Genomic DNA, 72,089 nt, shown 5'->3' with positions numbered 1-72,089 from the left:
TGAACTCAGCTAACGGGTAGAGCTGCAAGAAGATGCAATTAACCCCTCCCCCGTCAGCTGCTATTTGGCTGGACGATAGCAGCCAATAGCAGAGCTCCTGGGGGGGGACGAAATCGCCACCTCCCCATAAATACAGTGGGTGATAGGGGGTGTATTGTACACCCCCGATCACCTTGTATCATCGGGTCAGCGGGTCACACGTGACCCGTATGACCCGAATCGCGGCAGATCGTTAGTGTGAATTCACCAACGATCTGCTGCGATCGCCGACATGGGCATCCCGGTCCGGTCCCCGCCCGGCGCGCAGCGGGGACCGAAATTCCCACGGGCGTATGGATACGGCCTTAGTCCTTAAGTACCAGGACGTCAAGGCGTATCCATACGCCCTAGGTCCTTAAGTGGTTAATCGTTTGTATTTGTTCCCCTTTGGTATATATTTAGCTGTATAGTTACTGAGAGTTGATTTAAAGATATCCCATTTACCTTCTGTATCAGTGTTTGACAACACCTCCCCCCAGTCTATGTCCTGTAGTGCAGCTCTCAGCCCAGGGAAATTTGCCTTTAAAAAGTTATATGTTTTTGCCTTCCCCGCCTGTCTTTGTTTTCTACATTTTAAGTCAAAAGTAACTATATTGTGGTCGCTATTACCAAAGTTTTCCCGCACAGTTACATTACCAACCAGCTCTGCGTTGTTGGAAATGATCAGATCCAACAAGGCATCACTTCTTGTTGGGTCCTCCACAAACTGGCCCATAAAATGATCCTGCAATAAATTTAGGAATTGTCGCCCCTTTGTAGTTTTAGCCAAACCCGGACCCCAATCTATATCTGGATAGTTAAAATCTCCCATTATTACCACTGTACCTGCCCAGGTGGCCCTCTCTATTTGTTTATGCAGCCGACCTTCTCTCTCTTCAGTGATATTAGGGGGTCTGTAGATTACACCAAATATTATTTTTTCAGTATTTCCCTCTTGTAATTCTACCCACAGTGATTCCACCTCCTCAGAATCATCACACACTATGGCATCGTTCACACTGACTTTCATGCCACTTGTTACATACAGACAGACTCCAACACCTTTTCTGTTCATTCTATCTTTGCGAAACAATGTAAACCCCTGCAGATTAACAGCCTAGTCATGCGAGAAGTCCAGCCATGTCTCAATGACCTCAACTATATCAATATGTTCCTCCAGTATCAAGGCCTCAAGCTCCCCAATTTTATTTGCTAGGCTTCTGGCATTTGTGAACGTACACTTTACATTTTCATCCTTTATGTTATTGGGGTTAATGGGATTCAAGGGTGTAGGTTTTATTTTCCTATGAAGCCTATTCCTATTAACTATTCTAACCCCTCCCTCCGCTCCACCCCCAGGTACATTATTAAGTCCCCCCTCTCTATCTACTCTATCTTCCCCCTCTTTGCTGTAGGTTCCCTCCCCCCAAGTCCCTAGTTTAAACACTCCTCCACCCTTCTAGCCATCTTCACTCCAAGCACAGCTGCACCCTCCCCATTGAGGTGCAGCCCGTCCCTACGGTAGAGCCGGTAGACGACAGTGAAGTCGGCCCAGTTCTCCATGAACCCAAACCCCTCCTTCCTACACCAGCTTCTGAGCCACCTGTTACCTCCCTAATCTCCCACTGCGGCCTAAGTCCCTGAAATCATTTTTAAAGACACTCCACCTACCTCTTACTTTGTCATTGGTGCCAATATGTACCATGACTGCTGGGTCCTCTCCAGCCCCGCCCAGCAACCTGTCAACCCGATCCGCGATGTGCCGAACTCGAGCGCCAGGCAGACAACACACTGTTCGGCGATCCCGGTCTTTGTGACAGATCGCCCTGTCTGTCCCCCTAATAATTGAGTCCCCCACCACTAGTACCTGTCTGGCCTGCCCTGCACTCTTCCCTCCCTCCTTATTGGAACAGACACCCCCCTGGTGGTCGGAGGCAGTATTCTGCTGCAGTTCTGCTAGCTCTGTAATGGCATCCCCCTCATCTGCCAAGCGGGCAAACTTGTTGGGGTGTGCCAGTTCAGGACTAGCCTCCCTGACACTTTTTCCCCTACCCCGCTTTCTAACTGTTCACAAATACGTTTTTTCAGCGGAATGTGGTGCATTTGTCTACCCTCATACGTGCATACCATATGCCTACATCAAAGCAGTCTACTATTTTGTATCTGTAACAATTCTAGATACAGGTAAAGTCCTGGCAAAAGTAATCACCTGCTGGTGTTTTTCAAAAATACTGATTTTTTCTGCGTATTGTTGCACATTTTTCTGCCCTCATCAGTGCATACCGCATACGTACATCCAAGTAGTGTACCATTTTGTACCTGTTAATCTGTCAAGGGCCTACATACTGTGAAAGTCCAAACAATAGTACTCACCGGCTGGTGTTTTACAAAAATTACTGAGTTTTTAGGCTCATTGTAGTGCATTTTAATGCCCTCATCAGTGCCTACTGCATACGTACATCCAAGTAGTGTACCATTTTGTACTTGTTAATCTGTCAAGGGCCTACACACTGTGAAAGTCCAAACAATAGTACTCACCGGCTGGTGTTTTAAAAAAAATTACAGAGTTTTTAGGCTCACTGTAGCACATTTTTCTGCCCTCATCAGTGCATACCTGTCACGATTCGGCTGGCAGGAGGTGGATCCTCTGTGCCAGAGAGGGATTGGCGTGGACCGTGCTAGTGGACCGGTTCTAAGTTACTACTGGTATTCACCAGAGCCCGCCGCAAAGCGGGATGGTCTTGCAGCAGCGGTAGTAACCAGGTCGTATCCACTAGCAACGGCTCAACCTCTCTGACTGCTGAAGATAGGCGCGGTACAAGGGAGTAGACAAGAGCAAGGTCGGACGTAGCAGAAGGTCGGGGCAGGCAGCAAGGATCGTAGTCAGGGGCAACGGCAGGAGGTCTGGAACACAGGCTAGGAACACACTAGGAAACGCTTTCACTGGCACAATGGCAACAAGATCCGGCGAGGGAGTGCAGGGGAAGTGAGGTATACATAGGGAGTGCACAGGTGAACACACTAATTAGACCAACTGCGCCAATCAGTGGCGCAGTGGCCCTTTAAATCGCAGAGACCCGGCGCGCGCGCGCCCTAGGGAGCGGGGCCGCGCGCGCCGGGACAGGACCGACGGAGAGCGAGTCAGGTACGGGAGCCGGGGTGCGCATCGCGAGCGGGTGCCACCCGCATCGCGAATCGCATCCCGGCTGGGGGCGGTATCGCAGCGCACCCGGTCAGTAGATCTGACCGGGGCGCTGCAGTAGCGAGGATGTTGCGAGCGCTCCGGGGAGGAGCGGGGACCCGGAGCGCTCGGCGTAACAGTACCCCCCTCCCTTGGGTCTCCCCCTCTTCTTGGAGCCTGAGAACCTGAGGACCAGACTTTTGTCTAGGATGTTGTCCTCAGGTTCCCAGGATCTCTCTTCAGGACCACAGCCCTCCCAATCAACCCAAAAATTTTTTTTCCCTCTGACCGTCTTGGAGGCCAGTATCTCCTTCACGGAGAAGATGTCAGAAGAACCGGAAACAGGAGTGGGAGAAACAAGTTTGGGAGAGAAACGGTTGATGATGAGTGGTTTAAGGAGAGAGACATGAAAGGCATTGGGAATACGAAGAGAAGGAGGAAGAAGAAGTTTGTAAGAGACAGGATTAATTTGGCACAAGATTTTGAAAGGACCCAGATAGCGTGGTCCCAGTTTGTAACTGGGGACACGGAAGCGGACATAATTAGCGGAGAGCCATACCTTGTCTCCGGGAGCAAAAATGGGGGAAGCTCTTCTTTTCTTATCGGCAAACTTTTTCATGCGAGATGAAGCCTGTAAAAGAGAATTTTGGGTCTCTTTCCATATGGTGGAAAGATCACGAGTCACTTCATCCACAGCGGGCAAACCAGAGGGCAAGGGAGTAGGGAGGGGGGGAAGAGGGTGATGGCCGTACACCACGAAAAATGGGGATTTAGCAGAAGATTCAGAGACTCTGAAGTTGTACGAGAATTCGGCCCATGGTAGAAGATCTGCCCAGTCATCCTGGCGGGAGGAAACAAAATGCCGTAAATAGTCACCCAGGACCTGGTTAATTCTTTCTACTTGCCCATTGGATTGAGGATGATAAGCAGAAGAGAAGTTTAATTTAATCTTGAGTTGTTTACAGAGAGCCCTCCAGAATTTTGACACGAATTGGACGCCTCTATCCGAGACGATCTGCGTGGGCAAACCGTGAAGACGAAAAATGTGTACAAAAAATTGTTTTGCCAACTGAGGCGCTGAAGGAAGACCAGGAAGAGGAATAAAATGTGCCATCTTGGAAAATCGATCAACGACCACCCAAACAACAGTGTTGCCACGGGATGGGGGTAAGTCTGTAATAAAGTCCATACCAATCAGAGACCAAGGCTGTTCGGGGACAGGCAGAGGATGAAGGAGACCAGCAGGCTTCTGGCGTGGAGTCTTATCCCGGGCACAGACAGTACAGGCCCGCACAAAATCAACAACATCCGTCTCCAGAGTCGGCCACCAATAGAAACGAGAGATGAGTTGCAAGGACTTTTTGATGCCCGCATGGCCTGCGAGGTGGGAGGAGTGACCCCATTTGAGAATCCCGAGACGTTGGCGTGGAGAAACGAAGGTCTTCCCTGGAGGAGTTTGCCTGATGGAGACTGGAGAAGTGGAGATCAGACAGTCAGGAGGAATGATGTGTTGCGGAGAGACCTCTACTTCCGAGGCATCCGAGGAACGAGAGAGAGCATCGGCCCTAATGTTCTTGTCGGCAGGGCGAAAATGAATTTCAAAGTTAAAACGGGCAAAGAACAACGACCACCTGGCCTGGCGAGGATTCAGCCGTTGGGCAGACTGGAGATAGGAGAGATTCTTGTGATCGGTGTAAATGATAACTGGAAATTTTGATCCCTCCAGCAGATGCCTCCATTCCTCAATTGCCAATTTAATGGCCAGTAGTTCTCGATCCCCGATGGAGTAGTTCCTCTCCGCCGGAGAGAAGGTCCTAGAAAAAAAACCACAAGTAACAGCATGCCCGGAAGAATTTTTTTGTAGAAGGACCGCTCCAGCTCCCACTGAGGAGGCATCAACCTCCAATAGGAAGGGTTTAGATGGGTCAGGTCTGGAGAGCACGGGAGCAGAAGAAAAGGCAGACTTGAGCCGTTTAAATGCGTCTTCCGCTTGGGGAGACCAGGACTTAGGATTGGCATTCTTCTTGGTTAAAGCCACGATAGGAGCCACAATAGTGGAAAAATGTGGAATAAATTGTCTGTAATAATTGGCGAACCCCAAAAAACGTTGGATAGCACGGAGTCCGGAGGGGCGTGGCCAATCTAAGACGGCAGAGAGTTTATCTGGGTCCATTTGTAGTCCCTGGCCAGAGACCAAGTATCCTAGGAAAGGAAGAGATTGACATTCAAACAGACATTTCTCCATTTTGGCATAAAGTTGATTGTCTCGAAGTCTCTGAAGAACCATGCGGACATGCTGGCGATGTTCTTCTAAGTTGGCAGAAAAAATCAGAATATCGTCCAGATACACAACAACACAGGAATATAAGAGATCACGAAAAATTTCATTAACAAAGTCTTGGAAGACGGCAGGGGCGTTGCACAGGCCAAAGGGCATGACTAGATACTCAAAGTGTCCATCTCTGGTGTTAAATGCAGTTTTCCATTCGTCCCCCTCCCTGATGCGGATGAGATTATAAGCACCTCTTAAGTCCAGTTTGGTAAAGATGTGGGCACCTTGAAGGCGATCAAAGAGTTCTGAGATAAGAGGTAGGGGGTAGCGGTTCTTTACCGTGATTTTATTAAGTCCGCGGTAATCAATGCAAGGACGTAGGGAGCCATCTTTTTTGGACACAAAGAAAAATCCAGCTCCGGCAGGAGAGGAGGATTTGCGGATAAACCCCTTTTTTAAATTTTCCTGGATGTATTCAGACATAGCAAGAGTCTCTGGGGCGGACAGAGGATAAATTCTGCCCCGGGGTGGAGTAGTGCCCGGGAGGAGGTCAATAGGACAGTCATGAGGCCTGTGAGGAGGTAAAGTCTCAGCTTGTTTTTTGCAAAATACGTCAGCATAGTCCATATAAGCCTTAGGGAGACCGGTTACAGGGGGACCCACAGGGTCACGGCAGGGAGTACTGGGAACCGGTTTAAGACAGTCCTTGAAACAAGAAGTACCCCAGCTCTTGATCTCTCCTGTGGACCAATCAAGGGTTGGGGAATGGCGTTGAAGCCACGGTAGTCCAAGGAGAATTTCGGAAGTGCAATTGGAGAGGACCAAAAACTCAATTTTTTCGTGATGAGGTCCGATGCACATTAGGAGGGGCTCCGTGCGGTAACGCACGGTACAGTCCAATCTTTCATTGTTAACACAATTGATGTAGAGGGGTCTGGCGAGACTGGTCACCGGGATGTTGAACCTGTTGATGAGAGAGGCCAAAATAAAATTTCCTGCAGATCCGGAATCCAAGAAGGCCATAGTAGAGAAGGAGAAGGTAGAGGCAGATATCCGCACAGGCACAGTAAGGCGTGGAGAAGCAGTGTTGACATCAAGAACTTTCTCACCTTTGTGCGGAGTCAGCGTACGTCTTTCCAGGCGGGGAGGACGGATAGGACAATCCTTCAGGAAGTGTTCGGTACCGGCACAGTACAGGCAAAGATTCTCCATGCGGCGTCGTGTCCTCTCTTGAGGTGTCAAGCGAGACCGGTCAACTTGCATAGCCTCCACGGCGGGAGGCACAGGAACGGATTGCAGAGGACCAGAGGAGAGAAGAGCCGGGGAGAAAAAACGCCTCGTGCGAACAAAGTCCATATCCTGGCGGAGCTCCTGACGCCTTTCGGAAAAACGCATGTCAATGCGAGTGGCTAGATGAATGAGTTCATGCAGGTTAGCAGGAATTTCTCGTGCGGCCAGAACATCTTTAATGTTGCTGGATAGGCCTTTTTTAAAGGTCGCGCAGAGGGCCTCATTATTCCAGGATAATTCGGAAGCAAGAGTACGGAATTGGATGGCGTACTCGCCAACGGAAGAATTACCCTGGACCAGGTTCAGCAGGGCAGTCTCAGCAGAAGAGGCTCGGGCAGGTTCCTCAAAGACACTTCGAATTTCCGAGAAGAAGGAGTGTACAGAGGCAGTGATGCGGTCATTGCGGTCCCAGAGCGGTGTGGCCCATGACAGAGCTTTCCCAGACAGAAGGCTGACTACGAAAGCCACCTTAGACCTTTCAGTAGGAAACTGGTCCGACATCATCTCCAAGTGCAGGGAACATTGCGAAAGAAAGCCACGGCAAAACTTAGAGTCCCCATCAAATTTATCCGGCAAGGATAGTCGTAGGCCGGAAGCGGCCACTCGCTGCGGAGGAGGTGCAGGAGCTGGCGGAGGAGATGATTGCTGAAGCTGTGGTAGTAGCTGCTGTAGCATCACGGTCAGTTGAGACAGCTGGTGGCCTTGTTGCGCTATCTGTTGCGACTGCTGGGCGACCACCGTGGTGAGGTCGGCGACAACTGGCAGTGGAACTTCAGCGGGATCCATGGCCGGATCTACTGTCACGATTCGGCTGGCAGGAGGTGGATCCTCTGTGCCAGAGAGGGATTGGCGTGGACCGTGCTAGTGGACCGGTTCTAAGTTACTACTGGTATTCACCAGAGCCCGCCGCAAAGCGGGATGGTCTTGCAGCGGCGGTAGTAACCAGGTCGTATCCACTAGCAACGGCTCAACCTCTCTGACTGCTGAAGATAGGCGCGGTACAAGGGAGTAGACAAGAGCAAGGTCGGACGTAGCAGAAGGTCGGGGCAGGCAGCAAGGATCGTAGTCAGGGGCAACGGCAGGAGGTCTGGAACACAGGCTAGGAACACACTAGGAAACGCTTTCACTGGCACAATGGCAATAAGATCCGGCGAGGGAGTGCAGGGGAAGTGAGGTATACATAGGGAGTGCACAGGTGAACACACTAATTAGACCAACTGCGCCAATCAGTGGCGCAGTGGCCCTTTAAATCGCAGAGACCCGGCGCGCGCGCGCCCTAGGGAGCGGGGCCGCGCGCGCCGGGACAGGACCGACGGAGAGCGAGTCAGGTACGGGAGCCGGGGTGCGCATCGCGAGCGGGCGCCACCTGCATCGCGAATCGCATCCCGGCTGGGGGCGGTATCGCAGCGCACCCGGTCAGTAGATCTGACCGGGGTGCTGCAGTAGCGAGGATGTTGCGGGGAGGAGCGGGGACCCGGAGCGCTCGGCGTAACAATACCGCATACGTACATCCAAGTAGTGTACCATTTTGTACCTGTTAATCTGTGAAGGGCTTACATACTGTGAAAGTCCAAACAATAGTACTCACCAGCTGATGTTGTAGAAAAATTACAGAGTTTTTAGGCTCATTGTAGCGCATTCTTCTGCCCTTATCAGTGCATACCTCATATGTACATCCAAGTAGTGTACCATTTTGTACCTGTTAATCTGTCAAGGGCCTACATACTGTGAAAGTCCAAACAATAGTACTCACCGGCTGGTGTTGTACAAAAATTACAGAGTTTTTAGGCTCATTGTAGCACATTTTTCTGCCCTCATCAGTGCATACCGCATACGTACATCCAAGTAGTGTACCATTTTGTACCTGTTAATTTGTCAAGGGCCTACATACTGTGAAAGTCCAAACAATAGTACTCACCAGCTGGTGTTTTAAAAAAATTACTGAGTTTTTAGGCTCATTGTAGCGCATTCTTCTGCCCTTATCAGTGCCTACCGCATACGTACTTCCAAGTAGTGTACCATTTTGTACCTGTTAATCTGTGAAGGGTTTACATACTGTGAAAGTCCAAACAATAGTACTCACCGGCTGATGTTGTACAAAAATGATAGAGTTTTTAGGCTCATTGTAGCGCATTTTTCTGCCCTCATCAGTGCATACCGCATATGTACTTCCAAGTAGTGTACCATTTTGTACCTGTTAATCTGTAAAGGGCCTACATACTGTGAAAGGACAGCCATAAGTAATCACCTGCTGCTGTTCTAGACAAATATTGTTTAAAGCATAGTGTAGCATATTGTAATACCCTCATATACGCAATAATTATGTCAGTCAGAGAAGTGCCAGGACGTGCACAGAGGAGTGGAAGAGGCCGAAATTCTTCAGGCAGAGTTGGCAGCAGACTAGGGGCGAGTCGCAGCGAGAGGCCTGAGCTCCCGTTATCAGCCAGCGGTCGTGTCTCGACCAGCAACCCATCTGCAGTCGTCGATTGGTTAACATGCTCATCCACTTCATCACAAGTGATATCTGACACCCCCAGTCAACAGTCGGGGGGTTCCTCAGACACAACCCTCAGTTGGCATGGCCCGGGAGCAGTCCCTGTCCTCCCATTGCCTTTGTCCTATGCTGTTCCCTCTCCTAGAGAAGTATCTTATGCTGTGGATTCAGCTCCACTATTCACTGAGGACGATCTAATAGAGGACAGTCAACAGTTACTGCCCAGCAAAGAAGGGGAGGAGACATGCACCGCTTGCTCTGCTAGGCGGCCAAGTAGTGATGCGGAGAGTGACGTGGGAGACAGTGTTGCAAGAATTCAGGGTCTTGAAGCAGACACTGTTGGTTAACCTGAGGAGGACATCAGTGACGTGCACACCTTTTGATGATGATGATGATGATGATGATGAAGCTGATCGCAATTGGGAGCCGGGTGCAGAAGGGGCTTCATCATCATCAGGAGAAGAGAGTTGCAGGTTGCCCTTGAGGCAGCAAGGAGGCAGCACGGTTGGCAGTCAGCATGTTGGCAGGAATGGAAATTCTGGAGCCAAACACGCCCAGGGGAGACCACCTGCTTCACAGCAGCCTACCTTTCAGGGAGGTAGTGGAACAAGGGTTCCTGGAGACTGCGCCAGTAGCAGTCAATTAGTGCGGACTGTAGGTGGGAAAATCAGCTACTGGGCGGTGTGGCAGTTTTTCATCAGGCATCCGGAGGAGGTTCACGTAGCCACATCCAAGATATGTCGGCAGAAGGTGAAGCGTGGCCAGGGTCCCAATGTCGGCACCACGGCCCTGCGTCAACACGTGCTTCGCAACCATAATGGTCCATAGTGGTCCAGCCTGCTGCATCACCCAGTGGCCATCCGCTCCCTCCTTCATCCAGCCAAGGCTCCACCACCTCAGTCGAAGGGAGCTGTATGTCAAACCCTCCTTCTGTCGCTCCAGATGGTACTGCTTTTCCCGCTTTTAGTCAACCATTCCGCCAACAATCCATCAGCAAAGCCATGTCCAAGAGAAAACAGTATGCGCCCACTCATCCAACGGTGCAGAAGTTGAATGTGCTCCTGTCTAAGTTGCTGGTGCTGCAGTCCCTCCCTTTTCAAGTGGTGGACTCTGCACCCTTCAGAGAATTGATGGCTTGTGCCAAGCCAAGGTGGAGAGTCCCAAGCCGCCATTTCTTTGCGAATAAGGCAGTACCAGCCCTGCATAAGTTTGAACAAGAGAAGGTGGGCCGGTCCTTGAGCCTGTCGGTGTGTTCAAAAGTGAACGACAGCGCCCAAGTGTGGAGCTGTAACTACTGGCAGGGACCATACTTGTCTTTTACAGCCCACTGGGTAAATGTGGTTCCTGCACAGCCATAACAGCAACTTGGACAGGTCACACTGGTTCCTCCTCCACGCTCTCGCTCTCAGGCAGTTGGTCCTGTGACAGTGTGCGACTCCGCCTCCTCATCCTCCACCGTGTCCTTGGCCTCCATTGCACGTACAAATCTCGGTGGCCCTTCATTGTACCATGTGTGTAGGGCACAGCGGTGTCAAGCTGTTCTTCACATGGTTTTCCTTGGTAAACGGAGTCACACAGGGGAGGAACTGCTAAAATGAATTCGTAAATAAATCCGAGTATGGCTTACTCCGCAAAATCTGGAAATGGGAACCATGGTGACCGACAACAGGAAGAACATCGTGTCCGCGCTGCGACAAGGAAGTGTGAAACATGCGCCCTGCATGGCAAACGTGTTGAATCTGGTTGTCAAGCACTTCCTGATTTCTTCACCTCATTTGCAAAACATCCTGACAATGGCAAGGAAACTGTGCAAGGATTTCAGCCACTCGTCCACCGCAAAGCACACCCTCCTTGAGCTGCAGCGACAGAACGGTATCCCACAACATAGTCTTATTTGTGACGTTGCCACACGTTGGGATTCCACCCTCCATATGTTGGACAGACTATACGAACAAAGAAAAGCCATCACCGATTTCCTGATGATCCAAGCAGATAGGAGTGCTCCCCTGTGTAACTTCAATGTGAACCAGTGACAGTTCATACGTGACACCTACCGTTTGCTGAGGCCCTTTGAGGAAGCCTGGATTACGGCATGAATTACATAATTCCGCTCCTACATTTCCTACAACAAATGATTGAAACCATGGCTGGTCAGGGCAATGGAGACGTTGCGCCTACATCTCAAGGCTACATGAGCCCTGTGGGGGCTGAACTGGAGGAGGAGGATGAGGGGCAGAGTGGAGCACAGGTTAGGTTGGATGAGATGGCCGGTGTTTCTAGTCATCGGACAGGAGAGGAGGAGCAAGAGCAGCCAGAGGAGCTAGAGGGTTATGAGGAAGGCGAGACAGAGGACCCAGACACACCGTGGCAGTATGCAGTAGAGATGGAGGCAGGTAGTGCCTCCGAGTCACTGGCGCAAATGGCACGATGCATGCTCAGTTGCTTGCGTAGTGAATTGTCAAAATTCGTCAGCGGGATGACTTCTGGCTCTCCACCTTATTGGACCCTCGCTACCGTCCCAGAATGGGGGCCTTTTTTACACCCACTGAGAAGGAGGACCAACCGACCTACATAGTCAGTTGGCCAATGCCTATCGGTGACATGGTCCATCCACTAGCAGATCTGACTCGGGGGGCCCTCTGCGCTCACCTTCCACAGCCATGGCTGCTGGGGAGGGGAGGGGTGGCAGGAGCAGTACCAGCTCAATCAGCAGCAGCATGAGTCTACAGTCGCTGATGAGTAGCTTTTTTCACCTGCATAGTTCATTCATCAGCAGCAGGTAGACATGGAGCAGGACCTGAACTATCAGGTGGTGGCATACCTTGACATGGCCATACCAACAACCATTGAAGATCCGCTGGACTTCTGGGCAGCCAAACTTGATTTATGGCCACAACTAGCGGAGTTTGCCCTGGAAAAGATGTCCTGCCCAGCCAGTAGTGTGCCATCAGAGCGGGTGTTTAGTGCGGCCGGGGCCATAGTCATCCCAAGGCGAACTCGTCTGTTCACTAAAAATATGGAGAGACTGACGTTTGTCAAGATGAATCAGGGATGGATCAGACAGGATTTTCAGCCACCAATGCCAGATGCCTCAGAGTAGATTGACCATGCTGCTACACCAACAATTCCCAATTATGGTTGGTTATGAAACCCTCTTGCTGCTGGGAGGGGAGGGGTGGCAGGAGCAGTACCAGCTCAATCAGCAGCAGCCTTAGTCTACAGTCGCTGATGAGTAGCTTTCTTCACCCGCATAGTGAAGCAACTCATCAGCAGCAGGTCGACATGGAGCAGGACCTGAACCATCAGGTGGTGGCATACCTTGACACGGCCATGCCAACAAATACTGAAGATCCGCTGGACTTCTGGGCAGTCAAACTTGATTTGTGGCCAGCCAGCAATGTGCCATCAGAGCGGGTGTTTACTGCGGCCGGAGCCATAGTCACCCCGAGGCAAACACGTCTGTCCACGAAAAATGTGGAGAGACTGACCTTTGTCAAGATGAATCAGGGATGGATCAGCCATGATTTCCAGTCACTAATTCTAGATGCCTTAGAGTAGATTGACCATGGTGCTACACCAACACTTCCCAATTATGGTTATGAAACCCTCTTGGGTTATCAATTAGAGTTATGAAACCCTCTTGGGTACTGCGAATGCCTGCTCCTGACTCATCCTGTGTCTTTCAGGAACTACTTGCCTCACGGATGCTTCGGGCCTTGAGCTTTTAATTTTTGGATGTTTAGCGGTAGCTAAATACATGCTTAATGCAAATTCCAACATTGATCTTTAAATGTAAGGGGTTATGAAACCCTCTTGCGTACTGCAAATGCCTGCTCCTGACTCATCCTGTGTCTTTCAGGTACTACTTACCTCACGGGTGCTTGTGGCCTTGGGCCTTTAACTTATGGATGTTTAGCAGTAGCTAAATACATGCTTAATGCAAATTTCAACATTGATCTTTAAATGTAAAGGGGTTATGAAACCCTCAGGTGTACTGCTGATGTCTGCTCCTGTGTCTTTCAGGAATTACTTGGTTTACTCATGCTTCTGGGGTTGGGCCTTACATTTTTGGATGTTTAGCATGAAATCAATACATGCTTAATAGAAATTTCAACTTTGATCTTTCAATGTAAGGGGTTATGAAACCCTCTTGTGTACTGCTGATGCCTGCTCCTGACTGAGTATTTCAGGAACTACTTGGCATATTGATGCTTCTGGGCTTGGGCCTTAAATTTGGATGTTTTGCACTAGCTTGCATACATGCTTAATTGAGATTTCAACATTGATCTTTCAATCTTAGGTGTTATGAAATCTTGTGTACTGCTGATGCTTTTTCCTGACTGTGTCTTTCAGGAACTACTTGGATTACTGATGCTTCTGGGCTTGGGCCTTACATTTTTGCATTTTTTGGAATAGATTCATTCATGCTTAATTTATATTTCAAAATGTATGGTGCAATTTATGGGGTTATTATAGGGGTACTCCAGGGAAAAACTTTTTTTGGCTCCAGAAAGTTAAACAGATTTGTAAATTACTTCTATTAAAAAATCTTAATCCTTTCAGTACTTATGAGCTTCTGAATTTAAGGTTGTTCTTTTCTGTCTAAATCCTCTCTGATGACACCTGTGTCGGGAAACACCCAGTTTAGAAGAGGTTTGCTATGGGGATTTGCTTCTAAACTGGGCGTTTCCCAAGACAGGTGTCATCAGAGAGGATTTATTCAGAAAAGAACAACCTTAACTTCAGAAGCTCATAAGTACTGAAAGGATTAAGATTTTTTTAATAGAAGTAATTTACAAATCTGTTTAACTTTCTGGAGCCAGTTGAAATATAAAAAAAAGTTTTTTCCTGGGAAAATTTTCTGATAATTTTCTCAGAAGTAAACTTGAATTTTCCAGAATACTAACCATTACACCATGGAACGCTTGTTGTGTGTGATTTTTTCAATTAAAATTTTCCCAAAATATAACAGTGACGGATGAACTCTGCTTCTTTATGTCAGAACACATTACTTTAGAGAAGAATGTCTTTTTGTGGTCCACCTTCATGCATTATAGAGTCTTCTGAACTCTTGGATATGCGCTTGTTCTAACACAAAGGTATTTCGTCAGACAACATATCTAAAACAACTTTAATATTTTCTTCTGACTGAGAGAACTATTGAATTCTTCTAGTACACCTTTTAATAAACACTGAAGTTAGGCTTTTTTTTATTCAGTGTATTCTTTATTGTGGGAATCTCAATTTTGTGCAAGCCTTTATTTGATGAAACTGGGCTACAGGTGACTGCTGTGTCATGTGACTCAACACTGTTATCCACTTTTAATGAGAGTGTCTAAAGGTTGTCATTTTTACTTTCTATTAAAATTTGAGTGTCTGTCTGAATTTCTGAAATAGAATCTGCTATCTGGTGATCTAGAGTTAAAAAATTAAAATCCTCGAATGAACTACTTGTTGCTTCTTTGGATGGTCCTATTTCCTGTGTGTGAGCCATTGTTATGCCGAGTGCTCCGGGTCCATGCTCCTCCCCGGAGCGCTTGCGGCATTCTCCTCTCTGCAGCGCCCCGGTCAGACCGGCTGCCGGGAGCACTGCACTGACACTGCCGGCGGGGATGCGATTCGCATAGCGGGACGCGCCCGCTCGCGGATCGCATCCCAATCTGCTTACCTGTCCCGGGCCCCGGGTGTCACGTCCTGGCGCGCGTGGCTCCGTTCTCTAGGGCGCGCGTGCGCGCACCAGCTCTCTAAGATTTAAAGGGCCAGTGTACCACTAATTGGTGCCTGGCCCAATCAGTGTAATTAACTCCCACCTGCTCCACGCCTTTATATACTCACAGTACCCGGATCCTGACAGCCATAGTGGCTTCCCATTGCTTCAGTCTAGAATCTGCTATCAGTTGATCTTGAGTTACATAATTAAAATCCTCAAATTAATTACTTGTTGCTTCTTTGGATGGACCTCTTTCCTATGTGTGTGAGCCATAATGGCTTCCCATTGCTTCAGCCACCTCAAGGATGTGGCATTCAGACACCGTATAGTCTAGAATCTGCTATCAGGTGATCTTGAGTTAAATAATTAAAATCCTCGAATTAATGGATATTTCAATCTCATTGCTTATTAAATCCCCTGGTGTACTGCAGATGCCTTTTCTTGACAGTTTTTTTCAGGAACCAATTTGCTCAATGCTGCTTCTGGCCTTGGCCCTCAAATTTTGTGATATTTAGCACTAGCTTAATAGAAATTTCAACATTGATCTTGCAATGTAAAGGGGTTATGAAACCCTTGTGTGTACTGCTGATGCCTGTGCCTGTGTCTTTCAGGAATTACTTGGCTTACTGATGCTTCTGGGCTTGGGCCTTAAATTTTTGGATGATAGCACTACCTAACATGCATCTTCAATAGAGATTTCAAAGTTCACCTTTTAATTTTAGGGGTTGTGAACCCCTCTTGTGTACTCATGCTGCTTCCTGCTCCACTCTGTCAGCCTGTTGGTCCTGTGACAGTGTGCGACTCCGCCTCCACATCCTCCACTGTGTCCTAACCCTCCACTTCCCGGAAAAGCGTCAGTGGCCCTTCAGGATACCATGTGTGCAGGGCAAGGCACTGTCACGCTGTTTTTCACATGGTTTGCCTTGGCAAAAAGTCTTGGAAACAATGGCCGGTCAGGGCAATGGAGACGTTGCGCCTACATTTCACATGGGGTATTGTTAGATTTGGTCCTTTGTACCCACACACCGGGCCCGGACATTCAAACTTTGATTTAAATTTCAAATATAAAAATCTGACATTTGAATGGTCTCCTCATGCTTCAGCCAACTCAAGGCTGTGTCATTCAGGCAATATATGGTTTACTGATGGTGCTGCTGGGCCTGGGTCAAAAATCTTGTGTTTTTTCTTAGGGATTGGGAAGCCCTGGTGTGTACTCATGCATCAGCCAACTCCCGGCTGTGTCATTCAGGCAATATAGGGTTTACTGATGCCGCTGCTGGGCCTGGGAACTCAAATTTTATCATAGGTAGCACCCGCTATCCAAAATCTTCTTCCAAAATTTCTAAAATTGTTGTGTTTTTTCTTAGACATTTTGAAGCCCTGGTGTGTACTCATGCTTCAGCCAACTCCGGGCTGTGTCATTCAGGCAATACATGGTTTACTGATGCCACTGCTGTGCCTGGGTCTGGGAATAAAAAGTTTGTTATGGTAGGTAGCACTAGCTATCCAAAATCTTTGGCTTACATTTCTGAATTCATCTTATTGATCTTAGGGATTGTGAAGGCCTAGTGTCTACTCATGCTGTTGCCAACTCCTGGCTGTGCCATTCATCCACTATATGGTCTCCTCATGCTGCCAACACCTCCACGCTGTGTCATTCAGCCAATATATGGTCTCCTCATGCTTCAGCCACCATCAGGCTGTACCTTTCAGACACTACATGGGCTCCTTATGCTTTCCTCACCTCTAGGCTGTGTCATTCAGCCAATATATAATTTTCTGATGCTGCTGGGACTGGGATATTAACTCAATATGTGTCATGGTAGCACTAGCTAACATAAATGCTTAATTGAGATTTCAACATTGATCTTTGAACATAAGGGGTTATGAAACCCTCAGGTGTACTACTGATTCCTGCGCCTGACTGATCCCTTTTCTTTCAGGAACTACTTGGCTTACTGATGCTTCTGGGCTAGTGCCTTACATTTTTGGATGTTAGCACTAGCTAACATACATCTTCAATTGAGATTTAAACATTCACCTTTTAATGTTAGGGGTGTTGAACCCCTCTTGTGTACTCATGCTGCTTCCTGCTCCACTCTGTGTGTTTCAGGAACTGCTTGGCTTACTATTGCTGCTGGGCCAGGGCCAAAAAAATGTTTTGATGGTAGCACTAGCAAACATACATCTTCAATAGAGATTTCAACATTCATCTTTTAATCTTAGGGGTTGTAATTTTTTTATTACATTTTGACACCTTATGGTCTCCCTGCTGCCATATAGACGCTCTGCAGCGGTTATTCTAATGGCAATGCCTGTAATCTGCATGCCAAAGTGAATAACAGTATGATTTCACTAACCTAGCACACTCCCTATGTGTGTTACAGCTAGGCAAAGTGTTCTACACCCCTATTGGGGCTCTCTGTAGGCCAGAAATAGCCATTTTTAACCTCTTCAGGACGCCGGGCGTATGCATACGCCCTGCATCCCGAGTCCTTAAGGACGTGGGGCATATGCATACGCCTGTGGGAATTCCGGTCCCTGCCGCTAGCCAGTTGGGGACCGGACCGGGATGCCTGCTGAAATCATTCAGCAGGCATCCCGGCACATCGTCCAGGGGGGGTCCTGAGACCCACTCATGTCGGCGATCGCAGAAATTCGCATGTCAATTCAGACATGCAATTTTCTGCTATTCCGGGCTGATCGGGTCTCTGGTGACCCAATCACCCGCAAAATAGGGATTATCGGAGCTGTCAATGACAGCCCCGATCATCCTGAGGACTAGGAGCGAGGTCGCAGTGCTGCGATCTCCTCCTATCCCCTGCCATGTGCGAAATGTCTGACTGTATTTTTTGGGCAAGCATTCCTCCCATATTTGGTCATGTGAACTTGCCCTTAGATGGCTATTCCATCTTCACAACACCTTTAATATGCTAAATACAGGTTAGCAAATGCTTTGCTAAGTTTTCTAATGTGATATCTTTCTTGGGCTTGTTCACTGCTGGTTAGGATTTGTAGTGCACCAATTGTACCTCCACAGTTGAGGTGACAAGAGGTCACTGTCTGAGTTCAGCCCACTGAACAATGCTTTGCTCTGCTTGCAATGGGATAGCTTTTATAGGCTGGCTAGGATTTGCTGGTCACCAACTTTACCCAGCAGTGACAGGAGGTCATAAACTGAGGTCTACCCACTGACAATAAATGTTTTGCTCATCTTGCTTTAAAATTCAGTATGATGTGTAAGGGCTTTCTGGGATCAGTAGTCAAGTTTCTCTTCACCACAATGGCTGCATATAACATATTTAATTTACGTAGAGGTTCTTTGTGACCACCTATAAGTCTATATAGGACCGTTTGGATTTTATGCACTATATATATATATATATATATATATATACAGGGACGTGCACATATAGGAGTGAAAGGGGGCTGGAGCCCCTGCTCTTTTCCTCACCTGCCCCTCTAGTGCCCTCACAAAAGGAGCTGCAGACTCAGGGTGACCGGTGAAGTAAAAAGGATCCGTTGCTGGGGAGATTTGCAGCAAGGGGGCGCCACTTGCCCTGTCATTATCTGCCATTTCTATGCTTCTCTCCACACGGAGGAGACAGGAGCAGCGGAGGCAGAGAGAAGCCCCGCCCACAGCATGTCCGGTGTGAGGTGGATTTTTGCGCCCCCGTAGATCCATGCGTCTGCTCCTCCCCCAGCTCTCCGAACATTTCCGAAGCTAGAACTGGGGGAGGGCAGAGCAAGGGGAGGGAGGAGGTTCACGCCCCCTCCCTCATCTCGGCTGGACACAGATCTCTACGGCACGCCCCCTCCCTGAGGACATAGATCGCCACGGCAGGTCCCCTCCCTCATTTCCCCGAGCTGAGGACGTAAATCTCCACGGCAGGTCCCCTCCCTCATCTCCCCTCCCTGAGGACGTAGAGCAGTGCTCCCAATGAGCTCTGTGTAAAGGGGGACATACTGTACGGGCTAAAGGGGGACATTTAGCCTGAACAGTATGCCCCCCTTTAGCCCGAGCAGTATGTCCCCCTTTAGCCTGTACAGTATGTCCCGCTTTAGCCCGTACAGTATGTCCCCCTTTACACATAGAGCTCATTGGGAGCACTGCTCTACGTCCTCAGGTAGGGGAGATGAGGGAGGGGACCTGCCGTGGAGATTTACGTCCTCAGCTCGGGGAGATGAGGGAGGGGACCTGCCGTGGTGATCTATGTCCTCAGGGAGGGGGCGTGCCGTAGAGATCTGCGTCCAGCCGAGATGAGGGAGGGGGTGTGAGGTGTTTTTTTGCGCCCCCGTAGATCCATGCTTCCGCTCCTCCCCCAGCTCTCCCAACATTTCCGAAGCTAGAACTGGGGGAGGGCAGAGCAAGGGGAGGGAGGAGGTTCACGCCCCCTCCATCATCTCGGCTGGACGCAGATCTCTAAGGCACGCCCCCTCCCTGAAGGCATAGATCGCCACGGCAGGTCCCCTCCCTCATCTCCCCGAGCTGAGGACGTAAATCTCCACGGCAGGTCCCCTCCCTCATCTCCCCTCCCTGAGGACGTAGAGCAGTGCTCCCAATGAGCTCTATGTGTAAACGGGGACATACTGTAAGGGCTAAAGGGGGACATACTGCTCGGGCTAAAGGGGGACATACTGTTCAGGCTAAATGTCCCCCTTTAGCCCATACAGTATGTCCCCCTTTATACATAGAGCTCATTGGGAGCACTGCTCTACGTCCTCAGGAAGGGGAGATGAGGGAGGGGACCTGCCGTGGAGATTTACGTCCTCAGCTCGGGGAGATGAGGGAGGGGACCTGCCATGGCGATCTATGTCCTCAGGGAGGGGGCGTAGATGAGGGAGGGGACCTGCCGTGGCGATCTATGTCCTCAGGGAGGGGGCGTGCCGTAGAGATCTGCGTCCAGCCGAGATGAGGGAGGGGGCGTGAACCTCCTCCCTCCCCTTGCTCTGCCCTCCCCCAGTTCTAGCTTCAGAAATGTTTGGAGAGCTGGGGGAGGAGCGGACGCATGGATCTACGGGGGCGCAAAAATCCACCTCACACCGGCCACAAACTTTAGTCTATGCAGCCCTTACTGTAAGTAACTGCAAATATATGTGAGTGATTGTATGTCAGTGTGTGTGTATGTATATATGTGAGTGATTGTATGTCAGTGTGTGTGTATGTATATATGTGAGTGATTGTATGTCAGTGTGTGTGTATGTATATATGTGAGTGATTGTATGTCAGTGTGTGTGTGAATGTATATATGTGAGTGATTGTATGTCAGTGTGTGTGTATGTATATATGTGAGTGATTGCATGTCAGTGTGTGTGTATGTATATATGTGAGTGATTGTACGTCAGTGTGTGTGTGTATGTATATATGTGAGTGATTGTATGTCAGTGTGTGTGTATGTATGTATATATGTGAGTGATTGTATGTCAGTGTGTGTTATGTATATATTTGAGTGATTGTATGTCAGTGTGTGTATGTATATATGTGAGTGATTGTATGTCAGTGTGTGTATGTATATATGTGAGTGATTGTATGTCATTGTGTGTGTATGTATATATGTGAGTGATTGTATGTCAGTGTGTGTGTATGTATATATGTGAGTGATTGTATGTCAGTGTGTGTTATGTATATATTTGAGTGATTGTATGTCAGTGTGTGTATGTATATATGTGAGTGATTGTATGTCATTGTGTGTGTATGTATATATGTGAGTGATTGTATGTCAGTGTGTGTGTATGTATATATGTGAGTGATTGTATGTCAGTGTGTGTGTATGTATATATGTGAGTGATTGTATGTCAGTGTGTGTGTATATGTATATATGTGAGTGATTGTATGTGAGTGTGTGTGTGTATGTATATATGTGAGTGATTGTATGTCAGTGTGTGTGTATGTATATATGTGAGTGATTGTATGTCAGTGTGTGTGTATATGTATACATGTGAGTGATTGTATGTCAGTGTGTGTGTATATGTATATATGTGAGTGATTGTATGTCAGTGTGTGTGTGTATGTATATATGAGTGATTGTATGTCAGTGTGTGTGTATGTATATATGTGAGTGATTGTATGCCAGTGTGTGTGTATGTATATATGTGAGTAATTGTTTGTCAGTGTGTGTGTATGTATACATATATGTGTGTGTGTGTCTATATGTATGTGCAGAGAGGGATGCCTGGGGCCTTAGTTTAAGTGACTGTGTTTATATGTGAGTGATTGTATGTCAGTGTGTGTATGTATATATGTGTGTTTGTGTGTGTGTGTGTCTATCTCTATGTTTATGCCTATATGTGAGCAAGTGAATCCATGTATGTATGTGTATGTGTATGTATTCATGTATGTGTGTGTGTATATATATATATATATATATATATATATATATGAGCAAGTGAATCTATGTATATATGTGCAAGTGAATCTTTGTATGTATGTATATATGTATGTATGTGTGTGTGTATATATATATATATATATATATATGAGCAAGTGAATCTATGTATATGTGTATATATATGAGCAAGTTAATCTATGTATGTATGTGTTTGTGTATATATATATATATATATATATATATATATATATATATATGAGCAAGTGAATCTATGTATGTGTGTATATATCTGTGAGTGATTGTATGTGTGTACCTGTATGTATGATGTGCTTATTGGCTACGGTATATCTTTTAGTATATATTCCATGTTATATGTGTGTCTGTGTATTTATGTTTCTTAATGTATATTTGTACCTGTAGGTATGTGTCAAAGTGTCTCTATGTATGTGTGTATATTACCTATGTACTGTATGTGCCTTTCTGTTATGTGCTTGTATTTATTGTATGAAGCACATTATTAGGGAATTATTGGAGGAAGGTAAGCACAGTATATAGGGAATTTATGGAAGCACAGTATATATTTCATTATATTGGAACATTATATTTTTTATGTTTGCTGGCAAAGTGTATAGATCCTTAGGGTGCGTTCACACGTGCCTATTTTTGGTGCAGATTTTGCTGCTGCAGATTTTGCTTCCCATTGATAATGGGAAGAGAAATCTGCTAAAGCAAAACTGCAGCAGAAAATATGCACGTGTGAACGCACCATTAGTGGTGGCACAGTATAGTTAAATAATAGTGGCACAGTATATAGTTAATGGTGGCACAGTATATAGGGAATTAATAGATGAATGGTGGCACAGTATATAGGGAATTAATAGATGAATGGTGGCACAGTATGGTGGCACAGTATATAGATAATTAATAGATGAATGGTGGCACAGTATATAGGGAATTAATAGATGAATGGTGGCACAGTATATAGGGAATTAATAGATGAATGGTGGCACAGTATATAGGGAATTAATAGATGAATGGTGGCACAGTATATAGGGAATTAATAGATGAATGGTGGCATGGTATAGTTAAATAATAGTGGCACAGTATATAGGGAATTAATAGATGAATGGTGGAACAGTATATAGGGAATTAATAGATGAATGGTGGCACAGTGTATAGGGAATTAATAGATGAATGGTGGCATGGTATAGTTAAATAATAGTGGCAAAGTATATAGGGAATTAATAGATGAATGGTGGCACAGTATATAGGGGATTAATAGATTAATGGTGGCACAGTATATAGGGAATTAATAGATGAATGGTGGCACAGTATATAGGGAATTAATAAATGAATGGTGGCACAGTATATAGGTAATTAACAGATGAATGGTGGCATGGTATAGTTAAATAATAGTGGCACAGTATATAGGGAATGAATAGATTAATGGTGGCACAATATATGGGGAATTAATAGATGAATGGTGGCACAGTATATAGGGAATTAATAGATGAATGGTGGCACAGTATATAGGAAATTAATAGATGAATGGTGGCACAGTATATAGGGAATTAATAGATTAATGGTGGCACAGTATATAAGGAATTAATAGATTAATGGTGGCACAGTATATAGGGAATTAATAGATTAATGGTGGCACAGTATATAGGGAATTAAGGGGGGGTATGGTATATAATTAAAGGGAAACTGACAGGCTGTTTACTCGCACTAAACCCAATACACTAGGTTACAGTGCATGTATACAAAAATTGGTCTTTCAATTTTCTAGGTATTGCCCCACATTGCTAGTATGCGAAGTCAGTCTTGTGCGCAATGGAGGCGGAGCTTCCCTGCCTCCATCCTGTATGCTGTGCTATGCCTGGCCGTCTTTGTATATTTATCATTCTTTTTTTGCCAACTCTAGTATATTGTAGACTGTAAGCATATATTTGTGTGGTGTCCATCTCTTCAGTGTAAGAACCAGGGCTGTGTGGAGATTCCAGCATAAGGTGGGTGATTGGTGCTGGGTGATTGGTGCTGGGTTATTGGGGATGGGTGATGGGTGCTCAGTGATGGGTTATTGGGGATGGGTGCTGGGTGATGGGTGATTGGTGCTGGGTGATTGGTGCTGGGTGATGGGTGCTGGGTGATGGGTGCTGGGTGATGGGTGCTGGGTGATTGGTGCTGGGTGATTGGTGATGGGTGCTGGGTGATTGGTGATGGGTTCTGTCATATAGAGGTCAGACCGGGGCATATAGGGGGAGATTTATTAGATCTTCAGTGTAAGAATCAGGGCTGTGTGGAGATTCCTGCATAAGGTTGGTGATGGGTGCTGGGTGATGGGTGCTGGGTGATTGGTGCTGGGTGATTGGTGATGGGTGCTGGGTGATTGGTGATGGGTGATTGGTGATGGGTGCTGGGTGATTGGTGATGGGTTCTGTCATATAGAGGTCAGACCGGGGCATATAGGGGGAGATTTATTAAAACCTTTGCAGAGGAAAAGCCCTCTGCAAAACGATCTGATTGGTTGCTATGGACAACTGCACCGCTCTTTCTCTGCACAGGTTTTGTATACATCTCCTCTATAATACAGTATATTATAGTGCAGCTATAGTCACATGTTTTCTGTAAATAAGACTGACAGCACAGCCAAAGTGTATATACACATGGCAGACCTCAGAGAAACTGTTCTTGACTCGATTTTACAAAAACACCAACTTTTATGGGCATAGGAATGTCGAGGAGGCCTGGCGGGAGTCCGCTGCTGTGTCCCTGGGCCACAGTATATCTGCCCATTAAGTCTGGCAGACGTTTTTTTAAATTATGAAAAGTGCCCTCTTTCTTTACTTGAGCCCCTGCCCTTCAAAATGTCTGTGCACATCCCTGTATATATATATATATATATATATATATATATATTTAAATGTTCCCTATATGATAATCTGAGCTCTAGGTATATACAGAAGGTTTGTGCCTATACTGTTGCAAGTTTAGTGTCTGGAGGAGCCCTAAGAAGGAGCTTCTTTGCAGATGTACTGCTAAATAATAAGTTAGATTTCATTGCATTCTGCAATTTACCCTATGATACAGATGGATATTGAGAGAAATACAGATTCATGATGTGGATTATTTGTTGTCGCATTCTAAAAGGGCAATTTGTAATTACAAGGAGCCATAATTAAGATCTAGAGTAATGCTGGGGACTAAGAAAGATATGGAAAGCTCTGCCAGGGCTATGAATTGTATGTGAAATGATGCTGGGAGAGAGGAATGATATGGGGGGGGGGGGGGGTGGACTATGAATCAGAGTGAGAGTGATACTATGGACAATAAATGAGAGGTTGTACCATGTTTGGAAAAAGTAAGTTGACATGTTTTTTTTTGTTTTTTTGTTCACCATTTCTAAGTTTGTACACTGTACATGCTTGTTGAAGCCATGAATCACTTTAACCCCTTAAGGACTCAGCCCATTTTGGCCTTAAGGACTCAGACAATTACATTTTTACGTTTTCATTTTTTCCTCCTCGCCTTCTAAAAATCATAACTCTTTTATATTTTCATCCACAGACTAGTATGAGGGCTTGTTTTTTGCGCGACCAGTTGTCCTTTGTAATGACATAACTCATTATATCATAAAAGGTATGGTGCAACCAAAAAACACTATTTTTGTGGGGAAATTAAAAAGAAAAACGCAATTTTGCTAATTTTGGAAGGTTTCCTTTTCACGCCGTACAATTTACGGTAAAAATGATGTGTGTTCTTTATTCTGAGGGTCAATACAATTAAAATGATACCCATTATTACGTACTTTTATATTATTGTTGTGCTTAAAAAAAAATCACAAACTTTTTAACCAAATTAGTACGTTTATAATCCCTTTATTTTGATGACCTATAACTTTTTTATTTTTCCGTATAAGCGGCGGTATGAGGGCTTATTTTTTGCGCCAGGATCTGTACTTTATTTTGATAACACATTTGCATATAAAAAACTTTTAATACATTTTTTATAATTTTTTAAAAATAAAATGTATTAAAAAAGTAGCAATTTTGGACTTTTTTTTCTTTTTTACGTTCACACCGTTCACCGTACGGGATCATTAACATTTTATTTTAATAGTTCGGACATTTATGCTTGCAGCGATACCAAATATGTCTATAAAATTAATTTTTTACGCTTTTTGGGGGTAAAATAGGAAAAAACGGACGTTTTACTTTTTTATTGGGGGAGGGGATTTTTCACTTTTTTTAACTTTTACTTTTACATTTTTTTTAATTTTTTTTACACTTGAATAGTCCCCATAGGGGACTATTCATAGCAATACCATGATTGCTAATACTGATCTGTTCATTTAAATCACGCACTGCCGCAGATGCCGGGATCTGTATTGATCCCGGCACCTGAGGGGTTAATGGCAGACGTCCTGCGTCCTTAAGGGGTTAAAGGAGTACTCCAGTGGACAAAAAAAAATGTTTTTAAATCAACTGGTGCCAAAAAATTTTACAGAGTTGTATATTACTTCTATGTAAAAATCTTAAGCCTTCTAGTACTTATTCATTGCTGTATATTATAGAGAAAGTTGTGTAGTTCTTTCCAGTCTGATTCCAGTGCTCTCAGCTGCCACCTCTGTCTGTGTGAGAAACTGTCCAGAGCAGGAGAGGTTTGCTTTGGGGATTTTATTCTACTCTGGACAGTTCCTGACATGGACAGAGGTGGTAGGAGAGAGCACTGTTGTCAGACTGCATAGAACTTCACAAATTCCTTTGGAGCACACAGCAGCTAGTAATACTGGAAGGCTTAAGATTTTTATATTTGATTTGAAAACATTTGTTTTCCACCAAAGTACCTCTTTAACCAGTATCCTGTATACTTTTTTCTTTGAGAGCACAATCTTCAACATTTTTTTTGCGCAAAGTTGGATGGTTGTCTCAAAGAGGTTTCACTGTAATTAATTAAAAGTAATTAATAAAATACTAAGTTAAAGTAGATAATAAAAATATATTAACACATTAACAAATTATGTGTCATGAAAATGTGGCAATAAAAAACAACTCTTTCTGTAAAAAAAAAAAAAAACAACAAGCCCTCACGTGGCTAAAATGATGGGAAATTACAAATGAATAATCTTAACATGCCACAAGGAACATATGAACGTTTTTTTGGAGGTTCGGGGCAGAACAGGTGCTGGCTGGCTGCGCGAGAGGTCTTTGAAATAGTTCTGAGGTGGTACTATGCCTCAGTATTATACTTCCTAATTCTTGGAATTATTACTGGTAGTGTAGGAGATTACTGAATATTGTTTTATAGATAAATTCAAAATATAAACAGCTGGGTGGCACGCCCCCTCCCATAGACTTGCATTGAGGGGGCGAGGCATGACATCACAATGGGTGGGGCCGTGACATCACGGTCCTCCGGCTCCTGCATCACCAGTCATCAGGCATGGAGCGAAGCTCGCTCCGGGCACCAAATGACATGGGTGCTGCAGGAAAGATCGTGGGGATTTCCAGTGGTGGGATTCCCACGATCAGACATCTTTTCCCCTATCTTTTGGTTAGGGGATAAGATTTCTAGGGGTGGAGTGCCCCTTTAAGGACTCAGGTTTTTTCATCTTTGCACTTTTGTTTTTTCCTCCTCACCTTCTAAAAATCCGTTTTTCACCTACAGACCATATGAGGGCTTGTTTTCTGCGCTACCAATTTTACTTTGTAATGACATCAGTCATTTCACCACAAAATTTACGGCAAAAACAAACAAAAAAATTACTTGTGAGACAAAAATTTTAAAAAAATTCTATTTTGTAATTTATAGCGGCTTCTGTTTCTACGCAGTGCACTTTTTGGTAAAAATTTTACCTTATACTTATTCTTATTCTATAACCGTCCATACGGTTACAAAGATACCCAAGGTAGGTTTGATTTTATTTTTCTACTTTAAAAAAATTATAACTACATGCTCTAAAATTAGTATGTTTAAAATTTTTCTGACTCCTATTATATTTTTTTTCCAAATGTAGGGATGTGTTAGGGCTCTTTTTTTTTTTGCGCCGTGGTCTGTAGTTTTTATTGGTACCATTTTTGTTTTGATGGGACTTTTTCATCAATTTTGGACTTTGATATTTTTTTACATATACGCAATTGATTATTATATTTTCATAGTTGGGACATAATGCATGTGGCGGTATCATATATGTAAATTTTTATTATGTTTACATAATTTTTATATGGAATTTGGGAAAAGGGAGGTGATTTAAACTTTTAATATGGAAGGGGTTAATTCACATTTATTAGCTTTTTTTTTTTTTTTTTTTTTTTTTTTTTTTACACCTTTATTTAGTTCCCATAGGGGACTATACCATGCAATCCTTTGATTGCATAAACTGTTCAATACTATGCCACACTATTCCATTGATCAGTGTTATCTGTGCTCGATTTCTGCAGCCTGCAGAGCCTGGATGGAGCATTGAGGAAGAGATTGGGCGGCGAAGAGGCAGGTAAGTGCACTCCCGCCATCCTCTCAGCCGATCGGGACACCGTGGTTTCACAGCGGGGGTCCCGATCAGCTCCGCTGAGCTGCCTGGAATGCTTTTTTTAAATTTTAGATTCCGCAATCAACTTTGATCGTGGCGTCTAATGGGTTAATGCCGGGCATCAACGGTGATGTCCGGCAATAGACACAGGTCCTGACCGTTGATAGCTGCCAGGACTGCCATCACGCCCCTTCTTATAGACTTGCATTGAGGGGGCGGGGCATGATGTCATGATACTCCGGCCCCGTGTTCGTGAACCTTCAGACAACGCGGCGTGAAGCCTATCTTTTGGATAGGGGATAAGATGTCTTAGGGCCGGAGTACCCATTTAAAGAGACATAACTCTTTTATTTTCCATCCACAGACCCATATGAGGGGTTGTTTTTGCGTGACCAATTGTACTCGGCAATAACACCTTTTATTTTACCATAATACCAAAATATATGAATGGACAGTACAGAGATTTTTCTAGTGATCTGTTTATACCTAGACCGCTAACCATGACAAGGGTCATGGTCCTCTCCATGGTCCAGGACATGGGTCCTCTACGTCTTGAGAATTTTTTTTACCATCAACATAGATGGGGATTCTTTACTGTAAGAGAAGCAAAACTATGGAACTCTCTGCCACATGATGTGATATCTGACTCAATAGACAAGTTCAAGGGGGGCCTAAATGCTTTCCTGGAAATTTTTTAAAGCTTATAGGTACTAGATTCATGGGGATAGAACGTTGAACCAGGGATTTATTCTGATTGCCATATTGGAGTCGGGAAGAAATTTATCATGGGGCAATTGGCATCAGCCTTGTGGGGGCTTTTTGCCCTCCTCTGGATCAACACAATAGGTTTTCAGGTTGAACCCGTTGTCTTTTTTTCAACCTTACAAACTGTTACTATGTTGTTTGTTTTTATGCAGTGCACTTTATGATAAAACAACATGTTCTCTTTATCTCAAAGGTCAATGCAATTAATAGTTTTTCTATGATTAAAATTATACCCAATATAGTTTTTATATGATTGTACTACTTTATTAAAAGTCAAACTTTTTTTTAAACAAAATGTTCTCTTTATCTTTAACCCCTTAAGGACATAGGGGGAGATTTATCATTAGATGTCTATTGTAGACCCCTTTGCTCAGCCTGTTTAATTTACACTCTTGCTCAAGATTTACAATAGTAGTCCACTCCTGTGATAAATTTTGTGCAAATATAGAAATCCCCCCCCCCCCTTCGCTCTACCGTGCGCTCCTTCTATACCTCACACTTCACAGAGCTGCACTTCAGAGAGCTGTGGCATTTTCCCACGGTACACTGCTCACATAGCTAGAAGTGTCGGAGCAGCAGTGTGTGCCGAACAAAGCTCTGTACACTAGTAAAATTATAAATCTTCATAAAGTACACAGAGGGGGAGATAAAAACAAAAATTTGGGCGCTAAAAGTATCGACCACATTTTCAAACAGCTTTGTGCCATGGTTTACACTGTTCACGTCAGTTTTGTAAAAGTGGGCGTGTCCGCGTATATTGTCTGCTTTACATGATATTTTCGAAGGGGTGAGAGTCCAGTTTACATCAAAAATTTCACACCAGCTTTTTGATTGTAGAAATCACAGTAATGGTTGTAGTTTTGTTGTTATTGTTTTCTTCTCATTTTAGATATGTGAATGCGGAGGACTACATCAGATTCGGCGGATTGCGACGATAAAAAGTTTTTTTTTAAATGTCAACAAAAGGGTTAACGAGGGCTGTGGGGGAGTGTTCTTTTTTATAAAACATTTTTTTCAATGTGTTGTGTTTTTTATAATTGAATTTTCATTCATAGTAGTGGAAGCCGTCTTGTCGACAGAATCCATTACACAGCCTGGGCTTAGCCTTAGCCCCAAAATCAGTTAGCGCTAACCCTCAATTATTGCTCCCCAGTACCAACCACCACAGAGGTGCCTTCAAAAATGGTGCTCCTGGGCCTAGGCGGTAACAGGCTGGCGTTAATTAGGCTTGGGAGGGCCATAACAATGGTACTCGCCCACCCTGATAACCTCAGGCTGTTGCTGCTTGGCTGGTATCTGGCTGATAATGAAAAAATGGGGGAACCACACATGTTTTATTTATTTATTTATAGAAAAAAACGCATAGGGTTCCCCCTATTTTCAGTATCAGCCAGATACCAACCAAGCAGCAACAGGGTGGGCAAACGGGTGAGCCATTGTTACTGGCCCTTCCCAGCCTAAATAACGCCAGCCTGTTACCGCCTAGGCCCAAGAGTGCCATTTTTGATGCTCCAGGCCGGTCGGTACTGGCTTTTCCAGGCATCCCTGTGGTGGTGGGTACCGGGGTAATAATTGGAGGTAAGTTTTAGCTGATTTTGGGGCTAACGTTAAGCCCTGGCATAGTAATGTATTTCATCTATAAGACAGCCATAAAATTGAATTATAAAAACACAACACATTGAAAAAAAAATTATTTCAAAAAACACTCCCCCACAGCCCTTGTTAACCATTTTGTTGAAATAAAAAAAAAATGCTGGTCATCGTCGCAGTCCACGGAATCTGACATAGTCCTCTGCATTCAGGTATCTGAAATGAGAAGAAAAGAAAAACAAGAAATATGGGGAGAGCGCACATAATGCAGCGTGTTCATAGACAAGGAGCCTCCAATTGTTGCTAAACTACAACTCCCAACATGGGGGCTGTAGTTAAGCAACAGCTGGGGTCTCCCTGTTTGGGAACACACTGACAGAAAGGCTCTGTTCCCATTATATAAAACGCATAATGAGAACAGAGTCAGGCCTGGACTGTGTAGCTCGATCCATCCCTCTGCCCTTGGACTCCTACTGCCATCATGGGACAGAGTCTCTCATGCTACATTGCACTGCCTGCCGGGTCCTTTATACAGCTCACATAATTCATAATCGCTGCCGCCGGGAGACAGAAGCTCTGATTGGTGAATAGCTATTCACCAATCAGAGCTCCCGTCTCCCGGGCGGGAATTATGAATTATGCGAGCTGTATACAGGAGCCGGCTGGCAGCGCACTGTAGCCGCATGTGAGATTCTGTCCCATGATGGGAGTAGTAGTCCAAGGGCAGAGGGACAGATCGTGATGGGAGTTATAGTCCAGGGGCTGAGGGGCAGATCGCAGCAGGTCATTCTCCAGAGATTTTACCTTAATGCTCCCGATCAGCCTGAGTGAGCTGCCGGGAAGCTATCACTTTAGATCCAACGATCAACTTTGATCGCCGCCTCTAAAAAGTTAATGAACGGCGATGTCCAGCATTCGCCAGGGGTCCTGGCTGCTGATAGCAGCCGAGACCGTGTGAGTATGATGCAAGCTCAGCTCCTGAGCTCGCTTCATAACCTTCCCGTGCCGCAGCGCCGTTTAGAAACGGCATTTTGCTGCAAGAGGTTAAGGTCTATGCAATTAAAACTGTACCCAGTTTTTCTATGATTGTACTACTTAATAAAAAAAAAAAGTCTACATTTTTTTTAACAAAAATAGTTGTCCTATTCTGATCCCTAAAACTATTTTATTTTTCTGTATGTTGGTGTTTATGAGGGCTAACTTTTTTTTTTTTATAGTGATCTGTAGTTTTTAACGGTACCATTTTTGGTGGGACTTTTTTTTTAACACTGTATTATTTATTTATTTACCAAAAATCTGAATTCTTGGTGTTTGGTATGTTTTTTTTTAACATTTATGTAATTTACCATTTGGTATCATAAAGATTATTTTTAAATAGTTCAGACAATTACGCATGTAGTGATAGCAAAAATGTGTATTATTTTTATTTATTTATTTATTTGTAAAATGGGAAAAGAAGGGTTATTTTATTTTTTACTAGCTGAGTACCCGACGTTGCCCGGTTTTCCTTCCTAATCCTTGTTGAGGAGGAAAATAAACAAAGGAGGAAGCTTTTGACTTCATATCCCATCCTCATATATTGTTGTCATATCCCAACCCCACATCCCGACCTTCTATCCCGTCCTCCTATCTCGACCTCCTGTCTCGACCTTCTATGCTGTCCTCCTATCCCGACCTCCTATCCCGTCCTCCTATCCCCTCCTCCTATCCCGTCCTCCTATCTCGACCTCCTACCCTGTCCTCCTATCCAATCCTCATATCCCCTCCTCCTATCCTGTCCTCCAATCTCGAGCTCCTATCCCGACCTCCTATCCCGTCCTCCTTTCTCCACCTCCTATCTGCACCTCCTATCTCCACCTCCTATCTCCACCTCCTGTCTCCACCTCCTATCTCGACCTCCTATCCCGACCTCCTATCCCGGCCTCCTATCCCGTCCTCCTATCTCGACCTCCTATCCCGTCCTCCTATCCAGTCCTCCTATCGCCACCTCCTATCCTGTCCTCCAATCTCGAGCTCCTATCCCGACCTCCTATCCCGTCCTCCTTTCTCCACCTCCTATCTCAACCTCCTATCTCGACCTCCTATCTCCACCTTCTATCTCAACCTCCTATGTCGACATCCTATCTCGACCTCCTATCTCGGCCTCCTATACCGACCTCCTATCCCGTCCTCCTTTCCCATCCTCCTTTCCCGTCCTCACATCTCGACCTCCTATCCAGACCTCCTATCCCGTCCTCATATCCCGTCATCATTTCCTGTCCTCTTATCCCGACCTCCCATCCCGTCCTCCTTTCTCCACTTCCTATCTCAACCTCCTATCTCGACCTCCTATCTCCACCTTCTATCTCAACCTCCTATGTCGACATCCTATCTCGACCTCCTATCTCGACCTCCTATCCCGACCTCCTATCCCGTCCTCCTTTCCCATCCTCCTTTCCCATCCTCATATCTCGACCTCCTATCCAGACCTCCTATCCCGTCCTCATATCCCGTCATCCTATCCTGTCCTCTTATCCCGACCTCCCATCCCGACCTCCCATCCCGTCCTCATATCCCGACCCGTACCTCCTATCCCGTCCTCCTATCTCGACCTCCTGTCCCGACCTCCTATACCGTCCTCCTATCCCGTCTGTCAGGATCCGGGTACTGTGAGGATACTGGTGGTGGATCCTCTGTGTCAGTGGGGTGATGACGTGGGCCGTACCAGGGGAACGGAGTCTAAGGGGTTACTGGTATTCACCAGAGCCCGCCGCAAAGCAGGATGGACTTGCTGCGGCAGGTAACCCCCAGGTCGTTCCACCCGATAGCGACTCAACCCCGAATGACGGCTGAGATAGGCACGGTACAAGGGATTAGGCAAGAGCAAGGTCGGACGAAGCAGAAGGTCAGGGCAGGCAGCAAGGATCGTAGTCAGGGGCAACGGCAGAAGGTCTGGAACACTGGCTTGGGACATACAAGGAACGCTTTCACTGGCACAATGGCAACAAGATCCGGCGATGCTGGGAAGGGGAAGTGAGGTAATAAAGGCTAGGGCACAGGTGAAAGTACTAATTGGGCCAGGCGCCAATCAGCGGTGCACTGGCCCTTTAAATCGCAGAGAGCCGGCGCGCGCGCACCCTAGGGAGCGGGACCGCGCGTGCCGGGACTGGACAAACGGGGAACAGGTCGGGTAAGAAGACTGGGATGCGAACTGCGAGCGGGCGCGTCCCGCATCGTGGGTCGCATCCCCGCCAGAGACACTAGCGCAGCGCTCCCGGTCAGTGGGTCTGACCGGGACGCTGCGACAAGGTAAATGCTGCGAGCGCTCCGGGGAGGAGCGGGGACCCGGAGCGCTCGGCGTAACACCGTCCTCCTATCCCGATCTCCTATCCCGTCCTCCTATCCCGTCCTCCTATCCCATCCTCCTATCTCAACCTCCTATCCCGTCCTCCTATCCCGTCCTCCTATCCCCACCTCTTATCCTGTCCTCCAATCTCAAGCTCCTATCCCGACCTCTTTTCTCGATCTCCTATCTCAACCTCCTATCCAAACCTCTTATCCCGACCTCCTATTCTGTCCTTCTAGCCCGTCATCCTTTCCCATCCTCCTATCTCGACCTCCTATCCAGACCTCCTATCCCGTCCTCATATCCTGTCCTCATATCCCGTCCTCCTATCCCGTTCTCCTATCCCGACCTCCCATCCTGTCCTCATATCCCTGCCCATGCATCGTCCAGCGGATAAGGCTAATACCATGCTGATTAATTATTAATTCCTGATTCAGTAAATATATACATAATAACTTATACAGAAAATTGGGAGATAAATAAACATACATTTTAATATTGCCATTCAAGTACAAATAGTAATTGCACTCAGTATTACAATCAACAGTGGTGCCAGTTTATGAACCCCTGATGATCTAAAGTTCTGAGTTGACTAAACACCACTGCTAGAATTCTGTATTCATGAATTTGCTTAATAAAAATCTTTGTAGTTTAATAACATGAAAGTTACAAGGAATGACCACACTGCCTAACATTTCTGTTTAGCTATTTTATAAGAGCCCATGTACACTGAGGAAATTCCACGAGGTATTGCCTTGATGCATTTTCTCAGTGTGTATGAGCCCTAACCATTACAATTTTACTTTAGTTTACCAACCATAGAAGAATAAGAACAAAAATATTGATATACTGCAGGTTAGCATAATACAATTTAGAAAATGATGAACTAATGATGGTGCCCCATTTAGGGGGCATGAAGACATGATATGGCTCCCGTAGACTACTGATGGGATGACCCCTTTAAGGCAAAATAATGAATACATGTACCTGCATAACAAGGTAAAAGAGGTTGGTTTGCTGCATTTCATGATTCTAGGTAAACATAAATAAACTACTTAATATCAGAAGGAAACACAATGTTTCCTTATGATATTGAGCAGTATACTTATTATATACCTAAAATCATGAAATGCAACAAAGAAACCAATCAGATCGCTTCTTTCATTTTTAAGAAGACCTGTGCAAAATCAAAGAAGTGATCTTATTGGTTGCTATGGGCAACTGGACAACTTTTCCTCTGCACAAGTTTTGATAAATCTCCCCCATAGAACCTACAATTACTGCTGTTGGCTACATGACTGTACACAACCAAATTGGACTGAAGATCTTTGCTTTGTGTATACTGTATTGATTGTGTTGTATCTGCTCACAATATTTACGTAAAATTTATTGCACTTTTGTTCTATTTGTCATTGATTGTTTCTGTGTCTGACAGAAATATCCCACTTTGTAAACATTTGTATACCCAACTCGTTCTCAACTATATGTTACAAATTCAAGTTTTTCTTTTATACTTTTCCACATTTCTGCTGATATATTTTTTATTCTAGCAAGCTTTTGTTTTGCTTATAAAATGAAACCAGTTAATTGTTGCCTATAGTCGGTTCAGATAAAAAGATTATTTTTGTCAGGAATATTGTTTCACATTTTAGGATACAATCTAAGAAATGCTTGAATATCAATGTGGGATCATTGACATATTTTGTTGGAACAATTGAGGCCCATTATGCATTTCATGCACATTAAAATCTTCGCTCTAGATGCCCATGTCATGTTGCTACCATGAAATGCCTTAAAGAAATGGTTATACACACCCACAACGGTCAACCACCATTCCTGGAACTTTACCTTGAATAATTTCTTCATCTTCATTAAAATAAAGCATGTTAATAGAAGACAATTTAGTTGGGGAGCAGCATTGTCCAGTAGGACCGTTCTGGTTTGCCTGGTTAACAACATGACTGTGGGGATAGTTTTGCAAAAATTCTATTCCACATTCTCCAGAACAATAGTTTGCTTTATATTTCTTGGGTGCAATAACCCAGTCCCAACCAAAAGCATCAAAATCTACTATTAGTGGGTAACGGCAGCACATAGTTTCAGTTGAATGCTCATCACAGTCAATGCCAGACTCTCTTCTAAACCTTTTTGGTGTGTCTGTCACCTTCACTTCGATAAATGGCATCTATTGAAAAAAGAAACATAAAACAGGTCTGACATCACAATATTGTTAAATCACATAAAAAAGCACAATGGCCCAGATTTATCAAACTGTGTGAGAGAAAAAATAGAGTGATTTTCCCACAGCAACCAATCACAGCTCAGCTTTCACTTTACCAGGGCTCGGTAGCTGAGCGGTGATTGGTTGCTGTTGAAAGAAAGCATTCTATTTTTTCTCTCACACAGTTTGATAAACCTGGGCCATTATGTTTAATTAAATTGGCTTCAATGTTATTGAAGCACATTTTTGTAGTTTACACAATCATATTTGCCTTCCTTAAGGAATTATTTACATTATGTTATTATTATTATTGGTGATTTTTTTTTTTTTTTTTTTATCAAAACCAATTATTTACATTTTAGTACATTGTATGGCCTTAAAGTGGTTGTCCAGCAAAAGAAACAACATGTCTATGGTGTAAAAAATATAATAAAGCATCTTACTAATATAATGGGGCAGAGTTATCAAACTGTGTGAGAGAAAATGTGGAGTGATTTCCCCACAGCAACCAATCACAGCTCAGCTAATGAGCACTGGCAAATAACTCAATTTTTTCTCTTACACATTTTGATAAATCTGAGCCATAATGTTATTAGCCATACTGCACAAATCTCTCCATACAAGCTGAGATGTCTGGGTTGTAGCTGTGACATCCCATCACACTTTCTAAGAGCAGAGAGCTCCCCCTCCTCCTCCCGCAAGGAGAGTATGTCATCAAGGCAAGAAAACAAAGGTGGTGGGAAACCATCACTGGACTCAATAACACAGAAAATAAGTGAGAATAGTATTATTTATTATTGTAGAACTCTAGCAAGCTGTATTTTTTTTTTTTATCTTGGACAACACTTCAATCTTTTATCTATTTTGTTTTTAATGATTATGGCTCATTAGGTTAAAGAGTTACAACACTTAAAGGGGTACTACGGCACTTAAACATCTTATCCCTTATCCAAAGGATAGGGGATAAGATGCCTGATCGCGGGGGTCCCTCTGCTGGAGCCCCCAAACCCCCCCCCCCCCCGGTGATCGTGCACACCGCACCCCGTTAAAATCAATCCCTGGAGCTGCCACGCCCCCTCCCATAGGCTTGCATTGAGGGGGTGGAGTGTGACGTCACACGGGGGCGGAGCCATGATGTCACAATGCTCCGGTCCCGTGATCGACAGTAACCAGGCCCGAAGCGAACACGCTCTGGGGACTGATTTCCACTGGGTGCGGCGTGCAAAATCATGGGGGTCTCCAGCAGCGGGACCCCCGCGATCAGGCATCTCATCCCCTATCCTTTGGATAGGGGATAAGATGTCTAAGCGCCAGAGTACCCCTTAAAGTATTGTAATAAATATAATAAATAATAATAAATAATACTATACTCACTTAGTTTCTGTGTACCCCTTTAAATGTCAAATTTTAGAACAGGGCCCTGAAGCTTTGTTTTAAATGGAGTGGCAATCAATGAGAACAGTAGTTTGGACCTGCAAAAGTGGGAGCTTACTCATATATATATATATATATATATATATATATATATATATAGCAACAGAAGAATGCAGCAGCACACTGCCAGCACAAGGATATAGGTGAAACATGAACATGCAGATAAAACATGGAGAGCTATACAGCTATGGTGCGATAGTTGCGAATGTGAAACTATGAGATAGTGAGGCACTTAGCTCGCAAATTTGTCTCAAATAGCTTGGACCGTGCCACCGCGATAAGATGGCCTCATTGGGACTGACCCTACACTGTGAATATGCCTCTGTGTGAACAGTTCAGTAAGCATGGCAGGATCTGGAACATCCAAGACACCTTATATACACACCTGATAGAGGTGGGTGGGGTACAAGGCCAACATGGAGGTAGCCACTCCCCCGTATGTGTAATACAGACAAAGAATAAGTCAGCCAGCACTTTAGTTGATACCAAACTATTATATGGACCTGGCCTGCCGGTGCACGCTACTAGGCTAAATATACAGCAACAGAAGAATGCAGCAGCACACTGCCAGCACAAGGATATAGGTGAAACATGAACATGCAGATATATATATATATATATATATATATATATATATATATAGCCTTAAAGAGGTACTCTACTGAAAAAAAAAATTTTTAAACAACTGGTGCCAGAAAGTTAAACAGATTTGTAAATTACTTCTATTTAAAAATCTTAACCCTTCCAGTACTTATCAGCTGCTGTATGCTCCACAGGAAGTTATTTTCTTTTTGAATTTCCTTTCTGTCTGACCACAGTGCTCTCTGCTGACACCTCTGTCCATTTTAGGAACTGTTCAGAGCAAGATAGGTTTGCTATGGGCATTTGCTCCTATTTAGGACAGTTCCTAAAATGGACAGAGGTGTCAGTAGAGAGCACTGTGGTCAGACAGAAAGAAATTTGAAAAGAAAAAAACTTCCTGCGGAGCATATAGCAGCTGATAAGTACTGGAAGGGTTAAGGTTTTTAAATATAAGTAATTTAAACAAATATTTTTAACTTTCTGGTATCAGTTGATTTTCTGACATACAGAGGAAAATAAAGCTCTGAATGCTACTACTGTCAATTATGGAAAAAGAGAATGGGTTGAAGGAAAGAAGGTTTGCCATCATCACAGACAGATAATCTTTACTGTAAGAGCAGTGTGATCATGGAACTCTCTGCCCCATGATGTTGTGATGTCTGACTCAATGAACAAGTTCAAGGGGGGGCCTGGATTTTTTTCTGGCAAAATTTTATATTACAGGTTATGGATACTAGACTTATGTGGATAGAACGTAGACCCAGGTATTTATTCTGATTTTATCTTGGAGTCATGAATACATTTTTCATTGTCATGGGGCAATTGGCATCAGCCTCATGGGTTTCAGATTTTTTCAATTCTCTAGATCAATACTATGAATGATAATGAAGTTTGCATCTTGAAAAGAGGCTGTTTAACTCTTCCTCCCATGCTATAATATTTTTGGGATTAGATAGAATAGCAGAAGTCAGTAAAGTACTATTATAAAGATTTGTGGAAAGTATAAGAAACATAAGGAGAAATTCTAGCCAATTAAAGTAGTCAAGTGGAATTTATTTGTTTACCTCTGTACCTGGGCTGCAAAAAGTAAAAAATAGACTTTAACACACCTTACAGCGTTACTCGGTGTGGCAATATCATTGTCCAGTACTCCAGTCCAGGTCTTCTTCCACCCTGGGACCCGGTGCGTCACACTGCACTTAGCTTATCGCCGGCCGCAGCGATATCCCGCCTCAGCCAGTGATACGCTGAGGGTAGTGTCATGTAACAGGCCCAGACAGCAGGGAGAAGGCAGGGCCAGGCTCGTAACATGACACTGCGTTCAACATATCACTGGCTGAGGAGGACATCACTGCAGCTGGCGATAAGCTGAGCTCAGTTTAATATACCGGGTCTCAGGATTGAAAGAAGTCGGGGACCGGAGGACTGGAAACAGATATCAGTGCACTAGGGAAACGACAGAATCTGAATTGAACTTTTTAACTTTTTTTCAGTTTTTGCAACCCAGGCACAAAGGAAAAATAAAAAAATCAACTGGACTACTCCTTTAAAGGAAAACAGTCATCCTGTTCACCCACGCTAAAACTTAATACACTGGGTGATAGTGTGATGAACAGAAGTCCGTTGAGGGGTCACTTGCTAACATACGTACCTTAGGTGCGGAGTTGTGTTCCATCGAATAGATCTTCTTCTATCTTCACTGAATTGCACACTGGAAGCGAGCCTTGTCGGCTGTATTTGCATATTCATCAGCGCTGGTCTCCACGTCCTAGTGCTGTTCACATGAGCACATGTGCCGACTGAGCGCTCACTTGACCAGCACTAGGTCGTGTAGACCAGCGCTGATGAAAATGCAAATACAGCCAATGGGGCCCGCCTCCAGCGCGCAATTCAGTAAAGATAGAAGGGGTGGGACATAACTCTGAACCTAAGGTTCATATATAAGTATGTGAATTATTTGCTGGAAAGCTAATCATGGCCTTCTTCTGTTTAATTGAAAGAGTGAGAACCTGTGACTGATCTGAGAAAATTATGTGGACTGGGTGCTTTCGTTGAAAAATACAATAATATGAAGCTATGGGTACTAGATTTCTGGAGATAGGACCAGGGTTTTATTCTGATATGCCATATTTGGAGTCGGCAAGGATTTCCCTTGGTGCGGGATAATTGCAATTTGACTCTGGATCAATACAGTAAGTTGAACTTGATGGACTCTTGTCTTAACACCATTAAAGATGCTAGGAGACATTATTAAGCAACTCCAGCACATTTATATAAACATCATGGGGCCATTAAGGGTGTATGGAGAGAGCAGGGGGAACTCAAACCCGCTACAAACAAGCTATATTAGTGCTGCTGAAGAGGTCTGCTGCTAGTAGCCGGCGCAGAACGATCACCACTGACAGATATTAACCATTTAGATGTTGCTGTCAAAGCTGACAGGGCATTTAAATGACTGTCCTATGTGACATTGGTGGTGCTGTGGTTTGTATCTGCTCCCTGCGATGCAATCTCAAGGAGTGGATCTATTGTTGTGGGTGCCTGAGGCTTTTTCAAGACTTACTTGTGATATCCCAGCACCAAAGGCTGTCCTGTAGGCTTCGGATCTCCTCGGGCATGCCTGGTGCTCTTGTGTTGGGCCCACTGTTGCATTGTTATTATTGTTCATGCACTTTATTATATTTATTGTATTCATTATGTTATTTATGTGCTATACCTTTAAGAGGGAGATGCAGTGGTAATCAGGTGACCCTGTCTGTCCAATGGGAAACCACAAATTGTCTTGTATATAGTATAGGGGGGGGGGGGAGTTAACCAGTTTTGGGCTTAGTCACTGCTTCTGAGCAGAACTCCATGTGAGCTGCAGTGTGAAAAAGGAGGTGGAAGCCGTGTATGGTGAATCCAGAGGGAAGCCTAAAGAAAATATTTTCTCAAGTCAGCCCCGCCATTCTGCAAGTGTTCCCCGTACAGCGGGTCAAACCCTGGGGGTGTTAGTAATTGGACCTTGTCAGAACCCTAGTCAATGTGGAATATCTTCAAGTCTCAAATCTGAAGTATATAGAATTCAATTAGATAAAAAGCACCATAAGTCCAGCAAGGCAACAAGGCTCCCAAGGGTTACACTGCATGCCTTCTACTCTGCTCTATACTGTGTGTTGTACCATCTACAACTGCCTCAGTAAAAAAAAACAGTTATCAGTAACCCGGCATCGGTGTGTTTCTTACCCCCCCACCTCTCCGTGCCTGGCCCAGGAGAAACTGTCTCCACCTCGGATCGTGTATAGGCTAACGGTGCCCTGGCATCACAAATTGACAAGAACCCCTTGCACCCTGGGGTCACCACATAATTGTCTTCCAGGACTCTGTTATTAATAGAACGTAGATGTAATAGATCAGTGCAGTGCATGTTTACTCCATTGATCTGTATGAGCAATTGAATAATTGCTCATGCACATCCCCTAGGGGGACTAAAAAAAAGGACAAACATTTTTTTTTAAAGTATAAATAAATCCTTCCGATATTAAAAATGTCACCCCCCTTTTCCCATTTTTTTAAATAAGGAAATATAAACAAAAAATAAAAAACTTAATGAAATCCTTTTCTTTATTACAAGACTTTAACATTACTTGTGGTTTTTCATATTAAAACTTTGGTGGCTTAAAAGAAAAGTGTTGAACAGATTCCACACGTATACTGGCCCTTGAACAAGCATTACTATAAGAATGCTAGATAGCCATTTAAAACACAGAAAGTGCTCCATGGTGTAGGCCCTTCTGTGTAAATAAGACTCAACAAATTAGTGAGCGCTTACCAAATGGAGTTGTGTAAGGCCAGGCACAACTCTGATCAAGGCATGTAGTAAATCGATCGAACGCAGCTTTCCCTTCATCTTCGTAGATGAAATAACAATCAAATCCAACTTTTACCTCCTCAGGGAATTTGTAGCACAAAAGGTATTCGTTCTGTATATAATCCAAAACTCTTTTATTGTATAAAAAAAACATGTTTCCAGGTCAGTCTCACCTCTTTGTCAGGCTTATACAAATTGATTGAAACACACTGATAAATAATTACAAAATCATCCCTCCCCAAGTGAACCTAAACAAGTCAACTGGGTTAAAGATTGATATAGGAAAACAGCAGCTAGTATACAACAATAGTCCTATATAAAATCACAAACATAACAGAACAAAAACTAACCAAATGAATCCCTAAAAAAAAAAAATATATATATATATATATGTATATATATATATATATATATATATATATATATATATACTGTATATATCTATACACACATGTATAGAAATCAAAAAGGAAACGATATATATATATATATATATATATATATATATATATATATATATATAAATGAAAAATATAATGATGATATCTATACATAAATAAATAAATAATAGTAATAGTTTCACCAACATTAAGGTAATTGCAGGGGCACAGTAACACATAAACAGCAAAATCACTTCTGTAAGTCAAGTGGTGTTTGTTTTTAAGCTGTTCCCCTGTATACGGGTGAACAAAAATCATTAACTAATCATAAACTAACAGGCTATGTTCGGAATATTTGCACAGAGTGGTTCTGTGCGGACATTCCACAGACTGCGGGCACCAGCATAACATGCCGGAACTAGGACTGCGTGGGAGTCCGCGGAAAGAATGGACAATGTTTTCACAGAGCAGCAGAATCCCATTGAATACAATAGGTCTCTGCTGCTGCGGAATCTCTGTGTGGAATTCTAATGCGGAATTCCACAAGGAAATTTTGACGTGTCAACATAGCTTTACAGTTTCCACATATTCCAGGTGAAGCCGTATCAGTGATTTATAAAGGGGTAGTATTATATCCCTGTACCTCGAGTCCATGCCTCTTTTGATACAAGACAATACATAGGCATGCACAGCCTGTTGCATTAGGGTGTGCACCCTAAAGCACAAACTCCCGCCGCGTGCATGTGTATATATATATATATATATATATATATATATATGTATATATATATATATATATATATATAAATAAACAATAGCTGTTATCATTAAAGCTGCTAAACTAAAACATTAGGTTGACTAACTAGAGAATCCATAGAAAGATGGTAGTGCTAGTATACACTATGTGGTAAGGTGGCAAGGAAAGGGTGTATTTCCTTAGCTCACCCTCGCTCAGCAGTATGGCTGATACAGCGGAAGGTGCATTAAAAGGAGAAGGTGCTTTTCAGCGGGACGCCAGGACGCGGATGATTCTTTCACGGCTTGTGACAAAAAAGACATCTTGCAAGTCATGAGCATTAAAAGCCTTGAGAATCAGATCCCCAATTAGTCCGAAAAAGAAACAAGATTGTTCTGGATAATATAGTCTCTCAAGTCCTATGCAGAATGTAACCGGGTGCCCAGAGGACTCCGGAATTATAAGGAGCGGTCACAGTTTCTAGAAGACGAACCATTTATGCAGGAATAGCACCAAATACACCTGGATTATTGTATGAATATGATGCAGGCAGTATTAAAGAAAAATGAAACAGAGTATGCCCTAGTTACATCTGAGTTGATTAAAGTTAAATTAGAATTGAAGGTGAGAGTTGCGGACACCCAATTTTCGAGTTTCACCCAAAGATTGAAACGTAAACTGACTGCACTCCAAGCTACCCTCAAAGATACTAAAAGGGACACATTTCTGAGGGATAAGTCGGATTTCGACTCAGATAAAGTGTTTTCTTTCTCAAAAGGACAAGGAAAGTGCCGCCCGCAGTGGAGGAATAAGAACAAAAAGAAAGGACGTAAAACGGACTTCTGGACCACAGACTCTGAGTCGTGTGGGTCCGAAGACAAGAACACCAAACGTCCCCGAAAGATAATCTAAAGGATAATTTAAAGAACACTGGAAAATATTTCGAAGGAGCCACTGCCGCCCCTTTAGGGGCCATACAAAGCAGGGAGGGTACAGGTTCAGGAGAAAAAACTTGGGGCCAAAAATGAAAATCAGTCACCTGGAAGGCTTAGATTCTATTCATACTACTATGGGAAATTCAGACACTGATTTAAAGATTATCAATTTGTCTAACTATGTACTGGACAATGACACTTTTTGTCTGGTCGAGGAATTCGACCAAACTGGCTTTGAGATTGATCTCTTTCAGGCGATTCGAAAGATCAGCTTCAAAAAATTATTTTCTAACAAGGAAACTAGAGAAAACATCAGAATCAAGGGAGAGATTCCAGTTAGCATAGGACCCCTAGGGTTCAGTGTACTTAATGAAGCCCCACAGACGAAACTGGATTGTCTCTTCTCTCTGATGGATCTTCTTACAGCTGATCTGGAGAGGAGAGAGGATGGTACAGTTAGGGAGATTACAGAAGTTCCTGAGTTTACAGGAGGAAATGGATCTACGTTCTGCCCGCCGGTATTAGCGGGAAGTAACGTAGACCTTTTTCAGAAAAATGTGCTTGAGGAGGTAAAAGCCCGAAAGATACGGACAATCTCTCTAGGAAGGAAAGATCCGCCCTCGAGAGATTGCGAAAGAGGGAAGATATTATTGTAAAAAAATCCGACAAGGGGGGAAATATAGTTCTTATGAATAGGGAAGATTATATAAAAGAAGCCACTAGACAGCTTAATAATCCCCTACACTATCCTAAATTGAGCAGTAACCCCCTTGTCGGAATTAACAATAAGATACGAACACATCTAAGGTCCTATATGGAAAAGGGCACCATCTCAAAACGACTTGCTGAGAAACTACTCTTGAATAACCCTAGAAAGACAGTCTTGTATTTTCTTACTAAGGTTCACAAAATGTTGGAGTCCCTACCCGGGAGACCTATTGTCTCAGGGGTGGGGACTCCAACGGAACCTCTCTCCCAATATATTGACTGGTTACTCCATCCCCTCTTACCAGAGATTCCAGCCCTTGTCAAAGATATGAATGATTTTCTCAGAGCACTTCGGAATCTCACCATACAGAAAAGTGTATTTTAGTGTCAATTGACATTGAGAGCCTCTACACCAGTATTCCGCAGGAGAAAGGTATGGAGGCCATAAGAGAATTCCTGGAGAGCTCTGATAAAAGCCCTTACTTTGTCAATTTTGTCTGTGATTCCTTGAAACTAGTATTGTCTTCAAATGCCTTTAAGTTTAACAATGAATGGTACACCCAAGTGGGAGGCGTGGCCACGGGGACCCCGGTAGCCTGACGAATTTGTATGTTGCCATTTTGGAAAAAAAGTTTATCTTTTCAGAAAGAAACAAATGTATCGGCTCTATAGCGTGCTATCACAGATTCGTGGATGACATTTAAATCGCTTGGACAGGCACAGAGTCCACTTTTGTGGACTTCGTGTCTGCCCTGAACGATGAAAATGATCTAAATTTAAAATTCACCTGGAAAATTGCAGGGTCTGAACTTGAATTTTTAGACATCAAGGTAATTCTGTCGCAAGGAGAGTTTATAACGCAGGGGTATCGAAAACCCACAGCATGCCATTCCCTACTGCACTACGAAAGCTACCATCCACTACACGTGAAAAAAGCGGTCCCTTATGGGCAATTCCTCAGATTGAGGCAAATAAACAGCCATGAGGAAGATTACATGGTGGAGGCTCGGGAATTGCAAGATAGACTGAAACAAAGGGGTTACCCGGAAAAAATATTGAATGAAGCTCTCCATAAAGCACACAACTCCGATAGAAATTAATTACTTTAAAAAAAAAGTTTAGGAAAAATCATGTAAGTCAGTCTAACTCAGAAAAAAAAGGGAACGTTTTTCTTTTTCATTTGTCTATAGCCCAGTAGCAGAAAAATCAGAAAGGCTATAAATAATAACTGGTTTCTCATACAAAATGACCCAGATTTAAAACAAGGGTCCATCAATTGTCCCTTGATAACTTTAAAAAAATCTAAAATCTAAAAAAATGTCTTGGTATAGCGTGAGCAGAAAAATATACCAGACAAGACTTGGTTATCGAAACACACCTTAAAAGGGACTCCTAAATGTGGCAGGTGTAATTGGTGTTCTTATTGCTGCACGGATAAATATGGCTCCTTGGGAGGTATAGAGATACCGCAAAAGGACTTTGTATACTGTCATACGAAAAACGTGATCTATGCCATTCGCTGCACCTTTCTTGGAATAGAAAGAGTTTATGCAGCGAATGGCATGGATACACGTAACAGTTTATTGAAAAAAGAAGGAGCCTGGATTTTCAAGACTAAGGCTCTAGGCAACCCGGGACTTAATGACAGATTAGAAATGAATGTCTACATTTAGTTTCTGTCTTACATAGCCGTGAAGAAATTGTGTGTTATATAAGTTTTCACAATTTTTCTATTATTTTCGTTATAAGTTTTATTCTTGTCTATCAAGATTGTTTTGTAACACCCCCTTCAGTGACGTGGGTCAGAGAGGTGTACTTAACTGGACCCGGGTGCCAGAAGTGGCTGGTCTGACGAAGCGTGGAAGCACACGAAGTGTGAAAGCAGCTGTTAACCATTCCTACCAATAGTCTGTGGCGTCCCGCTGTCTGAAGTCTGTCCATTGCACCGTCTACCAAATAAAGTTACCACCTGCAATTCTCCTTAAAGGGGTACTCCGGTGCTCACACATCTTATCCCCTATCCAAAGGATAAGATGTCTGATCGCAGGAGTCCCGCCGCTGGGGACCCCGTGATCTTGCACGCGGCACCGCATTTTTATTCAGTCCCCGGAGCGTGTTCGCTCCTGGTCTGATTACGGGCGACCACCGGGCCGGCAGCGTGTGATGCCACGCCTCCGCCCCCGTGTGACATCACACTCCTCCCCTCAATGCAAGCCTACGGGAGGGGGCGTGACAGCTATCGCCGCCGGCCCGGTGGTCGCCCGTAATCAGACCCGGAGAGAACACGCTCCGGGGACTGATTACAAACTAGGGGGCCACGTGCAAGATCACGGGGGTCCCCAGCGGCGGGACTCCCGCGATCAGGCATCTTATCCCCTATCCTTTGGATAGGGGATGAGATGTGTAAGAACTGGAGAACCCCTTTAACTGTGAGTGCTCCCTTTGTTTTCTGTTACTCTCCAAAGGAATTGTATGCTGAACTGTTGTCTGGCGAGTTATTGTGAGGAATGTGTACCATGGCAAGTGACCAGGATGATCCGATAGCTAATCCCCGAGACGGTTCGTCACATTTGGTGGAGGATGCGGGCACACGTTGATAAGGTCATCACGTTGCCAAGGGCAACCCGTTGCCAAGGGCAACCAACGGGCGAGTTGGAGAGGAGCCATTGCTAGGGGCAACCCCTTGCAAGATTGCAAGTCGGATGAGCCCAGCAGAGTAGTTCAAGCACAGGATGGTGTGTGTGGAGGAGCGTTGCTAGGGGCAACAGATCAAGGATTTTTTTTCTGGAAAACGGATGACATCAGCAGTGGTAAAGACTGAGGTGCTTTGCAGGACTGTGTGAATGGTGTCATGAAATGTGAACCCATGCGGCATAATAATGTTTTTGTTGAAAACTTTTGCTAATGTGTTCAGATGTAAAAAGTTCTATTCCCACCTCTAGCAGGACAAAAGAAAACCTGTGTGAGCTGGAAATAGAAGGTAAAAAGGTGATGGTTTTGTTAGACCCCAGATGTGTAATAAGTCTGGTAAAGACCAGCTGCAGAAAGCCGGACCCCGTTATGGTGTCTATGCAGGCAGGTATTTGGGGTTATAAAACGGTTGATGTATTTATTACTTCTCCCTATGGTACTGTAGTTCATAAGGTTGCAATAGATCCTTCCATGGAGTATGAAGTAGTACTGGGGAAGCATTTTCCTTTGTTCAGACAGTTGTTGGAAGATAGTCAGGTGACTAGAACAGGCACACCTCACAACACAACAGCAGGGGAAAGTAAGTCAGCAGAGGCTGAGGACGGGGAGTGTCAGCAGACCCTAGGTATATCTCAGGTGGGAGTGTGCCAGACCACTAGGGGAGCTGAAGAACAGTCCTTCAGAAATCCTTCAGCAGGCATGCCGCGCAAATTCCGAGGCATGCCGTGCAAATGCATGTCGGCGACCCGGCGATTCGGGTCACTTGTGACCCGATGACCCGGTAATAAATGGTGATCGGCGGAGTACAATTCACCGCCAATCACCTACCGTTGATGGGGAGTGGTGACAATTCTGTCACCGCCCCAGCAACGCTGCTATTGGCCGGCGAACGTCCGGCCAATAGCAGAGCGGCAGAGGAGGGGTTAACGGCTCCTTCCCGCTGCTGGACCCGCTGTTTTCATTCAGTCAGCGGGTGCAGCAGTGAGAAGAACACGTGGATCCCCCCTCGGAGCCGGAGCCCCCTCAGGAGCATTTAGAATAGGGAAAGCTGAGTGCAGGGACAGGTAGGAGTCTAATAGGTTTCAAAAAGTTATATAAAAGTAAAAAAAAAGTAAAAAAAAAAAAGTAACCCCCCTCTGACCCCCTAATAGGTCCCCAGGGTCCTATTAGGGTCTGATCCCTGACCCCGGGACCTATTAGTGGTTCAGGGAGCTGCGTGTGCCATCCCTTATTTTTTTGGCCGCAGCTTTTTTTATTTATTTATTTTTTTTTTATAAAAAAAATCCCCCCTGACCCCCTAATAGGTCCCACAGGGTCCTATTAGGGTCTGATCCCTTACCTCGGGTCCTATTAGGGGTTCAGGGAGCTGCGTTTGCCACTACTTTTTTTTTTTTGGCCACAGCTTTTTTTTTTTCTTTACTTTAACTGTTGTACACTTTTTACACCAAGCACCACATACTTACTTACCGGCCCCACCCCCACCCCCGCCACTGCCCCCCCCCGTCACCGTAGAAAAAAGGCGATGGCCCGCCGGACATTTTCGGCAGCGGAGGCTTTGGCTTTTTTAGCCTCCGACTCCGAATCTGTCAGTGAGGACGATGAAGATCCTGCATTTTTATGTTCTTCATCGTCCTCCTCATCATCTAGTAGTGATGATGAGTCCCCTGTACGGCGGCGGAGGCGCCGCCAGGCGAGGCCACGCACCCCCCATGAGAGTGACCCAGTGGCCGACACTAGTACGAGTGGCAATGCCGCTCGTAATAGGAGTCCGGCCCCCCAGACAAGTGCACCGGAGCCCCCTTCCGATGAACCTGTCTGAAGCCCCCCAGAGGGTTATCAGCCACGGGTTCCTGAGTTTGTTGGCGACTCAGGAATCCAGATTGACATGGCTGGCTTCACTGATCTGGACTTTTTAAATTTTTTTTTCAGTGACAGCCTGGTCAATCTAATGGTGGAGCAAATGAACTTGTACGCCCAGCAGTTCATTGGCCACCACCCCGATTCGCTTTTGGCCAGGCCCAATGAATGGCACGCCATTGATGCAGCGGAAATGAGGACATTTTGGGGCCTCTCGCTGCATATGGGCCTGGTCAAAAAACCAAGTGCTCGTCAGTACTGGAGCTAGGAAGTCCTCTACCAGACCCCGCTTTACCGTATGGCGATGACACAGAGGCGGTTCGAGGCCATTCGGAAATGCCTGCATTATGCAGATAATGAGGCATGTCCGCCCCGAGGTGATCCCGTCCATGACCGACTTTACAAAGTGAGGCCGGTCATCGATCACTTTGAGGCCACATTTTTGGAGGCCTACGTACCCCTCAGGGACCTCTCGGTAGATGAGTCTCTCATCAGTTTTAAGGGGAGACTCATCTTCCGCCAGTATATTCCCTCAAAGCGGGCGCGGTATGGCGTGAAACTCTGCAAACTTTGCGAGAGTACCTCCGGGTACCCTTGCAAGTTTAGAGTATATGAGGGACGAGATTCCCGTATTGAACCCCCAGATTGTTCCCCCACTCTGGGTGTTAGCGGGAAAATCGTTTGGGACCTTATGCACCCATTGCTGGATAAGGGTTTCCACGTGTACGTGGATAACTTTTATACCAGCATCCCTCTGTTCAAATCCCTTTCCGCCAGATCCACGTCCGCTTGTGGGACCGTGCGGAAGAACCAGAGAGGCCTCCCTCTAAATTTGGTCCAGACGCCTATCCCCAAGGGTGAGTCCCGTGCCCTGACCCATGATAACCTGTTGTTGGTGAAGTATAAGGATAAGAGGGATGTCCTTATACTCACCACTATTCATGGGAATGGCAGCACCCCTTTCCCTGTGCGAGGCACCGTGGGACCGGTCCTCAAGCCTGATTGTATTCTGGACTACAATCGGTATATGGGGGGAGTTGATCTCTCAGATCAAGTCCTCAAGCCATATAACGCCATGCGGAAAACAGGGGCATGGTACAAAAAAGTTGCGGTCTACTTGGTACAGGTTGCCATGTTCAATGCTTTTGTACTATCCCAGTACGCTGGCAACACAGGGACATTCCTCCAGTACCAAGAAGAAGTCCTAAGGTTCCTGATCTTTGCTGACCGGGAAAGATCAGGCCTGACTTCCTAAGGGTCTGGAGTTATAGGCGCCAGGATCGTCCCAGGCCAGCACTTTCCAGGTGAGGTCCCCCACAGTGGAAAGAAGGGACGGTCCCAGAAAAGATGCAGAGTGTGTTACAGGAGGGGGATTCGGAGGGACACCAGGTACCAATGTGACACTTGCCCAGATAATCCGAGCCTCTGCATTGGCTGCTTCAGGGAGTATCACACTTCCATGGAGCCCTACATTTTCCCTTTTTATTTGAATTTTCCATAATTTGACCAATGTACCAAGTCCAGAGTACATTCCAAAATATAACCCCCATAGATCACTAAATTGCCCAAAAAAAAACTGAAAAAAAAAAACCTGATAAGACCTCTGGGGGTGTTTTTTCAAAAATGGGTCATGGGTCACTGAGTCACTCTCATCAGGGACTTTTTTATGTTGCCTCAAATGCGCAGCACTCTCTCTCCACCTGAGCAGGGTGCGCATTTGAGGCAACAGGTTAGGGACGGCCACACACATCACATTCCCAGAATGATGATTCAGAGCATAGGGTTTGGGGCGGGCATATTTTTTTAGTTTTGGCTATGCTCTGGGTCATCATTCTGGGAACATATCCTGTTTTATTATGTTTTATAATTTTCTGGCCCACTGTACCCCATATTACGGGCCTCTGTACCCCACCTGTCTAACCCAGTTACGGCCCGTTGTCCCCCATAGTGTTCCCCTATTTTAGGGCTCAGTGCTCGCCCCATTAGCGCTCCTTGAGGGGGGGTCCCACATCCTGGCTCCATATCAGGCTCAAGGTCCCTGACTGCGCTCCCACTCAAGCAAGACCTGCTGTGCACCCGCCAAGCCAAAATCATCAAAAAATAAGGTATGTCCTTACTCCAAAGAGATGTATTTACATCTGGGGTATTAAGGCTTACTTAACCCCTTGTTACATTCCTCGAGGGGTCTAGTTTCCAAAATAGTATGCCATGTGTTTTTTTTTGCTGTCCTTGCACCATTGGGGGTTCCTAAATGCGATATCCCCCCCCATTTCAGCAAAGTTTGCAAATGTGACTCCTTCTCTTCTGAGCATTGTGGCGCCCCTGCAGTGCACTTGACGTCCACTTATGGGGTACCTCCATACTCAGAAGAGATGGGGTTACAAATGTTGGGGGGTCTTTTCTACTATTAACCCTTGCAAAAATGTGAAATTTGTGGGGAAACCCACATTTTAATGAAAAAATATATATATTTTTTTACATATGAAAAAGTCGTGAAATCCCTGTGGGGTATTAAGGTTCACTTTACCCCTTGTTACGTTCCCCAAGGGGTCTAGTTTCCAAAATATAATGCCATGTGGTTTTTTTTTTTGCTGTCCTGGCACCATAGGGGCTTCCTAAATGCAGCATGCCCCCAGAGCAAAATTTGCTTCCAAAAAGCCAAATGTGACTACTCCTCTTCTGAGACCTGTAGTGCGCCAGTAGAGCACTTTTCACCCCCACATGGGGTGTTTTCTGAATCAGGAGAAATTGGGCTTCAAATTTTGGGGGGTATTTTCTGCTTCAACCCTTTGTAAAATTGTAACATTTTTGGGAAACCAAGCATTTTCGTAATTTTTTTTTTTTACATATGCAAAAGTCGTGAAACCCCTGTGGGGTATGAAGGTTCACTTTACCCCTTGTTACGTTCCCCAAGGGGTCTAGTTTCCAAAATATAATGCCATGTGTTTTTTTATTGCTGTCCTGGCACCATAGGGGCTTCCTAAATGCGGCATGCCCCCAGAGCAAAATTTGCTTCCAAAAAGCCAAATGTGACTACTCTTCTTCTGAGACCTGTAGTGCGCCAGCAGAGCACTTTTCACCCCCACATGGTGTGTTCTCTGAATCGGGAGAAATTGGGCTTTAAATTTTGGGGGGGTATTTTCTGCTTTAACCCTTTGTAAAAATGTTAAATTTTTGGGAAACCAAGCATTTTCGTTCATTTTTTGTTTTTTTTTTACATATGCAAAAGTCGTGAAACCCCTGTGGGGTATTAAGGTTCACTTTACACCTTGTTACGTTCCCCAAGGGGTCTAGTTTCCAAAATATAATGCCATGTGTTTTTTTTTTGCTGTCCTGGCACCATAGGGGCTTCCTAAATGCGGCATGCTCCCAGAGCAAAATTTGCTTCCAAAAAGCCAAATGTGACTACTCCTCTACTGAGACCTGTAGTGCGCCAGCAGAGCACTTTTCACCCCCACATGGGGTGTTTTCTGAATCGGGAGAAATTGGGCTTCAAATTTTGGGGGGGTATTTTTTGCTTTAACCCTTCGTAAAAATGTAAAATTTTTGGGAAACCAAGCATTTTATGTAAAATTATTATTATTATTTTTTTACATTTGCAAAAGTCATGAAACACCTGTGGGGTATTAAGGCTCACTTATTTCCTTGTTATGTTCCTCGAGGGGTCTAGTTTCCAAAATGGTATGCCATGTGTTTTTTTTGTTGTTTTGGCACCCTAGGGGCTTCATAAAGGTGACATGCCCCCCAAAAACTTTTTCAGGAAAATGTTCTCTCCAAAATCCCCTTGTCGCTCCTTCCCTTCTGAGCCCTCTACTGCACCCACCGAACACTTTACACAGACATATGAGGTATGTGCTTACTCGAGAGAAATTGAGCTACAAATACCAGTAAAAGTTTTTTCTCCTTTTACTCCTTGAAAATATAAAAAAATTGGGTCTACAAGAACATGTGAGTGTAAAAAATGAAGATTTTGAATTTTCTCCTTCACTTTGCTGCTATTCCTGTGAAACACCTAAAGGGTTTAAACACTTACTGAATGTCATTTTGAATACTTTGGGGGGTGCAGTTTTTATAATGGGGTCATTTGTGGGGTATTTCTTATATGAAGACCCTTCAAATCCACTTCAAAACTGAACTGGTCACTGAAAAATAGTGAGTTTGAAAATTTTGTGAAAAATTTGAAAATTGCTGCTGAACTTTGAAGCCCTGAACAAAAATTTTTTTATTTTGAATATCCATTTTCCTTACAAGCAGAGAGCTTCAAAGTTAGAAAAATGCAAAATTTTCATTTTTTTCATCAAATTTGGGGATTTTTCCCCATGAAAGGATGCAAGTTGCCACAAAATGTTACCACTATGTTAATGGGGAATATGTCACGAAAAAACGATCTCGGAATCAGAATGATAACTAAAAGCATTCCAGAGTTATCAATGTTTAAAGTGACAGTGGTTAGATGTGCAAAAAACGCTCTGGTCCTAAGGTGTAAAATGGCCTGGTCCTTAAGGGGTTAAAGAGGTGACTGAAAAACAAGCTACGGAGATGGTTGTGGGAAAACCAAAAGTCTGGAAGAGAGTACGGGTGGAGTTGGGGGCTGCGCTTACGGTCACAGACAGAGTCCTAAGTGAAGGAAATGTGGCGTCTGGACCAGAAAGAGTTCGTAACCAGAAAAGTCGAACCGCTGGACCAGATATTGTTGCAGACTCAGGAGCCCTAGGTGTTTTTTCCAGGCCATGGAGAGACTGTGACAAGACAAAAGAAAAGTCTGCCAAGGAGCCGAGAGACAGTTCAGAGGAACTGTTTGGGAATCATCCGGATTCGCTGGTGCCAAGAGCCATTGAAGTTGTTGCTAGGGTCAACGAACTTATCATCAAGGGATTGCCGGTCCGACGGGAGTATTTAGCGAGAGTCTCCAGAGTTGCCAATGTGGTGGGAGAGGAAGAGTGCCAGGTGTCGGTGGCACCTGTTGTTGATGATAATGACAAGGCACAAGTGGCCGCAACCTCGGAAAAGGGGGAGACTTTGTCTAGAGATGGAGAAGAGCCGGGTCGAGTGTCTGACAGAGGACCAGAGGATGTCTCAAGGTCTAACAGCAAGAGTGAGGAGACCGCTGTGAGAAAAAGTCTCGGGAATGACGAGCTGGCCTTGAGAAGGAACTTGAGCAGATCCAGAATCTGGAAGAAACCCTGCAGATGGATTCTGTGAACTTGATGGAAAAGGAAGAAGTGGTACAGCGCTTGACAGAGGAGAGGGACAAGGTGCTGGCAGACTTCCAGAATGAGCAGGAAGAGAAGCATCAGCTGGAGAAAGTCACGGAGCAATACAAAAGTGATGTGGTAGCTCTCTAAGATGAATTGGCCCGCTCCCAGAATCTGGTGATCTGCCAGAAGAATAAAGTGGATAGCAGGTTACCTTTCTGACAGAAGAAGTGGGTCTTCTGCATAGTGCATATCATGCTCTATGGTATGACTATAAGGCTAGGCTGGTTGCCATAGAGGATCTGGAGCGAGAGAAAGTGCTGCTAGCGCACAACAGGCAGAGCTTGGAAGCGCAGAACGAAATGCGCAGAAGGTCCCAAGTAGCTGCCTTGGTTTTGCAGGGAGCTCAACTCTATGAGTAGGAGGCTCTGCTTGGGGAAAATGAGCAGCTATGGAAACAATTGATGTCTTTGGAAGATACTGTCAGGGACTTGACAGAGTTACGTGACAGTGAGAGGATGAAGTCCACTAAGCTCCAGTGTAAGCAGCGAAAATATGAAAAAAAAGGAAGAGGACCGGGAAGTCCTAAAAGAGCAGAGAACAAGCTATGGTGGAATTGGCTCAAGAAAGGCTTCTGGTACAGAAGATACGGGATACAGGGATACTTTCTCTGAATGCCAAAAAGTCCTCTGAAACTAAGGTTGAGGTGAAGCCTGGTAAAAAGTCCTCTAAATCTAAGATTGAGGTGAAGCCTGGTAAAAAGTCCTCTAAAGCTAAGATTGAGGTGAAGCCCTGTAAGAAGTGCCCTGAAGCTAGGACTGAGCTGAAACCTGGTGGGAAATCCTCTGAAGTGGAGACTAAGGAGAAGTCAGGCGGGAAATCCTTTGAACCTGAGCAAACCAAAAATTCTGAAGGTAATGCTGAGGCAGAGAAATCCACTGAAGCAGAAGCTAAACCAGTGTCAACCTCAGAAGCTATGAGTAAAGAAAATTGCACAACTGAAGCTACAGGTGAAGAGAAGAGTGAGACTGAAGAAGCTGCAGAGAAGAGCAAAACAGAAGTAGAAGCTGGTTCTACACAAGAGCCCAAAGGAGCCAAAGGCTCTGAGGCAAAACCTGAGCTGGGGCCCCTGAAGAGAAAGTTGGAAGGGTTGAGGTTAAACCCGGTGGGGAATCCTCGGAAGCCGAGACATGTACGTGGTGGCTAGTAAAAGTGAGAAATGTCATGGTCTTCGGTGTCTGTGGGACATATATTTTCCAACAGGAAGGAAAGGCAGGTGATCTCTGCCTTTCAGACACATGTGCTCCTTCCCGGTCGTCTGAGCAAAAGGAAGGGGGGGGGGGAGGATATATGGTAAGGTGGCAAGGAAAGCGTGTAGTTCCTTAGCTCACCCTAGAGAATCTCTCCCCTGCTGCTTAATTAATGAACCAGCAGGGAAGGGAGGTGTATATAAGAGTCTAAGACTCAGTCTAATCTGGGCTCTCCCTTAGTAACAGCACGTCGCTGTAAGGGAGAGACAGCGGGCTTTGCTGGAGGCACACACCAGGAGTGGCCCAAGTGACAGTGGGAACTGTGGATAAATCAGGTTGCAGGTGGCACGGATTTTAACTGGATGAGGGAAGCTCACCAGTTGGTAGACAGGGCATGCTGAGAGTTATAGTCAATGACCAGACGGTCTAGGACTTTATTTTGTTCCTGTTTATGTTTTTACCTGCAACCTGTAAATAAAGCTGGCGAGGAACTTTACTTGTCTGCTGAACTGTTGTCTGGCAAGTTATTGTGAGGAAAGTGTCCCATGGCAAGTGACCAGGACTATCCGAGAGATATTCCCTGAGATGGTTCGTCAGAACTGTCATAATAATAATTATATAACCAATAAATTACACAATTTATTAAAAATGTATGATTTAAAAATGAAAAAATCACCTCTTGCAGATATTGGCTGCCATAAGCCGTTCTGGAAGAGTGGGATACCGAGAGTAATGCCGTGCCTCACCCTTGCGTTGCCGTGACTCCGCCTCCACGTAAAGTCACAGAACGTGCCACGCATGCTACAGGGGAGGTCTGGAGGAGGAGCATGTCCGTCTTACACTGTGCGGCCATATCGCTCACATAGTGTAGGAGGAGTGTATCGGCAGGGAAACAAATGCACGGCAAGGCAGTGCAGCACGGAGGTGATAGAGCCAGGGGCAGACTGACAACACTCGGGGGCCCCCGGGCCAAAAAAAAGGCAAGGGCCCCTGCTAGGCTCTAAAGCTCGTCAATCTTCTGCCATACCCCTATTCCACCCAAATCCCACACACAATAAACTAAACTAAATAAACTAATAAAATATATGTAAGAAACACTTAAACATAGGTAAATTTCCATGACCAATAATACCGCCATACTGTACTGAATGAAACCACTATACACAGACCAGTATACTATAAAGGATCTGTATAAGTGATTATATACAGGATCATATGGCGGTAGATATCTGCTCTGCACAGGATGTGTACACCATAGAAGTGATTACAGTTACATTTTGGGACTCACAATTACGTATTTTCTGATCAGCTGCATCCTCTTTCCTTTTCTTCTCCATCCGGATCAGACTGCCATGTGGATCTCTTAACATCTGCAGGACAAACATGTCAGACTCTTTTCCAGTGCCCTCCCCTCCTCTGCACAATCTTTTCATCTATAGGCCGACAAACTGTAATAATGCCCTCCTTGGTGTCCTGCACAGTAAAAGGGCAGGTAGGTAGCAGGGTAAATAGGTAACTAGGTAGGTAGCTCAGGAAGCCAGATATGTAGGTAGGTGACAAGGCAGGTAGGCAGGGGGCTAGCTAGGTAGTTAGGCATCCATGTATGAAGGCCAGGTATGTAATATAGTTAGGTAGCTGGGTATGTAGGTAGTTAGATAGCCTGGTATGTAGCTAAGTAGTTAGGCATCCAGGTATAAAGTTAGGTAGCCCCCCTTCCCCGTAGGTATAGGCAACAGAGTTAACCCCTTCCCTGTAGGTATAGACAGCAGAGTTGACGCCCCTTCCCCCAAAGGTATAGGCAGCAGAGTTAGCCCCCCCACCCTTCCCCATAGGGATAGGCAGCAGACTTAACCCCTCTTCCCATAGGTATAGGCAGTAGAGTTACCCCCCCTTCCCAATAGGTATAGGAACAGAGTTAACCCCCTGTCTCCTTAGGTATAGGCAGCGGAGTCCCCCCCCTTTCCCCATTGGTATAGGTATAGGCAGAGTTACCCCTCCCTCTTTCCCATAGGTATAGGCAGAGTAACCCCCCCCCCTCGTCCACATAGGTATAGGCAGGGTTACCCCTCTTCCCCATAGGTATAGGAAGAGTAACCCCCCCTCTGCCACATAGGTATAGGCAGGGTTACCCCTCTTCCCCATAGGTGTAGGCCGAGTTACCCCCCCTCTTCCCCATAGGTTTAGGCAGAGTTACCCCCCCCCCCTTCCCCATAGGTACTGTATAGACAGAGTTAAGAAATAAAATAAATAATGCTCACCGGATGTCCCACGCAGCAATCTCCTCAGTAGCAGGGACCCGCGTTTTCTCCCCTCCACAGCACAGGCGCCGATGAGTAACATCATTGGCACCTGTACTGCGTGCTGCGTGGGGGAAGAGGTCACATCTCCTCTGTGTAAGCTGCAGATGCAGCTCAGACAGAGGGGACGCCTTCTCTTGTATGTGCGTGTATTGCACATACCAGAGACGACAGCGCTGTCTGCTGGGGATCTGGGACAAATGTCCCGGTTCCTCAGTAGCGGTGGCGGGCCCTTAACCTGGCCGGGCCCTTGGACGACGTCCGATCAGACAGACCAGTCAGTCCGCCCCTGGATAGAGCCTAAAGTTTGAGGGTTGATTAGTGTGTGCCCAGGCACACCCGACATACCCCATGCGCACGAAAATGAGACAATGTATTTCTGGCCTTAGAAGCATTGCACGCTGTTCTGTAGTCTATGATCTACAAGTACACCCAGATACTTCTCTGCCAGTAACTCTCCTTGTTTAACCCCTCCTAAGACATATGTTGTATGCAGGTTTTTTATACCCAGATGTATAACTTTACATTTATCCACATTGAACCTCATTCGGATGTGCAGACACTCCGTGTGTCCAAATCAGCTTGTAACCTATGCATATCTTCTATGGACTATACCGTGTTACAAAGCTTAGTGTCATCTGCAATGATAGAAACAGAACTGTTAATCCCATTCTCTATATCATTAATAAATAAGTTAAACAAAAGTGGGTCCAATATTAAACCCTGGGGTACACCACTAATAACCGGGGACTAATCAGAGTACGAAACATTGACCATCACTGTCTAGAACGGTCCTTAAGCCAATTTTAATTCAGTTACGAATACAAATTTCTAAACCTAAAGACCTTAATTCACCTATAAAATGTTTATGAGAGACCATGTCAAATGCCTTTACAAAATTCAAAAAAACTATGAGGGGTTGGGGGGAAGGGGTTTAAGACCTATGTAGAAGTAGAGTGGTGCTGTTACCCATAGCAGCCAAGCAGATTGCTGCTTTCATTTATCAGAGGCTTTTTTTTTTTTTTTTAGAACTGAAAGAAGCAATCTGGTTGCAATGGACAGCTGGTCTGCTTTTCCTCTGCACAGGATTTGATAAATGTCCCCTAATATCCCCCCCCCCCCCCCGCCCTCCGCTTCTGCTTAAATCTTAATAAAAGCAAATTAGGTTGGTTTGACAACTCCTATACTTAGTAAACCCACACTGGCTATCACTTCTAATTCTATTACCCCCTATGTATTCCTGCATGTAGTCCCTTATGAGCCCACAAATGGTGTTAAGCTTACAGGTATATAATTCTCTGGGTAAGACCTAGAGCAGTGTTTCCCAACCTTTTTTGGGTCGGGGCACACCTCAGAAATTTGTTTTTCCGCGGGCACCCCTACCGAAGTTGCCGAGCAAAAAAAAAGGAAAAAATTTTAAAAACGCAATGCACTATATCTATTTATCAGTGGTTATGTAGTTTAAAGTGCTGCTCTGCTTTATACAGCAACTCACAAATGACGTCTTCTCTAATTTGCATCGTTGCCTTCTCTTCTCCATCTTGTCCGGGCCATCATCACGATTTCTTCCACACACAATTCTTCACTGTTAAACCTGCAAAACAAACCTATTAGGCTTTGCACTTTTTTTTACATGAGTAACAGATGGGTGTACATGGGTGACAGATGGGTGTAGAGGAGTGTACATGGGTGACAGATGGGTGTAGAGGAGTGTACCTGGGTGACAGAGGGGTGTAGAGGAGTGTACATGAGTGACAGAAGGGTGTAGAGGAGTGTACATGGGTGACAGAGGGGTGTAGAAAAGTGTACATGGGTGATAGATGGGTGTACATGGGGAACAGATGGGTGTACATGGGGGACAGATGGGTGTAGAAGAGTGTACATGGGAGACAGATGGATGTACATGTGTGACAGAGGGGTATAGAGGAGTGTACATGGGTGACAGAGGGGTGTAGAGGAGTGTACATGGGTGACAGAGGGGTGAAGAGGAGTGTACATGGGTGATAGATGGGTGTACATGGGTGACAGAGGGGTGTAGAGGAGTGTACAGAGGGGTGTAGTGAGGTGTACAAGGGTGACAGATGGGTGTAGAAGAGTGAACATGGGTGACAGGGGCATAGGGGGTGACAGAGGGGTGGACAAGGGTGACAGAGCGGTGAATAGGGGTGGACATGGGTGACAGGGATGTGGTCAGAGGGTTGGACAATGGTGGGTGAACATGGGTGACAGGGATGGACAGGGGTGACAGAGGGTTGGATGGGGGGTGGACATGGATGACAGGAGGGTGGACATGGGAGACAGGGGGTCAGAGGGGTGGACAAGGGTGACAAGGGGGTAAAAGAGGGACAGGAGTGACAGAGAGGGGTGGACTGGGGTAACAAAGGGACAGATGGGTGAACAGGAGTGTGGACATGGGTGACAGGGTAGACTACGGGGGTAGACGGGGGGGTAAACATGAGTGACAGGAATGGACAGGAGAGTGGACAAGACGGACATGGATGACAGGAGGGTGGACATGGGTGAGAGGGGGTGGACATGGGTGACAGGGATGATAAGAGGGTGGACATGTATGTAAGGGGGGTGGACATGGGTGACAGTTTTTTTTTTTACATATGCAAAAGTCGTGAAACCCCTGTGGGTATTAAGGCTCACTTTATTCCTTGTTACGTTCCTCAAGGGGTCTAGTTTCCAAAATGGTATGCCATGTGGATATTTTTTGCTGTTCTGGCACCATAGGGGCTTCCTAAATGCAACATGCACCCGAGCAAAATTTGCTCTCAAAAAGCCAAATATGACTTCTTCTCTTCTGAGCATTGTCGTTCGCCCGTAGTGCTCTTAAGGTAAAATAATGGGGTACCTCCATACTCAGAAGAGATGGGGTTACAAATTTTGGGGGGTATTTTCTGCTATTAACCCTTGCAAAAATGTGAAATTTGGGAAACACACATTTTAGTGAAAAAGGCTCACTTTATTCCTTGTTACGTTCCTCAAGGGGTCTAATTTTCAAAATGGTATGCCATGTGTTTTTTTTTTTTTTGCGGTTCTGGCCCCATAGGGGCTTCCTAAATGCAACATGGCCCCAAAAAAACATTTCAGAAAAACGTACTCTCCAAAATCCCCTTGTCGCTCCTTTGCTTCTGAGCCCTCTACTGCACCTGCCGAACACTTTACATAGACATATGAGGTATGTGCTTACTCGAGAGAAATTGGGCTACAAATATAAGTATAAATTTTCTCCTTTTACCCCTTGTAAAAATTCAAAAATTGGGTCTACAAGAACATGCGAGTGTAAAAAATGAAGAGTGTGAATTTTCTCCTTCATTTTGCTGCTATTCCTGTGAAACACCTAAAGGGTTAAAACACTTACTGAATGTCATTTTGAATACTTTGGGGGGGTGCAGTTTTTATAATGGGGTCATTTGTGGGGTATTTCTAAGATGAAGACCCTTCAAATCCACTTCAAACCTGAACTGGTCCCTGAAAAATTGTGAACTTGGAAATTTTGTGAAAAATTGGAAGATTGCTGCTGAACTTTGAAACCCTCTGGTGTCTTCCAAAAGTAAAAACACGTCAATTTTATGATGCAAACATAAAGTAGACATATTGTATATGTGAATTAAAAAAAATTATTTGGAATATCCATTTTCCTTACAAGCAGAGAGCTTCAAAGTTAGAAAAATGCTAAATTTTCAAATTTCTCATCAAATTTTGGGATTTTTCACCAAGAAAGGATGCAAGTATCGACAAAATGTTACCACTATGTTAAAGTAGAATATGTCACGAAAAAACTATCTTGGAATCAGAATGATAAGTAAAAGCATTCCAGAGTTATTAAAGTTTAAAGTGACAGTGGTCAGATGTGAAAAAAATGGCCGGGTCCTAAGGTGTAAAATGGCTGGGTCCTTAAAGGGTTAAACTCACCTGGGGGAAAGTAACAGATGTGAGCAATACAAAAATCACATCTGAAAGTAGATAAAAAGAAGAGAAGTTCCCGTAGTCTTTGCATTGTGTGTCTGAGTGTGCCACACTAAGCATGGACAACAGAAAGAGAAGAGAACTGTCTGAGGACTTGAGAACCAAAATTGTGGAAGGCAATCAACAGTGTCGTAAGATCTGGCCTGTCATTCCTATGCCCATACGTCTGTATATGTTTTACGGATTTCTATAGCCACCCTGGATTTTTCCTAGGACCTTTGACATATGCCACCATTTTTAGCATCCATAATACCATTGCTATTGGTGCTTCTTCCTTAATACTACATCTTGATACCAGATATGTGACCTTGATTGATCATATGATCCTGACATCATTTTGTTCTTACATACAATCCCGACTTCTCAAAGTTTTTTTATGCACTGTTTACATATTATGATATCTGTTAATACTTATTGGGATTTTGTCATGCATTTCTAAATCTGATGAAGGTCAATGTTTGACCGAAACGTTATCTCTAATTTTGGATTGCACATGTATTTGTCATATTATATATAAATATATATGTATTTGTCATATATATATATTCTCTCCCCCCCCCCCCCCTCTCCAGAGCTGCTTTGCACATTCCTTACCAAGAAAGCCCGCAAAGTGCTAGTGGTCTTTCTGAATCTCCGTTCTAAACCGGAAGCGGTGCTCCTCCCTAAGGAGAATACTTGCCCCTTTTAGCTAGTCACAGGCCTCTTCCCACAGCCAAGCCAGACCACTTCCCACAGCCAAGCCAGACCACCCTGCTCTGTACTGACTAGGCCCCCCCGAAACAGCTGTCTGCAGATGGGTGTTATTCCCTTCTGGGGAAAATTCTGGCAGTGTGATGAGCTGCTTTGCATATATATATATATATATATATATATATATATATATATATATATATATGCACATTTGAGTAGCCACATTAGTTCAGTGATGCAAATGCAAACAATAAAGAATTGCATTATCTTGTAATACCTTTTTTATTGGACTAACAGACTATATATATATATATATATATATATATATATATATAGAGAGAGAGAGAGAGAGAGAGAGATAGATATATATATAAATCATATATCTGTATATATATTTTTTTTCCGCTCACACAGAAGACAGATGAATGACGAACAGGAAATAGGAGGGAAAGACCTCAATTGAATAATGAAACCACAGCCAATTAAGGTCAACCACTTGACCTACATTCCTTTGTTGTTCTATTACCTATTTGACCTTAATTGGCTGTGGTCTCATTATTCAATTAACCTTAATTTTCTCCAATTAGAGCAGCAACTCTATATTTCAAAACTTTCTTTCTTCCATTCATACAGCCCCAGTGCCTCCCTGCTGGTCCCTGCGGCAACCACTGTGATTGCAAGCGGGGGAAACTGGAATTCAAGAATTACAACTCCCATCATCCCCTACATAAAAAATTTAAGATTTTTCGCATATATAAAATGGTAATCCCACATACCACATTCATGGTTGTACATTCCCTTCTACAGCTTACAGCGATGAAAAAGTCCTTTCCATCCTACTGAAATTATAGCTCCCATCCATGTGTTCCAGCATATGCAGAGACATTGGAATTACAAGAAGAGTTTTGCAGCAATTTGTCATTTAAAACCAGCTCATATTGTATAATTACAATGACATCGTCCTTCACAATTACATTAAATACATACATACATTATTGTCCCGGCCATCTGCCTCCGCAAATTACAATTTGAAGTATCTTTAATTTTGGTAATTTTGCCTACTGTATTATACATTTTACTGATGTCCCTGTCCTCTGCTTGTCTCTGACCCCTGCAATTATTCATGGCAGCACATCAAAATGCCCAAAAAAATTTTATAAAATAAATGGGGCAAAAAAATGGAAAGTGAAAATGAAAAAAGTATGATTTAGAACGAAAACTAGAATTTTTTTTTTTTTAAATGCACTACTCATTTTTAATATTGAGCGCTGAATTTTCTGGTCCCTCCCTGCTCACGAAAATTGAAAGACAAAAAAAAAGTAACATTTTTAAACAGGGATCAATTTTATGTGAGCGGACAGGGACCTAAAAAGTCGACAACAATAGTCGACAACAATAAAAATGTAGAAAGGAACCATTTAAATGTAAAAATAATATATTTTTTTTATAATTAATTTTTTATATTTTTTTTATTAGTAATGTATTTTAATATTGTGTTTAATAAGGTGTGTGTTTCACTTTTTTTTCTCTATTTTTTTATTTTTTTTTAGGTAATACTACTACTCCCAGAATGGAACAGTACCTGTACTAATAAATCGCCCTGGGTGTCACTACTGACACCCGATGCGATTGTCCTTTCTATTGCAGAGATGGAGCAGCTTTCTCCTGCGCTCGCATCTCTGCACTATACTCCAGCCGGCCAGTGATGTTAATAGAATTCACATCACTTATTCATATTTCCTGCAGAGAGCTGTGATTGGCCAGATGATTCCAGCCAATCACAGCTCTCTGCAGGAAATATGAATAATAGGTATATATATGGCATATACGCATACTACAGTGGGAGCAGAGAAGAGCGGCCGGCCGCCCGCATGTATACATTATACAGGACGATCGCAGCAGGTGTCAGGAGTGACACATGCTGTGATCTTTCCTTACCTGCAGGTGCTACTGCTCCCAACACGGAGCACACTCTGCTCCATGCTAGGAGCTGTAGTACCTGCATTAATAGACAGAGTGCAACAGGTGTCAGAAGTGACACTCGCTGCGATCTGTCTATCAATGCAGGTAGTACAGCTCCCAATATGGAGCAGAGTGTGCTCCATGTTGGGAGCAGTAGTACCTGCAGTTGAGGACAGATCACAGCGAGTGTCACTCCTGACACCTGATGCGATCTTCCTATCTAATGCAGAGATGTGAGAAAGCCACCTGCATCTATACATTATACAGGCGATCTGTTTATTAGCACAGGCACTACTACTCCCATCGTTAAACAGTCTGTTTCATGCTTGGAGTAGTAGTAGTAAATTGAAAAAAATTTAGAAAAAAAAGTGAAACATACACTTTGTTAAACACATTATTCAAATACATTACTAATAAAAATTCACCACAAATTTATTTCGATTTAATCAAATTTTTTCAAAAATTTGCTCATCTCTAGTTGCCATCATAATGTGGTATACCCTCTAAATTATGAGATTAGAAACCATTTTATTATTTACTTTCTGATGCTTGTTGTACTGTTTAATCATTTTTGTTTTGTCATGCACATTTGATATTTCCAGGATACAAGATAATTTAGTAAATTTAACTCGGGATTGCTTTTTTTCCCTTCATAAAATAGAACCTGTTCTCTGTGCGCAAAGTTTAAAAGGGTTATCCAGCAAAATCTTTTTCACATAAATGGGCCAATAAAATAAAAACAGCCTATAGAACCTCCTGTCCCGACCTCATGTCCCAACCTCATGTCCCGTCCTCATGTCCTGTCCTCTGGTAGGACTGATTTGTGATGAAGATATTATAAGCTGAAAATAGAAGGGGACATGGCTTTGTGGGACTGGGCATGATTTGCAAACCAGACCGATGCACAAAAAGGGTAGATATTAAAAGGGGTGGGGCTTAAACAGTGGGTGTGTCTTTGTGAGATGGGGTGTTGCTTGCAAGCCGGACTGACACATTCACCAAGAGATGCAGAGCGGAGCTTGTGGAGTAAGGTAACAGAAGTCCCATATACTTGCATGGGACTTGAAACAAAACCCATCTTTTATATAAGGGTGTAGGTAAGGGTTAACTATCATATATTTTTATTTGACATATAAGTAATATGTGTAACAGGTATTATTGAAATATCTCGAGCCGTACGGAAGTTATGTGGGAACATACATTTCCCATAGAGCTGCATCGGGCTTTAAAAAATCCTGACCCTCACAAATGGGGGTAGTTAAGGGTTAAATTAACTATCCTTTATTTTAAGTGGACATATAAGTAACATGTGACCAAGTATTTTTGAAATATCTCCAGGCGTTTGGAAGTTATGCAGTAACATATATTTCCCATAGACTTGCTTGGGACTTTAAACAAAAACCCCAACCCTGGCAAATGGAGGTGAGTAAGGGATAAATTACCTATCCTTTGTTTGTTGTTGACATATAAGTAACATGTGTGCCAAGTTTCATGTTAATATCTTTAGCCGTTTGGATGTGATGCTACAACATACATACACACACACACACACACATACATGCACACATACACATTGGTGGAGATTTATCAAAACCCGTGAAGAGGTAAAGTTGTTGAGTTGTCCATAGCAACCAATCAGATACCTTCTTTAATTTTTCACAGGTCTCTTTAAAAATTAAAGAAGCAAGCTGATTGGTTGCTATTGGCAACTCAGCAACTTTTCCTCTGACCAGGTTTTGAGATATATGAAATGAGGTTTACCGTTGACCAGGCGCCATGATAATGAGGCTGTGGGGAGCAATGGAGGTAAATATAGGCAATTTTTATGTTATGGCACATCTATGTAAAAAAAAGTTTTTGCTGGATAACTTCTTTGATATTTGTTATTGAGTATCATGCAATAATAATGTAATACAAATAATAAAAATATGAATAAAGCTTATGTAGGTAAAATTATTGTGATTATATTACAGTCTACATTAAAAACATGCCAATTAAATTAGAAAATTACCAGTCCATTTTCATTGTTGGAAACTGCAAGGTCTTCTCCATTTCCATCAAATGCTTTAATTTCAATGCCTAGATTGGATTCAGGATGTCTCAGCCAATTTTGAAGCACAGTTTTCACATCTATACTTTGCCAAGATCCAGGTCCTGGACTCATTTCAATTTTTATTGCTCGGATTCCAATGTGTCTTGAACCATCTTTCAAAGGCTTAATGAGTCTTAAGATTTGCACCACAACTGTTGTAGACTTTTGGACAGGCTTCAGATGAATCCATAACTGTGCTTTTGATATTTTATTTAACTGGATTTTGGAGCTCACTTTAAAAAAACAACAGTTTGGTTTCTCAGTCATGTCAGCTACAAATTCAGCTGTAAAATAAAGAGGATCATAAATACCAGTAAAGTTCTTTTTTTCAAAGATGTTTATAGCAAGTCTGTTTTCATTGCTCACGGACACCAATCAGATCTAAGCTTTGTTAAAAAGCTCCGCTATGCTTAGCTATTATGGGTCTTTCTTTTATATAATTTTTACAAATCTGTCCCATAATTTGGTTTATGTTGATTTATGTCTTGGTTATTACAAACATAAATTAAAATATTAAATTCACTTAAATTTTCATGTTTTATAAATAATATATGCATGATTTTGTGCAGTAAAATAAACAATCTGATGTTAAAATTTCCATGCGTATACTGTAGTTAGTATCAACAACCTTTAGGGGTGGCCCCCCAAGGGGTTAACCCTAAACTAGAAACCCCCCCTAAAACTTAATACTTTATTAATATCTATTAAAACAAAGTATCCCTTGTGAATGTGTGTTTAAAAACACAGCCAAGTGTGTGAGTTTGGTATTAAGATGCACCCATAAAGTATACAGTCTTTGTACTCTATGGTTTATCCAGTGGGTGCATCTAATAGTCCTGAAATGACCACTACTGGCTGCTAGTTAAAACTGTCACTGGTAGCCCTCCACAACCCGACGTTTCGTCAGCTCACGCTGACTTAGTCATGGGAGAGAGGCTACTGTAGTTACACCATGTAATTGTGAGCACCAGAATTAAAACATTTTGACAAACATCTTTCTGTCACAACTTCCATAAAATACTTTTTCATGTCTATAATTGGTAGTGAAACAGAGATGGAATGGGACATCATATCACTTACATTGCTGACTTGTACATCTAGGTACCTTTTCCTACTTCTGTGCGGTAAGGAACAGACTTTGAGAACACAAGTCTTTTTATTGCAGCTGTCCTATACCTATCCTAGCTATAAAATCATAAAAAGAATTATGGCCATAAAGTTATGCATATTTAAGTCTGCTGAAGCATACTCTGCTTCAGGATCACTAATCACTATGTTTTAAATGCTTTGGAGGGAAAACATTATCACTTACACTTGTATTATATATAATCAGTTGCTTCTCCTGCCAAGATAACAGTTACATTCCATTTGCAAGACAGTTACCCAACAAGGAATGATTTAAAGTGACTTCTTAAGGCTGTAATAGCATAGTCAAATGTTCAAACACCCTGCGCAAGGGTAAATAGATTAATGCTAATAATATTTTCAAATTACCATATTATTTCATATTTACATTTGTATTTGGCAATTAACTTGACTTTTTGGCATTCTACATAGTGTTTCAGCATGCTGGATATAATATAAACTTGTACAATCCAGTGAACCTCGAAGGTGGCAGGGATTTGTCTGGCGCTGACAGGATCAAAGAGGCTTCAGGTCGGCAGGTTCAGGTAAAAAAAGCTTTATTCAGCTAGGATGCAACGCGTTTCACTGCGCAAGTGCAGCTTCCTCAGGCATGGCGATCACAATTACAAGCAGGGTTATATACCCAAAGCATTAACCCTTTACAAACAATTAAACATCAGAAAAACACATATGAATAATTTATAAAGCAATAAAATTACACATAGAGATAATGACATATATATTTAGGCAACAACAGTGTACAACAGTGCACACTGTTGGTGCCTAAGTATATCTGTCATTATCTCTATGTGTAATTTTATTGCTTTGTAAATTATTCATATGTGTTTTTCTGATGTTTGTTTGTAAAGGGTTAATGCTTTGGGTATATAACCCTGCTTGTAATTGTGATTGCCATGCCTGAGGAAGCTGCGTTTGCGCAGTGAAACGCATTGCATCCTAGCTGAATAAAGCTTTTTTTACCTGGACCTGCCGACCTGAAGCCTCTTTGATCCTGTCAGCGCCAGACAAATCCCTGCCACCTACGATGTTCACTGGATTGTACATGTTTTTATGGGATGGCTGCAGACGGATAACCTGATCCCCTACTGAACACGCGCTAACCATTGTTGTGTATGCCGGTTCACAACCAGAGTGGGTAAGAGACCACCTGTTTCCCCGTCCCTGCCTGACATTAGCACATGTGATCCTCCACATGGAGCACCTCTGCTTTGTTTTTAGGATATAATAAAAAAAATTTTAATTTAAAACATTAAGAAGCTGATATAACAGTAAATTTAGAAGTTACAATAAGAGACAAAGTCTAACCAGTTGTACTGTTTTTATGCATTCAAGTCTAAACACACTTTAAAACTGAGCTCAGGGAAGGTCACAGGGACACACACAACAAGGTTATAATAACATGGTAAAATATGTGCGGAATGTCTACCTGGAAAATACAGGCAGACATCCCGCAAATTTGGAAGTTTCGGCGGAACTAGGACCTATCGGAAGTTCGTAGTCTTCACAAACGACAATGCAAGCGGAATCCGCAGGAACATTGAACCAGTTTAATGTTTCTGCAGATTAAAAAATTCAGCAGAATGCCATTGAAATCATGCATCATGCAATGCTGCAGAAGAATTTCCCAGTGGAATATTCCCGCGGAATTCCACTCAAAATTTTTGCCATGTAAACTTAGCCTTATTCTAAAAAGGCCCCTAAAGAGAAAATAACACTTTGATGGGTCAAACATTGACTTGAACTAAAGAGATTTTTATTCCTTCTAGAGAATTTTTTTTCAAATTTCAGAAATTCTAGATCACAAAAGTGCTGGAAATATTGCTTGATTATTCATCTACAGTTTATTTAATTTATATTAAAAAGGATCCATCACCAGGAATATTTTTTGAATTGACAAGTAGCCCACGCAAAAAAAGAAAAAATTCTAGTTTAACAGCACTTTTTTATTTACAGCTGCAAGATCTTACAATAACTAGTGAGATGTCATGATTTATCTGGCATGTTGTTTCAGTATGGTGCCAGGACCAGCAATTGTGAATTTACACTTGAAGAATCTCTAAAGTTAGATTTATTTAGTACATCAAATCTAAATTTACATGCATGAACATTTCTAAACGGTATGTGTTTAAGGCATGGTTGTAAATTATTTTCCAATAATTTTATTTTTATTTTTTAAATCTTTACGTAATGACAAAAATATATTTTCATTGTATAATATGTGATTTCGGGAAAATGGAAAGAATAAGCACAGTAATGTTGAAGATATACTGCAGTCTTGAACTCATAAAGTAATGCACAGCAGGCCTTTAACATTATTTAGTACATTTATAAATTCCCATTTATTAATTACGAAAAAATGCAGAAGTGTAAAAAAAAAGTGCAGCTACTATATCCTTAAGGGGACAGTCAAATTAAATAGTAACATTCTAGTTAATACAATCTGCTGATTAATTAATCTGTTTTAAGTGACTATTGTTAACAATTAATATTTTTTTTAATGTGTGGTGCTTTTACTATCCTTTTTTAGTTCACATAGATATGTTTAAACTATATGATTATTCTATTTTTACTTACGTTCAGTTGCCATAATGATGACTGTTTCAGTGGTTACATGGTAATCATCATCTTCTAGTGACCCATCGCTGCTAGAATCTCTTTGAACATCGTATTGGTCTATCATATCTTGCAATGGTGGAGCTTTTGGTAAAATGTATTTTATAGCATTCTTGCTGATGTTCGGAGCCTGCTCAAGTCGAAGTTTGCTAAGTATCTGGAATTTTATAGCTTCTAATTTTGACAATTGTGTGCTTTCCCTCCAGGTACATGCAGTGCATAAAGTGTCCTTAGCATCTGCTTGATTGCTCTTGCTCAAATCCACCAAGGGAAACACTACCAGAATGCACAAGTAAATATAAATACAGACACATACCTTTGTCATCTTCTCATTTAGTTACACTGAAAGATTTTGTCTTTATGTCTCATGTATTAATAAGTAAAAAAATAAATAAATCCAGTGGCTTTTTAACTAAACTTTTATGTTAAGAGGGTTCATGACACTGTCAACCTAATACAACACATTCATGCAACCTGTACTTTTATACTGCAACTTAAGTTTCACTTGCATCATCACAACCAATGATTGCTTGCCACATAAACAATTAATTCAGCTGGCAGAGACGTTGAAGTTGTGTTAGTATATTGGCAGTTTGTTGGAAGACACATATTCTTTTTCCATTGACACAGATTAATGACACTTGTATATGGTACTAATAGTAATCAAATCCATGTCTTCACAGAACCAGATAGTGAAATTGATTTGAGAGCTGTTTCCTGTTAGAAAGTATTCCAGGCGGCATTAGGCAGTATCAATGAATAACATTGCTGAGAGATGTAAAAACATGATATCACTATCTTCTACTAATCAGTTTCTTAATTTTTAAAGATAGAAGAGTTAAAAAAACAACTATATATAACATTTTATTAAAACGGCTAAAATTAAATGGTTGCTAATGTAACCCTAAGGCTGGGTAGATGCCTGACGGTGTTAAATGCACACGGAGGCATGGAAAGACACAGTGGCTTTATCACAGCGTGCCAAAATTATCCCTTTTCTGGGAGTGGCAAGAGGTTCTTAGTCTAGCAAGTGAAGAAGACGCCATGGATTTTTACAAGTGTTACAAAAATTATCCCTTTTTTGGGAGTAACAACTGGTTGTTAGTCCAGCAAGTGAAGAAGGAGGCATGGATTTTTCCAAGAGTTTCCAAAATTATCCCTTTTTTGGGAGTAGCAACAGGTTCTTAGTCTAGCAAATGAAGAAGACGCCATGGATTTTTACAAGTGTTCAAAAAACGTATCTCTTTTTGGGAGTAGCAACATAATTGTCATTCTAAAATAGTGAAGACTGAAGAAGAAATAGCTGTTGTATGAACAGCTGAAAAAATTATCCTTTTCCTGGGGATGATGGGTTGGGTATGTGTAGGCCTGACTGGAAGTAGGGTAATGGTGGATTGGTTTTACTAGTAGTAGCCCGCGTAAAGAAGGTGGTGGATGACTGATGTTAATAGTGTACAGCATGAGAAGGAAGACTGATGTCACTAGCATGAGATGGCCGACAGATGTCACTAGCATCTAGCAGGGGTGGTGGTTGTACTGCCTAATCAGTAACATCTGGAACAGGAGGTTTAAATTCCTCACTAATCCATGCCTGATTCATTTTAGTAAAAGTCAGTTTTTCTACGCAGATGGCTGATAATCTCATTTGCTTTGGGGTGACCACGCCGTCTGCTGCGCTGAACACTCTCTCCAAAGCTACACTAGAGGGCGGCCAAGACAGAACACTCATGACAAACTGGGAAAGTTCTGGCCAATACTCTAATCTGGTGAGCCAGAAGTTCATGGGGTCTGGGCTCATGGAATTTGACAGAGAAAGTGCACTGCTGAGGTAGGCCTTAACCTGGTTGTTCAGGTGGTGGTTTACATCCCTTTGATTACTCATGTGGGGGGGAGCATGCAGGATGCAGAAACTTCATTATCATGTGCTCAAACGTCAAGATGATGTCACTGCTGCTCATGATACTCCTGTCTC

At 43.7% G+C, this 72,089-nt stretch overlaps 1 protein-coding gene across 1 annotated transcript; it reads right to left on the bottom strand.

The window, feature by feature from the left end:
* Positions 1-35,307: 35,307 nt before the first annotated feature.
* LOC130285303 (growth/differentiation factor 8-like) lies at positions 35,308-70,442 on the bottom strand. The gene is made up of 3 exons (XM_056536659.1): positions 70,079-70,442; positions 66,278-66,642; positions 35,308-35,688 (listed from the first exon to the last, which is right to left on the bottom strand). The coding sequence occupies exons 1-3, from the start codon at positions 70,440-70,442 to the stop codon at positions 35,308-35,310; spliced, it is 1,110 nt and encodes a 369-aa protein (XP_056392634.1).
* Between the last annotated feature and the right edge of the window lie 1,647 nt (positions 70,443-72,089).

The sequence above is a fragment of the Hyla sarda genome, chromosome 8, assembly GCF_029499605.1.
Source record: "Hyla sarda isolate aHylSar1 chromosome 8, aHylSar1.hap1, whole genome shotgun sequence".
Classification (NCBI taxonomy): Eukaryota; Metazoa; Chordata; class Amphibia; order Anura; family Hylidae; genus Hyla; species Hyla sarda.
The sequence above is the reverse complement of the archived record's forward strand: the minus strand, read 5'-3'. Positions and strand labels throughout refer to the sequence as shown.

What these genes read in the sequence shown, in the direction of transcription:
- LOC130285303 (XM_056536659.1), bottom strand. Translation starts at nt 70,442, where the DNA reads ATGACAAAGGTATGTGTCTGTATTTATATTTACTTGTGCATTCTGGTA. An exon ending in CATCATTATGGCAACTGAAC is followed by an intron (nt 66,643 to 70,078) that starts GTAAGTAAAAAT and finishes TTTATTTTACAG; the next exon opens with CTGAATTTGTAGCTGACATG. An exon ending in CCAACAATGAAAATGGACTG is followed by an intron (nt 35,689 to 66,277) that starts GTAATTTTCTAA and finishes TTTTTTCAATAG; the next exon opens with ATGCCATTTATCGAAGTGAA.